We start from the raw sequence: 72089 nt of genomic DNA, 5'->3' as shown, positions 1-72089 counted from the left end.
AACACGCGTGCGTAGTACATACGATCTGTGAGCGGAGGAAGGAGTATAGGAGGCGCCAATCGTGATAACGAAGGTAAGATCTAAACTTGGGCCTATACTGCTTCTAGATTGAGGCCTATATTGTAACAAGATTAGGAGAGTTTTGCCTGACATTAGGGTTTGTCTTGTGTTGTGTCTTGCAGATAAAATGGATGGCTTCAATGACCACAACTTCCTCCCCCTGTTCATAGACAAATACAGGGAGCTGCCCTGTCTGCGGCAGGTGAAACATCCACATTATAATAATAAACAAAAGAGGCAGGCGGCACTGGAGAAACTGCTGGAGTTGGTGAAGCCAGTCGTCCCCATGGCAACCATCCCCTATTTAAAAGCCAAAATTGGTGGCCTGAGGAGCACTTATCTTAGGGAGCTCAAGAAGGTCACGGATTCCCAGAGATCAGGAGCTGGAGCAGATGACATTTATGTCCCCAGGCTGTGGTACTATGAGAGACTGCGGTTTCTGTCAGACCAGACTGGAGTCAGGGAATCCCTCTCCACTCTTCCTTCCACTCTTCCTTCCACCCCAGCTGAGGCTTCCGATGTCCAACCTGGGACTTCCAGCCAGGAAGAAGTGGAGGAGCCCAGATGGAGTCAGGTATAGCATTCTTCTACAGATTTCTGGTCAAGAAATAAATGATGTTTACTAGATGTTATTATTGATCACTAATTGCTGAGTTAATAAAGTGTTTTACATATCAATAGACAGTAGTGGGCAAAAATAATTGGGACAAGAATGAAAAATGCTGGGCTCAGAATGATCATCAGTTATATTTCTTAACATTCAATTTGCAACAGTCATGAGGTGACAATTGTGTGTGATTGATGAATCAAAAACTCAAACTATGTCCCTTTTTCATACACAGGAAGATCTCAGCCAGGACGAGGCTCTGGAATGTGGCACACAGGAGGAGGCTGTGGAATGTGGCAGCCAGGAGGAGGCGGGGGTTAGTGGCAGCCAGGAGGAGGCGGGGCTAAGTTGCAGCCAGGAGAAGCCTGGGACCAGTCGGAGCCTGACCGAATCGCAGGTTCCTCCCCTCCGCCTTCCATACAAAAGACCCAGGAAGGGGAGTCACGTGCAGGATTCAGCACTCAGGCTCATTCAGGAGGCTTCCTCTTGCCTCAGAGCCTTACCCACTCCTGAAGAAGCCTTTGCCTGCATGGCTGCCACCAAACTGAAGGGCATGCAGGATGGTCAACGCCTCATGTGTGAGAAACTTATTTATAAAGTCCTAACTAAGGGGGTGAGTGGTGAAATCACATATAAAAGACCGACGTGATTGAGGTGGACCATCCTCCTCCTCCTCCTCCTGCTGCCAAAACTCCACCACCACAGCCACAGCGTGGAAGGAAGCGTGGAAGGAAGATCAGAGAGTGATGGCCCTGGGTTCAGTCTGGTCTGGCAAAAGATGCAGGCTCTTGTATGACCACAGCCTGGGGACATATGTCATCTGCTGCTTTCAGGATCTCTGGGACTTCTGGACCAGACTGCATTTCCTTAGATAGGGACTCCTCAGGCCACCAATTTTGCAGTAAAATAATTGATGTGTGCCCTGGGGGCCAAAGGCTTCACCAATTTCAGCTGTTTCTCCAGTGTTGCCTCCCTCTTTGTTTGGTTGTGAGCCCTTAATAAAGGCATTTTTGGTTCAATTATACTCGCCTATGTGTGTTTTCCTTAAAAAAAAAAACAGTTTGTTTGTGAGGAGGCAGGTACATTTCAAAAATACAATGTGAAATTAACAAGGGACACCAACACCAAACAATCTCATTGAGATTAAATAATGCAAGATAATAATGGTGTTGTGGTAACTTGACACACAAAACACACCCAAAAATATTCATGATTAAAAAGCAAACAAAATTAGAAAATAAAACAACCTTGAAAAAAATTTTTTTACAATTAAAAACAAACAAAAAAATAATTGGTCAGATGTGACCAATCAAAATATATTGAGGGAATCACAATAAATAATAAAGAAAGAAGTTTGTGAGAAGTCTGTGTGAATATAAGCAGCAAAACTACTTCATTCTTCTCACATTAGAAAGAAGAAGAGAGTGCGCTGTATTAAACCATTTTTTACATTGCAGCGTGACGAAAGTGCTGTATCCATTCCGAACGCTAATTTTACCAGACCGAGCGGTTCCGTCTCGGAATTTCTTCTGAGCATGCGTGGCACTTTGTACGTCGGAACTGGCCACACACGGTCGGAAGTGACACGATCGGATTTTGTTGAAAATTTTATAGCCTGCTCTCAAACTTTGTGTGTCGGAAAATCCGATGGAAAATGTCCGATGGAGCCCACACACGGTCAGAATGTCCGACAACACGCTCCGATCGGACATTTTTCATCGGAAACTCCGACCGTGTGTACGGGGCATTAGTCTGTAGGGGTCAATATTGAGTTGGCCCACCCTTTGCAGCTACAACAGCTTCAACACTTCTGGGAATTCTTCCAGAATCACATTTGTGAGGTCAGGCACTGATTTTGGACGAGAAGGCCTGGTTCACAGTTACTGCTCTTATTCATCCCAAAGGTGTTCTATCTGGCTGAGGTCAGGACTCTGTGCAGGTCAGTCATGTTCCTCCACCTCATCCATGTCCTTATGGACCTTTCTTTGTGAACTGGTGCGCAATTCTCACTATCAATGCAACAAAACATAGAATTCAGCCTCGTGGCTCTTTGAAGGTTCACTGAAGGTTCACTGCTCAGGCCTCCTGCCTTGGTCCTCAAGACTATCAAACACACAGTCCCAGTGCTCGTGCACCAAACGCTGTACCTTTGTCAGCTTGACTGTTTCTCTTGCAGCTCCCAGTTGCACTCCCTGGACAATACAGTGTTATGTGCAGCTCACAGCTCCCTTCACACACTGACCCTCTCGGGAGGGTGGGCCACTGAACTCTCACTCTGGCTCCAACATGCATGTAGCATACACCTGCATCATTAGTGTACTTCCCAGAAAACCTGGCCCTGACCGCCATTTGGAACAGTGGCATGGGCTCGACCTGTCACGATATAGATATATACACACACAGTATATACAGTATCTCACAAAAGTGATTACACCCCTCACGTTTTTGTAAATATTTTATTATATGTTTTCATGTGACAACACTGAAGAAATTACACTTTGCTACAATGTAAAGTAGTGAGTGTACAGCTTGTATAACAGTGTAAATTTGCTGTCCCCTCAAAATAACTCAACACACAAAAGTGCAACAAAAGTGAGTACGTCCCTAAGTGAAAATGTCCAAATTTGGCTTAAAGTGTCAATATTTTGTGTGGCCACCATTATTTTCCAGCACTGCCTTAACCCTCTTTGACATGGAGTTCACCAGAGCTTCACCGGTAGCCACTGGAGTCCTCTTCCACTCCTCCATGATGACATCATGGAGCTAGTGGATGTTAGAGACGTTGCGCTTCTCCGCCTTCCATTTGAGGATGCCCCACAGATGCTCAATAGGGTTTAGGTCTGGAGACATGCTTGGCCAGTCCATCACCTTTACCCTCAGCTTCTTTAGCAAGACAGTGGTCATCTTAGAGGTGTGTTTGGGGTCGTTATTATGTTGGAATACTGCCCTGCGGCCCAGTCTCTGAAGGGAGGGGTTATGCTCTGCTTCAGTATGTCACAGTACATGTTAGCATTCATGGTTCCCTCAATGAACTGTAGCTTCCTAATGCTGGCAGCACTAATGCAGCCCCAGACCATGACACTCCCACCACCATGTTTGACTGTAGGCAAGACACACTTGTCTTTGTACTTCTCACTAGGGATGGGCTTTATGTTTGAGTCGAACATAAGTTTGACTCGAACATTGGCTGTTCGCCCGTTCGCCGAATAGCGAACAATTTGGGCTGTTCGTGGCAAATTCGAAAGCCGCGGAACACCATTTAAAAGTCTATGGGAGAAATCAAAAGTGCTAATTTTAAAGGTTAATATGCAAGTTATTGTCATAAAAAGTGTTTGGGGACCTGGGTCCTGCCCCAGGGAACATGTATCAATGCAAAAAAAAGTTTTAAAAACGTCAGTTTTTTCGGGAGCAGTGATTTCAATAATGCTTAAAGTGAAACAATAAAAGTGTAATATTCCTTTAAATTTCGCACCTGGGGAGGGTGTCTATAGTATGCCTGTAAAGTGGCCCATGTTTCCCATGTTTAGAACAGTCTGACAGCAAAATGTTATTTCTAAAGGAAAAAAAGTCATTTAAAACTACTCGCGGCTATAATGAATTGTCTCGGCAATACACATAAAAGTTCATTGATAAAAACGGCATGGGATTACCCCACAGGGGAACCTCGAACCAAAATTAAAAAAAAAAAATGCGTGGGGGTCCCCCCAAATTCCATACCAGACCCTTCAGGTCTGGTATAGATTTTAAGGGGAACCCCGCACCAAAATTTAAAAAAAAAATAGCGTGGGGTCCCTCCAAAAATCCATACCAGACCCTTATCCGAGCACACAACCTGGCAGGCCACAGGAAAAGAGGGGGGGACGAGAGAGCGCCCCCCCTCCTGAACCGTACCAGGCCACATGCCCTCAACATTGGGAGGGTGCTTTGGGGTAGCCCCCCAAAGCACCTTGTCCCCATTTTGATGGGGAGAAGGGCCTCATCCCCACAACCCTTGCCCGGTGGTTGTGGGGGTCTGTGGGCGGGAAGCTTATCGGAGTCTGGAAGCCCCATTTTATAAGGGGACCCCCAGATCCCGCCCCCCCCATCTGAACTGGTAATGGGGTACAAATGTACCCCTACCATTTCACAAAAAAAGTGTCAAAAAAGACAATAGACGGTTTTTGACAATTCCTTTATTAATGTCTTCTTCTTTCCCCGCTTCTTCTATCCATCTTCTTCTGGTCTTCCTTTGGAAGACTGAGAGCATGTTCTCAATTTTTCGGTCGGGAAAAGTTCCTATCTGAAAATGCGACCGTCTGTGGCAATTCCAACGCGCAAAATTCCTCCGCATGCTCGGAAACAATTCGACGCATGCTCGGAAGCATTGAACTTAATTTTCTCGGCTCCTCATAGTGTTGTATGTCATCGCGTTCTTGATGGTCGTAAGTTCAGCGAAGTTTTGCGTGACCGTGTGTATGCAAGGCAAACTTGAGCGGAATCCCGACGGAAAAGCCGTCATATCTTTTTCCGACGAGAAGTCAGATCGTGTGTACCTGGCATTAGTGTTCTGTCGGCATTCAGACTTTTCACTTAGCAGCAGGCTCCCACAGCAGAGAAAGCGAGCCTTAAACACCGGTTAGCTCACATACTGTATATAAAAGCCTATGAACAGCTGAGACCAATGACATCTGCCTACCAGGTAAGATGTGGACCTTGGTATGGAGACTTTGTTCCACCCAAAGCTCTAAATAACATCCAGGCTACAGGATCCAGAGCAAGACTTATGAGACTGCAAACAGGACTTCGTATGGCTTTCTTTCAACAATGGCTTTCTTTTTGTCACTCTTCCATAAAGGCCAGATTTGTGGAGTGCACGATTAATAGTTGTCCTGTGGACAGATTCTCCCACCTGATTTGTGGATCTCTGCAGCTCCTCCAGAGTTACCATGGGCCTCTTGGCTGCTTCTCTGATTAATGTTCTCCTTGCCCGGCCTGTCATTTTAGGTGGATGACCATGTCTTGGTACGTTTGCAGTTGTGTCATACTCTTTTCATTTTAGGATGATGGATTGAACAGATGTTCAAAGCTTGGGATATTTTTTTATAACCTAACCCTGCTTTAAACTTTTCCACAACTTTATCCCTGGCCTATCTGGTGTGTTCCTTGGCCTTCATGATGCTGTTTGTTCACAAAGGTTCTCTAACAAACCTCTGAGGGCCTCACAGAACAGCTGTACTTCTACTGAGATTAAATTACTCACAGATGGACTCTATTTACTAATTAGATGACTTCTGAAGGCAATTGGTTCTACTAAATTTTAGTTAGAGTTATCAGAGTAAATGGGGCTGAATACAAATGCACGCCACACTTTTCAGATATTTATTTGTTAAAAGATTTGGAAAATCATTTATAATTTTTCTTCTACTTGCCAATTATGTGCCACTTTGTGTTGGTCTATCACATAAAATCCCAATAAAATACATTTACATTTTTGGTTATAACATAACAAAATTTGGAAAATGTCAAGGAGTATGAATACTTTTTAAAGGCACAGTACCATCCGCAACCCTTCCAGTTAGTGCCTCACAATATATGGTGGTGGTGAGGAAGAGGGTTGATAAAAGATTTGGTCAAATGAAGGAGATACTGGCTACTATATTGATCAATAGATTTGATGGTAATGTTAGTCCCATGATCAATGGAAGAGGAAAGCATGACATTACTCTGAAAGGTCAGTGCAAAATACTAGCAATGAGGGGGACCTTTAGACAGAAGGAGTGATCCACTGGATTTTGAGCACTTGGGAGGTAAGCAGTTGGGGAAACAGACACCTGATTAAAGCAGCAAAAAACCATGGTCGTATTTAAAGGGGTCAATACTACAGAAATAAGGAAACAATTACTATATACAGTGGCGTTCGGGGGGGGGGGGGCTGGAGCCCCAAATGGGTCCTCGAAAAGCCCCGGGTCTCAGGTGTGCCCAATTTTATTGTTAACCCCGAGCGCCGCCGAGTCACATAGCAGGTTCTGCCTTCTGGAGCCTGCGGCGCCTATAATGGACATCCCACTTGTCCAATGGCGGGACCGTGTGACATCCATCATAGGCGCTGCAGGCTCCAGGAGGCAGGAATTACAATGCGGCCGCCGCGCCACATCGATACCTGTTCAACGCTCTGGCGGGTGGCTCTCCTCCTCTCCTCTGGCTGCCTCGCACACCAGCACCACGGCTGAGCTGCTGCAGGACCTGGACACATGAAGTCTGTCTCCTGGTCAGGTAAGTCAAGTCTGTTTCCTGGTCAGGTAGGTCAGTGTGTGTATGTCAGGTAGGTAGGAGGTCGGTGTGTGTATGTCAGGTAGGTAGGAGGTCAGTGTGGGTCAGGTAGGTCAGTGTGGGTCAGGTAGGTCAGTGCGGGTCAGGTAGGTCAGTGTATGTCAGGTAGAACAGTGTATGTCAGGCCAGTGTATGGTAGGTCAGTGTGTGTATGTCAGGTAGGTCAGTGTATGTCAGGTAGGTAGGAGGTCAGTATGTGTATGTCAGGTAGGTCAGTGTATGTCAGGTAGGTAGGAGGTTAGTGTGTGTCAGGTAGGTCAGTGTATGTCAGGTAGGTAGGAGGTCAGTGTATGTCAGGTAGGTAGGTCAGAGTGTGTATGTCAGGTAGGTAGGTCAGTGTATATATGTCAGGTAGGTCAGTGTATGGTAGGTAGGTCAGTGTACGTGTGTCAGGTAGGTCAGTGTAGGTAGGTCAGTGTAGGTAGGTCAGTGTGTGTATGTCAGGTAGGTCTGTTTAGTGGTCAGCATTGATGGGCACTGGTAAGCCAGGCAGCAACCAGCAAGTTGCTTCAACCAGCAAGTGAGCTTACCCCCAGCCACACAATCACACAACCCCACTGCCCATCCAAAAAACCTTGCGCCACTACCGCCTACACCCCCCCCGGTGTCCTGGCCTCGGACTTCGCGCTGAAGCCCCTCCTGGTCTGTTTGCCACCTAGCATCGACCCTGACTATATATATTCACATATTTAGCTAAAACTTCTGCCCACCCTGTTTATTTATAATATAAATTAAGAATGGCTTTGCTGCACACTTTTTATTTCTTATATAGCAGTCCCTCTTTATAATGGCAGGTGGGCAATGCTGAGATGTGTCCTGAGATACAGAGATCTTACTTCCAGGGAAGGTTGCAGGATGGAACTTATTTCACCCACTGACATCGTCCCAAAACAGAAATAACAGTTTTGCATGGAACAGTATAATGTTTTTCTAACTTGTCATCAAAGGAAAGCAGTAATTTTAACACATCTGTGAAAATATAACTGATGTTATCTATTGTAGCCTAGAAACCCCCAAAAATATTTTAAAAGGCAGTCTTCTCATGTTACAATCTTTCTATGAATTTTGTAAGCCGGGAGAATTTCCCTTACTGATTCAGTACTCTTTATGTCAGAGCTGTCTTGTAAATCAGTTGACATAGGATTATGTTTGCCCAGGTGATCAGTTAACTTGATTTCCCCTTATTTCCATTTGCTTTAGCTTCTTGCTGGGGCGGATGGTATGAGTAATCTACACAACTGTACATAAGGAGAATGTACTCAGTCTTTGTGTGCTCCAGACTTCAGGAGAAAAGCCACGATGACAGAAATGTTCCTGATGGCAGGGGGGATGTCAACTAGGAGTCCTGAGTTTATTTAGGAAAACTGTGCCTTTTTTTTTACTGTGCCAGTCTTTAGCTCACTGTATTATGCTGGGTATTTTTGGGTTATAGTCTATGACTGACTCATTAGGAATGTCAATAAAACATGTTTTATGTCAGGTCTAGTCATCTGAGGCAGCAAAAATTTGCCCCCTTTCCTTCTTAATTGAAATGATTTATAAATATTCATAATCGTGTAATTTGAATTTTAAAGTGTTCACTTAAATCTTTGCTAAAAAAAAAACCTAAAGGGAAGGAAAGGTAAGTACTACATTTTATTATTTGTTAAATTACAATTATCTAAGCCAATTTTTGATTGAAAGTTCACATTTCTGGAGTTTGAAAAAATTGAATCCACTATGTTTTATAAAAAAAAAAATTAACATAGAAATGTCTCCATAGTGGAGCTCATGGCTCCTAGTAGGATGAAGAGCTGCAATTTAGGCTGCATTGACATGGGCGATTTTGACCCGGTGTGCTTTACAGTGGCTGGAATTTTCTGATTGCTATTGCTGTGGCCACCAAACCCCTTTCACTATAATGACAGGTCGCCAGTGGCCACAGCTATTTACGGCTGTCTGCACAACCAGCAATTATCACTGCTGGATGCAATTTGTGTTCATCCAGCAGCAATCACTGCAGATAATAGCTGGCTTTGTGGACAGCCACGATCAGCTGTGGCTGTTGGCAACCTGACATTATAGTGAACGTGCTCCGCAGCCACAGCTAGCCATGCCCAGCAGCTGCTGAAATCTGGAGATTCCTGCTGCTGCAATTTGCACTCAGCCAAACTGCCTGTGCAAATACTGCCCTAATCTGCAGGACTACCTGCTGGTAAAATCTGGTATAATGCTTTTCTTAAAGAGACCCTGTTGCCAAACAATTTATTTCAACAACAATTTTCTAATATAATTATTTGAGCATTAAACATACTTTAAGCATTTTATTTATCTGTAAAAGTGTCATCCAAAGGCTGCCATCTTGGATGAGGCGCCAGCAGCCGCAGCAGACTCAGAGCCATTTATGTGTCATTCTATAGTATTTCTTTGTGCTTCTCCCACCACTGATAAATAGAAAGTTATGTGGAGAGGTAAAGGGAGGGGTGGAGGGGCTAGGGCAACACAGACAGCAATAGGTCAATCCCAGAAGAGCAGAGAACTATGGCATGTAAGGTGTGAGGAGGCTGTCTTAGGGAATTGACACTTTCTGGAATGTCAGTTTGAGGTCTTCCTCTTATTAAGTTACAACACCGTTCTGTAGACGTGTTAATGTGACAATACTTGACATTTAGATTGTGTAGGAGTTAGATGTGACATATAACGATATGCTATAGAAAAAATGTAAAAAGAAAGAGTTGCAGTAATGTCACTTTAATTCTTGTGTTTGGCTTAATTTTTTATTTATTTGTTTGCGGCTTCTTTTGGCTTCCCAGAATTCTTTTTTAACCTAACCCCCTATCCAGAGCAGGATGTAATAAAAAGTAGTGAATTCCTTTTTATTGTGGCCATGAGCTTGGGCATGGCATGCTTTCTGGTCCACAGACTGCATCCAATTGACACAGAATGTGGTAAGTTTGCAGCAAAACAATGGTTAGCTAATGATATGGTTTAGTTTAGGTGTTAGCCTAAAGAGTATTGTTAAGAGAAGTTAGGCAAGTGTTGAGATTACATTAGGGAAGATGTTAAGGACAGTTTAAAAGTTGAGATTTGTGCTAGGGTGGGAGGATGGGGATTGCCAAGTCAAACAAAAAAATAAATGGACCAGTGCCAAGAAAAAATGTGGTATAAAAGTACCTTTTAAATTACACAGCCTACTAGTGTTTACATAACAAATCTTTTGCCAAAGGTGATGGAGTAATATTAAAATGTTCTGGCAGCCCATGACCATTGGGTGCAGGCCCAGGTATCAAGCATGTGTAGGGCGAAAGAGGGTGAGTAGTTCATAAAGTACACAGCAACACGCTAACATTTTGTCAATTAGTAAAAAGTGTACAAATGAAAAAACAAAGGCTTGCATTTGCTACTTTTCTTTGCAGTATTACAATGTACTGTATATCTACTACAATTTGGAAGTTCTACTTAAAAGCCAGCTTAGTGTTTTGGACCAAAGTCTCAATCCCCTTCCCACAGCATTTATGCCATTTTTTTAATACATAGCTTCATGGTGCTCATGTGACATGTGAGGTCATTGTCACCTCTTTGCTGAGGAGTCCTCACTGATGCAGATGTTGCAGAAAGCATCTTGTAATGATGAAGTCAGTGCCACTCTCTACATGATTACAGCGGTTGGTTCCATAAGGCCCTGCACTTACAGAAGGCCTTAATTTAGTCCGGTGTAATTCAACCTGGAAAACAAAGGTCAGAAAGAAATTATTATGGGAGACAGCATCATATTTTTATGACAGCTGGGGAACCCTTTTAGAAAAGGAAATGGCTACGAGTTGAGCTTTAAGATTTTATTGGATTTAGGACTGGAGTTCTTTTTAATACTTTTGGTTAATGTGCTTTATTAAATGGCACTTAGCTTGTTAAGTGAAGTTACAGTATAAGTCTAAATGTTTCGAGTAACCAATTTGTCTTTTTACTTCATTACTTAAATAGTTGCCAATTGATGACGTGTTTAAGAACATGATATCAACTTTCTCCTTTTCTTTTTTTGTGGTTTTCAAAAGTTTTTTGAGGTGGTGACCTAATGATTGGTCTAATTTTCTTTTTTACAAGCGTAATCAATGTCATGTATATTTGAAAACACTACATTTTAATTTCTAGTGACAAAATAGCTCACATATCCCATGACAATGCAATTATGCTGACATACGCTAGGTTTTCCAGCGACACACTAATGTTCCGTGACTCATTGCTTGGGAATCACCAGAAGGAGGTTAGGTTACATCTGATTTAGTGTTGGTTTGGCTACTTTTGAAAGTCTAAGTAGTTATCAGATCATCAGTAATTATGTTTTGTTAATAACGAAAATGTATCTGACACTTTGTGACATATGCAACCTTAGTTGTGTCATTTGAGTGTCATTGTTGGCAAGATATTGACTTTGTCATTGGAAATTTACACTAGCTATGAAAGTCTATGGAACTAGTCTATGGAAGGTTAAGGTCACATTGGGTCAGTGCTAAAGTCAGTCTGCAATAGACAGCTTATACCTTTCTAGAGAAATTATTATCCATGATGGCCCTGTTGTATGGTGAGTAGCAGCTTTATCTTACTAATGCAATTATTCAAATATTAATCATGTATCCAATTATATCTGTTCTATTGTAATGCTTTACTCACCACTAACAAGATGGCCGCAACTTCAACCAGTTGTTATGGCTGTCTTTCTTGCCAATCCATCTTTATAATAATGCACTAATACCGCGTACACACGGCCGGACTTGCGAAGGGGCTAAACTCCATCGGCATTTCCGACGGAAAGATTTAGAACATGTTCTATATCTGAGTCCATCGGAAATGCCGACAGAAAAAATCAGATGAGGCATACACGCGGTCGGAATGTCCGACCGAAAGCTCCCATCTGACTTTTTCTGTCGGGAAGTCCGGCCGTGTGTACGCGGCATTAGTCAACCTTTTCAGTGGCTCCTTCATGCTTGTAAAGATTAAAATTCAAATCATTTTCATGTTTCTTTTCATGTGTTTACACCCAAAAGTGTTCCCTTAGATCTATGGTTTTGTTGTCCACTCTTGTTGTTACCTCCCTCTTTGCATCCTATATTTTTCCTGCACCTTTACTGTGGAAAGCTTTTCTTTAGGGCCCTAATTTGGGTTTGTGTCAATGGCATCAGTTTGACATCAGTTCAAGACACTTCCGAGATCATTCTGAAATCATGGACAGGTGCATTTGGCCTGCTTCTGATGTACTTCAAGCAGGTTTTGCATTTCCATAGGTATGTATGGCAAAGCAGAATCCATTTGATCCAAACAAAAGTATATTGACACAGGCCCTTACTGTATTAGACAGTCTTCTAATGCAGACTGCAGTTCATGTAAACATATGACTTCATGGATGCCTGTCAAATTCTCTTGTCTACTATTTTATTAATTTCATGTTAAAATCCTTATGCACACCATTCAAATTCACCCCTGTTTTGTCCATCCCTTTAACTTAAAGAGGTTGTAACCCTAAGAAAAAAAAGATCCTGTTTCTCTATAGTAGGTTAAACAGCACAGTGCCTGCACTGTCTAATTTGTCCATTTCTATACTTCAGAAATCCTGGTTGATCCTGCCTGTTCCTGTGTTCCCCAATGTAAACTGACCACGGCTATCATGGCTGCTGACCCATGATACCATGTCAGTTTATGTGCCTCCATCATCCCATTGCTCTCCTCTCTCCCTCCTCTCCCCCTCCCTCCCTTCCTGTCAGCTCCTGTGTGTGAGGCTGTGAGCAATCTCTTCCCCTCCCCCCCCCCTCCTGCCACTGTTAGTAGCTGGCAGTAAATTGTTGTACTAAGCTATACCACACTGTGTACATGTTTGTAAAAAAATTATGCCTCTAAATACCTTCTTTCAGATCTTTTCTGGTCGGTCACATGACCTCTCACTCTCCTCCCCCAATCTAAGGGCTGCAGCGGGAGGGGCTGAGTGGCCAGCACAGTGGTCATGTGACCTCCTGGCTGATGTTAGAGGGGGATCTCATCCCCTCACGCTGTAGCTCTTAGATCAGGGGAGAAGAGCGGCCGGAAATCATGTGACCAACTAGAAAAGATCTGAAAGAAGGTATTTAGAGGCATAATTTTATACAAACATTTACACTGTGTAGTATGGCTTAGTAGAACAGAGGGGCTGGCAGTAATTTTTCTTTGACTTTATAGCCATCTCTGACAAAGTCTTCATATTCATACCTCCTTCAATGATATCAGCTCTCTTTGGCTCCCTAGTTTTTAATGCCAGGCCAATTTATACTGGCTGGATAGCAAGTCTTTTCTTGGCTACTGAGTGCAAAAAAAATACTTATTATAACTGGATTTGGCCTTTTCCTCTGCATTAAAGTAACACACATATTATGGAAAAGTATGTTTTTGATGCTATTAACTCGGAACAGGAAATTTTTTGTGAGGTTATTGGCACAACATACAAAAATGTAAATCTAAATATAAACACCCATGCCTCACACGCCATGTAAACTGATACATTCTGCTCAAGAGTATGTGCTGTGAAAAACAAAAGATATGCTGGCTAGATTACCAGATGAAAATTGAAGAAAGAAAGCCTAAACAAGGAAACGAATGCAGCCATCACAGCTAAGTATTGGTAAGTACAATATAATTTTTGCTTTTGGGTGTAATCCTGCCTTAACTGCTTCCAGACCACCAGCAACACATTTACTGCAGGCGGGCAGCATGAGCAGGCTGGGTCACGTATCTGTACATCATCCAGCCTGTTCTGGGTTAGGGACGCACAGGTCCGGTGGACACAGCGAGTTACAACTACCGGTAATCGGGTACTGGGTATCATGTGATCGCTATGTGCTGTGCCATGTAATTAGCTGTAGCAAATCACAGATCACAACCACAAGCAAGCTATTCATGAATGTTAACCCATTCATGACAGCTAAAACTTCTTCTTAGCATCACTGGATAAGCATTAACAATATAAAAAAAAATTTAAAAAAAAATCTCTAACCCCTCCCCCCATCCAGAGTAGTGCAGTGTCATTTTGGTGACAGGATGTAAAAAAAAAAAAAAAAACTGTGAAAAAAAGAAAAAAATCTTAACAAAACAAAAAAAATGGAATAACACATTATTGAATTTTTTTTTTTTTTTTTTTACAAACTGTCACAAGTCAGTATCCCTGATCACCACCACACCAGTCATATGATGATGCTGTACTGCACTGGTGAAATATGTAAATAACAAATTATGAAAAAAATCCACATTTTATTTATTTCTTCATTTTACAAATAATTGTGACAAAACATTACAACTTGCCATGGCTCTTACTGATTACCCTGTACTTTCTGCTTTCCAAGAAGAGGTCATTTGGGGAGGGAGGAGGGGGGTATTTGTACTGTCCTGGCATTTTAAGGGCCTCAAGAAAGGAGACAGCCTGTCAGTACATCAGGATTGATCAATTTTCAAACATACTGTATATACCATAGTTTGTAGACATTATAACTTTCACACAAACCAATTAATATACAATTATTGGGATTTTTTTCCCCAAACGTTTTTATTGAAAGTTTTTACAAGAACAAAGAGTAATGCATGCAAAAACCAGTTTAAAATTTTTCATACAAGAAAACATCTAATGAGCATGTTTGTAAAGGTACATAAGACCTATTTAGATGGAAACAGATATAAACATTTCAAACATTGAGCAATACTGGTAGTCATGAGGAAGGTCAGGGACACAGTCCAGTACCCTCTAGACACCCCAATTGGGCTCAAATTGTGTCGAGGATATAGACTACCCCGCCCCCCTCTCCTTCTCTAAAGGTGTATTTTCTGATTGTGAACTTTAATGGATTGTAAAATTCACATCCACTAAACATCAAATATGAAGGGATTTTTTTAAAATATAGACATGTAGCAGAATACATTTTGAACTAAATTTAAGAAGAAATTTGATTTTACTATATATGCTTTATAACAGAAAGTAGTATATATATATATATATATATATATATATATATATATATATATATATATATATATATATACGTATATATAATATATATATATATATATATATATATATATATATATATATATATATATATATATATATATATTTTTTTTTTAAGCGGAGTTCCACATAAAAATGGAACTTCCGCTTTTCGGAACCCTCCCCCCCCCTCCGGTGTCACATTTGGCACCTTTCAGGGGGAGGGGGGTGCAGATACCTGTCTAAGACAGGTATTTGCACCCACTTCCAGCATAGACTCCCATGGGAGTCTACACCACTTCCCGTCCCCACCGCGCTGTCTGCTGGGAACACACAGCTCCCAGGAGAGAGCGGGGACCACTGGGGACGCGCATGCGCAGTTGGGAACCGGGAAGTGAAACCGCAACGCTTCACTTCCTGATTCCCTCACCTAGGATGGCGGCGGCAGCTGCCGAGAACCGAGCGGGTTCTCGGCGTCCCCTGCCGACATCGCTGGACCCTGGAACAGGTAAGTGGCCATGTATTAAAAGTCAGCATCTGCAGTATTTGTAGCTGCTGGCTTTTAATATTTTTTTTTTTTGGCGGTGTGGGTGAACCCCCGCTTTAACTATTAGTCTTTTTTCATTTATATAACAAAAAAAACCCAGTGGTGATCAAATACCAACAAAAGAAAGCTCTATTTGTGTGAAAAATGATATAAATGTAATTTGTGGACAGTGCTGCATAACTGTGCAATTGTCGGTTAAAGTAGCACAGTGCTGAATAGCAAAAAATGGCCTCCTTCCGGAGGTCAAGTGGTTAAAGCAAATGCAGTATTTACTTTCCTGAACTAGGCAAAGCAACAGGTTTGCGCTATATTAGTTTATATTTCCCTACACTCCTGTGCTGTTATGATCAGCCTCAAACATCCCTTTGGTTCTTTTCTGAGTGGCCAGTTACCTTACTCAAGTATTGTGATGTGAAGAAAGAGGGAACATGCATAATCCTGAACAAGTTTTGGCTTTGTGAGAGTCAAAATAAGCACAAGCATGTTTGGGGGCTACAGTGGCAGATCAGGATGTTATTATTATTATACAGGATTTATATAGCGCCGACAGTTTACGCAGCGCTTTACAACATTAGGATGTTGCTTTTTTCCTTCATACAAAGTTTTTTTTTATTTATTAAACTTTATCTTCCTCTAAAATAATTGAATCTCTCTCTAACACATAAACCTCAATGCTTGCTAGCTCTGAAAAGTACCTTTTAACAGTTGACCTACCTAATCTAAGCCCTGAAATAAATATGGTGTGGTTTTGGATTTCCCCTATTTATTATAAATATGCATTATCTTGTCTATTCCTATAGTTCGTTAGTATATCAAAGCTCTGATAAGGTTAATGGTGGTGATAAAATAACAATGTTAGCTATATAAATAAACACAATGCTTAAATAAGCAAAGATCTCATTTATTTACAAAGTAGGAATGCTAACATAAAACACTATAAGAATACTACAGAGCATATATAACAAAAAAACATAGATGATACTTTATGTATGGTCGTTCTCAATATTCTGTGTCTCTTGACTGGGCTCAATGGGAAAAGAGGAAGCCTCATCATTAGCCCTCATATTTTAAAGCTCACTCAGACAGAACCCACACAATCACCCTCTGCCCGTACGTGTAGTCCTCTGTGTTTTCCAACAAGCCCAAAAAAAATGAACCCCTAAACTAACACTGACACCTAATCCTATTATTTTAACTTCATCTCTCCCCCAACATTAAATGTAACTTGTAAACCCAACACCCTAAACGTTGATTGTTAAGTTTGATGTGATTTAAACCTTAAAATGAAGTTCTATTTAAAAGTGGAAGCTCTGCTGGTTTGTCCCCCCCCTGGTGGCACCTTTTGGGGGGAGGGGGAATGAGTACCTATTTTTGACAGGTACAAGTCCCCACTTCTAGCAGACCTAGCCTCGGCGAGATGCGGTGAGGTCCCCCTCAAGTTTGGCCCCACTCCCCATTCTCCCACCCCAGAGCCAGTTAGAAAGCGCAGAGCGATTCACACATATGCAGCAGGGAACCAGCTGTGAAGCTGAAAGGCTTTACTGCCAGTTTATCTTACCACGAATGGTGGCGACAGCACCCGAGAGCCGATCGAAAAAATCGGCTGGGGTGCCGACATCGCGGGATCCCTGGACAGGTAAATGTCCTAATATTAAAAGTCAGCAGCTACAGTATTTGTAGCTGCTGACTTTTATTTTTTTGGTGGGGGGCTGGACCTCCTCTTTAACTTCCATGCTAAGTATAACTTCTAATTATAAAATCAAACTTGTTATATTAAATAGAGGACCTATACCTACCTTACACCAAAAGTATTTTCACCCAAACCCTGTGCTGTGAAGTAATGAAGTAGTTTCCAAATTAAACGTCTAAGAAGCTAGAGATCCTTTCACAAGGGGTAGGAACATTATGTATTTAGCATGTATGCATATGCAGCATTGTTTGGATGAAGACTAAATTGTAAGTCAACTCTATCCAAAACTGATATTGCCCTTTTGCCTGGGGATGGTGAGAACTTCAAGGATGGGTGAGTCTCATAGTAGTCTGAAATATCTACCCAGCATGGACAAGTCATAGGAAATATGCTGCCTAGAGTAGTATTTTCATTCCTGATCTCAAATATTCTCTATGTCTGCAGTGTTATGGCTACTGTTAGTACAAATAAACTCAAATTATTTTGAGAACCATAAAAATAGATAAGCAGAAGTAATACAGTGCAAAGATACAACTATAAACTCTAGGAATGCTGCATCTGTTAAACCTCTACTTACTAATTTCAGTGTTGACTTCATCCTAAAAGATAAATGAAAAGGCTTGTAGGAAGTGTTTTCATTCTCCCAAGACTGTCCTATCAGGATACATGACCCCTAACTCTCTGTCTGGACAGTGCTGTGCTGACTACATGCACTCTTCCAAGCAAAAAAAAAACTCTCTAGCAGTACACACGAAACTGAGCATGTACAGCTTGACTTCAGTAATTCTGTCTTATGCGGACCTATTTGGGGGGCAATGCAAGAAGGGGAGGATCTATGCATACAGGATCAAACAGCCTTTTTACACAATGCAGAAGTGGAACCCCTTAGGTTGCACAGTGATATAACAAGAATTCTTTACTGTGTATACAGACTGATTTGACTTTTGTGGGTTTAGTAACACTTTAAAGTGAACCTATTGCCCCTTTATGGACATTTATAAATGTAAATGTTCTTAACAATTAGTAAATTGGTTTTAAAACAAGCCCTCACTGACCTTTGTAAGTACAGGCACTGTGGGGCAGCTCATCCTTATTGGGGAGTGTACAGTGTATGCGAAGTACTAAGTATAAAATTGATGCGCTTTAAATAAATAGTGCACAATATGCTGCTGCGACTAAGCTTAAATCCAGGAATAAAAAATGCATACATGTGAATAAAATAAATTAATAATTATGGTGCTAATACATGTGTTAAAATTGCCAAAATAAATCTTCAAATTGGTGATGTGACGGTGAGTATAAATAAAATAATAATGACACTCTGAGTACAATGTCCAGGCAGAGATAAATAGTGGGAGAAAGTAAAAAAAAAAAAAAATAAAAAAATTTAAACAGTTCCTTCCCTTAATCCAGATTGATTGACTCACTGGGTTAGATCGTTTGTACCAGGATATTTAGTTTTTCTTGCATCCCACTTCAGCAATTACACTGCTGGTGATTCGGCTCTCAGGATAAAGGTTTTATGCAAAGCAAACAAAACAAAAAAAATAGATCATTGTGCAGTGAACTTACTAGATAGTACATAAGCAAAACAGGGACAAGAGATACACTCACACACTCCCGGTCTATTAGAAGCAAAATAAGCAGATTGCAGTCAGCCGCTGTGGACGAGGTTTCCCATAGAGAAACAGCTGCTGTTAACCTTCAGGTGTATTGCAGCACTGAACGCCCTAAGCTCCTCCCACGCGTTACATCACTGACACGTGACTTGAAAAAGTTCAGTGCTGCAGTTCAGTGCTGCAATACACCTGAAGGTTAACAGCAGCTGTTTCTCTATGGGAAACCTCGTCCACAGCGGCTGACTGCAATCTGCTTATTTTGCTTCTAATAGACCGGGAGTGTGTGAGTGTATCTCTTGTCCCTGTTTTGCTTATGTACTATCTAGTAAGTTCACTGCACAATGATCTATTTTTTTTGTTTTGTTTGCTTTGCATAAAACCTTTATCCTGAGAGCCGAATCACCAGCAGTGTAATTGCTGAAGTGGGATGCAAGAAAAACTAAATATCCTGGTACAAACGATCTAACCCAGTGAGTCAATCAATCTGGATTAAGGGAAGGAACTGTTTAAAATTTTTTTTTTTTTTTACTTTCTCCCACTATTTATCTCTGCCTGGACATTGTACTCAGAGTGTCATTATTATTTTATTTATACTCACCGTCACATCACCAATTTGAAGATTTATTTTGGCAATTTTAACACATGTATTAGCACCATAATTATTAATTTATTTTATTCACATGTATGCATTTTTTATTCCTGGATTTAAGCTTAGTCGCAGCAGCATATTGTGCACTATTTATTTAAAGCGCATCAATTTTATACTTAGTACTATTTGTTTGGTTATCTGATCACCCTATATTGATAGCAGCTTTAATTAACTGATTTTTTCATAGCACTAACTATATTGGTATATATATATTTTTAAGCACAATTTATTTATATCACACATATCTGTCCACATCAGCGCTTGGTTTTTATTCATTTTTTAGTGTATGCGAAGGGTTTCAGAAGATTCAAGGGACAACTGGCTTCATGGGTGCTATCTTGCTGGATCAGGGACAGGTAAGTTTAAAGTGGTTGTAAAGGATTTAAAAAAAAAAAAAACAAATATGTCTATACCTACCTGCTCTGTGCATTAGAATTACACAGAGAGGCCCCAATCCTCATCACTTCCCCAGAGTAGTGCAGGGTTACTATGGTAACACTGTATTGCTCTGGTCACAGTGTGTTAAAAAAAATCATTAATAAAAAAATGTAATAAAAAATTTAAAAAAATGATTACAATTTTTTTTGCATACTGTCAGTGTCAGTGTCCCCAATCACCGCCACACCAGTTATATCATGACACTTTACTGCACTGGTGACAGTGTAAAAAAAAATGTTTTTTCAATTTCTTAATTTTCCAAAAAATTGTGACATAAAAATACTACTTTAAAAAACTTGCCGTGCCTCTTACTAAATAGCTTGGACTGTCTACTTTCCAAAAAGAGGTAATTTGGGGATATTTGTACTCTCCTGGCATTTTTGCGCCTCAAGAAATTAGGTAGGTACATCAGGATTGATCAATTTGCAGATATATTATATATACCATAGTTTATGGACTCTATACCTTTCTTACAGACTAAATGTTATACACTGACTTGGGTTATTTTCATTAAAGAAATATATCAGAATACATTTTGGCCTAAATTTATGAAGAAAGAATAATAATTTCAAAATGTTATAACAGAAATGAAGAAAAACGTGTATTTTTTTTTTTCAAAATCTAAGGCTGTTTTTTTAGCAAAAAAATAAAAAACCCAGTGATGATTAAATACCACCAAGAGAAAGCTCTATTTGTGTGGGAAAATTATACAAATTTAATTTGGATACAGTGTTGCATGACCTCGCAATTGTTATCCAAAGCGTGACAGCGCTGAAGGCTGAAAATTGGCTTGGGCAGGAAGGGGGTGAAAGTGCCTGGTATTGAAGTGGTTAATCAAAACCAGTACAAAATTCATTTCAAGAAAAATAAAAATAAATAAATAATTAGTGAAAATAAATAATTACTAAAAAACTACACTTTTATCCACGCGATCCAAAATTATCCATGTGGGCCACGTGACCATCGGATTTGATCAGTGTTAATATTTGTGCACACCAATATATGGACCTACAAAATAATAGTTCATATATTAGTTTTGTCTCCCCAAACTGATTCGCTTATGTGACCCTCTAAATTATCAAAGGTAATAAAAATCAGTACAAAAATCATTCTAAATAAAAATATGATGCCATCATTTAAAAAAATAAATATTTGTTGAAAACACCAATTCATATATTATTTATTCACATGATCCAAATTGTCCACATGGTCTCTAGGATTTAATCAGTAACCAACAGTGATACTAATATCTTTGACTTCTAACTATAAAACAAATATTGTTGTTATCCATGTGAACAAATTTATCCACGTGGCCCACGTACCAAAATTAATTAATATCAGTAATTGTGATACAAGTGTAAAACATTTACAATTCATGCATAATTTAAAAAATATAAATAAAGAATTAACATATGTCTGTAATCCACCAAATAAATCAATGAAACCAAAATAAATATATATGTAAATAATCCACAGTCAGGGGCAGATCCAGGGGGGCAATGGGGCAATTGCCCCCCTGGGAAATTATTTGCAGTGAGCGGCAGGCCAGTTAGTGGGTGAGTGAGCAGGTGGCTCGGCGAGAGAGTGAGCGAGCGGCTCGGCGGCGGATGAGTGAGCTGCGGGTGGCTTGGTGGGTGAGCGGGCGGCGACTCGGTGGGTGAGCAGGGGGGGCCAGTCGGCGGGTGAGCAGGTGACTGGCCAATCAGCAGGCTGGCGGGCTAGGGAACAGAGAGATGACATAATCTCTCACTGCCAGGCACCCGCCCTGCATCCCTGCAATTCTGCCCTCACTGTGCAGTCAGCTGCGGCAGCTGCGGGTAGCAGAGTGCTCACATCATCTCTATGCTGCCTGACTTCACTCTGGGACACAGGAAGAGACAATCCCCACCTTAGCAGGAAAGTGACAATTGAAGCAGGTAAGCGACAATCCGTAACGTGTGGCTGGTGACGTGGCAAGTGACAATCCGCAACATGTGGCAGGTGATGTGGCAAGTGACAATGCGCAACTTGTGGCAGTTGACGTGGCAAGTGACAATGCGCAACTTGTGGCAGGTGATGTGGCAAGTGACAATCTGCATCTGGTGACAGGCGACGTGGCAAGTGACAATCAGCAATGTGTGGCAGGTGAGGTGGCAAGCGTCAATCCGCAACTTGTGGCAGGTGATTTGGCAAGTAACAATCAGCAACTTGAGGCAGGTAACGTGACAAATGACAATCTGCAGCTTGTGGCAAGTGACAATCCGAAACTTCTGGCAGGTGATGTGGCAAGTGACGATCCGCATCTGGTGGCAGGCGGCGTTGGCAAGTGACACACTCAGGGCTCCCACTGATTCTGCATTATTTTAAGTTGAACTATTTAATTGTATATTACAATGTAATAATCAAAATAATGTGCTTCAATCATCCTGACACCATAACAACCATGGTGCCAGGATGAAGCGCCAACACCAGCCAACTTATTTTCTGGCAGTGCCCTTCCCGAGACTAGACTCTGGATCCACCCCTGTCCACAGTTTATATGTTTTCTATTAGATGATCCCAAATTCATCCACCAAGGCTCAGCCCTGAGATAAAGAGTGTTTTGAGTGTCTCTAAAAATCACTCTAAAACAGTGATCCGGTGCTCGGTGAAAATCCTCATGCCCACCCTTACCGAATGAGGTTGATCACAAGCCTCAGATATCAAAACATGCTTTAGCTGTTATACAGCAAATGATTCCTCAGAGTGGCCTCCGAGACTTGGCTTACACAGGAACATTTCACAGCCGGCCCTGAGAAGTCATCCACACCCAACCAGCACCAAACAAAACATAGGAGAAGCTGCATAGTGTAGTAGAAACTGTTACCATTTATTAAAAAGACAAATACACTTACAAACAAAAGAGGAGCTCAAACGTGTTAAAACATGCTGCCTGTGCGTGATGACGTTACAAAGCCCATCCGCCTCAACACGTTTCTCCCAAATGGGCGTCTTAAGGTTGGAAGACTTGCTTGAGCCGTCTCAAGAGACATTTAAGCTGCTTTTCTTTGAAGTCATGTATTCAGGCACGGTTTGGTGCAGCAGCCCATATTTTGTGACAGCTTAGTATGAGTTTTGTACCTGGTAATTTAGTTGTATTTATTTATGTGAAACCTTTATCCCCATGGGAAAAAATGTTGCTGTAACTGCTTATAAAGTGTTAGCTGGAGTTCTTCTTCTTAACACTCCCCTCCCTTAGACTGACAATGCTGCTGTTTAAAGGTGCCAGCTGTGCTCATTCATCCAGAGTGGAGGCACGCTAATACAGGAGGTGTGTTACTGGTCAGAACACCATGTGAAAACAAAGGGAAAAAAGCCAAAAATAATACACGAATGCATTCACATCTAATGATTGATAAGCTGCAATAAATTGCATTTTTTGGTTTGAGGTTTAATACGGCTTTACCTTTGTTGCAAACCTTAGAAGATTGAAAAAAGTAATATAAAAAAATGCATTACAGTAATAAATGAAGAGGGTACAAATAAACTTTAAACCTTCATTACTGAAAAAAGGACAGTTCTGGGGAGCTCCAACATGGACGCTTCAATTGAGAGCTCCGCTCGGCCGCTAGAGAGAATCCGCCAACATCCACGACCACCGGTGACAACTGCACCCTAAACAGCATCTCCTGATTCCCTGAGACCCGCTGCATCAGCGGAGATGATCTGCCATTGGAAAAACCCACAGAATCCTCAGAAAATGCAGGACTTCTTCAAAGCACGCATCTCCAGCAAAATGGCGCCGGCGCCTCAGAGAGTCAGGCAGAGCAGCGGGCCGCGATCGTATCTAGCGGCCGCTTCGGCTCAGTACAGCAACCCCACGGAGCCCTCCTACACAGCGGATCCTCTTCTGTGACCTCTAGTCCATCTACCAGAAGCCCAGCTAAACAAAAAAGAGGATTACCTCACCGGACAGGCCGCTGAAAGACCCAGACATGGAGGTAAGCAGGCCTGCTAATGATGGGGAACCAGGAGTGCACAATACACAGGATCCCATAGCAGCATTTCCCACCTCTGACAGGCCAGTATCAGACATTGTTCTTAAGGACATGCTGCTATCCCTGAAAGCCTCATTACATGCAGATATGACTGCAGGGATAAATCACTGTCACAGGAAAGTACAGGCCTTGGGCAGCAGGGTGAATCATGTAGAACAACGCATGAGTGACTTTACCTCATCCTTTAACACAATGGTGGATGCCCATAGCAACCACAGTGAAGAAATTGCTTGGCTGAAAAACAAAGTAGCAGATTTAGAAGACCATTCCAGAAGGAACAATATAAAAATTAGGGGGATCCCTGAAACCATACCTGCCACGCAGCTACGTGACAATAAGAAAGGCTCTGAGGGACCACCACATTATCCACAAATGGAAGCATCCTGCCAAGCTCTCAGTTACCCAGAACGGTATATTGTCTTGATCTCGACTCTGGAAGAAGGCATAGCAGCACTGTGACAATGGGGCATCCTACCAGACCAAACTTTGCCAGCTGCTCCTGCTCTGACACCTAGTCCATTACAAGAGGACTGGCAAGTGGTCTCACATAAACTCTCCTCCAAGAAAAATGCCGGTGGAAGCATGTGAGTTTAAGTAACAAATGTCATTCAGTTCTCTCCGGACACAGGGGTCCCAAGTTAAAATCCCTGTTTTTCCCCTCTAGAATCTTAGCAGCAGTTATGCCTGCACATGGATCAGTTCACAGATCCCTTTCTTATTGTGCTCTTTGAATATGCACCATTAACTTTGTTCTCTTTTTATCACTTTTCGTTCTATTGTTGAAGCACGCCGACCAGCAATGGACTCTCATTCCACCCAGGACAAAGCCAGAAATAACACTCCTTTTTTGGATATCAACCATGGTCACAGTGAGTACATGCACCACATAGCACCGCAGACTTCCCATAACCCTCTCCATGCCCATTAACTGCCTTTCTATCAATGCCAGGGAACTGAAAGAGAAACTCCATGTGTAACGATGCCAAGAAACACAGGGCTGACATCCTGTGTGTCCAGGAGACTCACTTCCAAGAATCCAAAGCCCCAAAATGCTCAAATAAGGACTTCCCTCATTTGTTCTTGGCATGCACACCCAGTCATAAGAAAGAAGGAGTATTAATCGCCTTGAGGAACACTTTATCCTTTCAACATAAAGAAACCATACTTGACACTAATGGCAGATACATTATCCTGAAGGGAGATATCAACTCCAATCCTTTGACGCTGGTATCTTTATATGCTCCAAACTCACACCAAACCTGCTTTCTTAGCAGACTACTACGGAAAATCCAATCTCAACAATATGGGAATCTTATAATATGTAGTGACTTTAATCTCATAGTTGATCCTAGACTGGATACGACCAATCAAAAAACAAATAGTTCCACATATCTGAGCAAAACAATACGCAATGCGAAAATGTTTGATGCTTGGAGATGCTTGGAGATGCTTAAACGCGAACGCAAGAGACTATACTTTCTTCTCCCACAGGCATTGCTCTTACTCGCGCATTGATTTAATCCTAACAGATAAATGGTTGTTACAAAAAATCTCTTCTGCGCAGATACACGATATTACGTGGTCTGACCACACAGCAAGAACCCTGAACTGCCTCATTGATCTCCCAACACATTAGTACTTTCTTTCTAAATAACACAGGTTCTGTGGAAAACCCTTTTACTCTCTGGAATGCCCATAAGGTATACATGAGGGGCATATTAATACAACTAGGTGCTAGTGAAAAGAAGAAATACACAGCTAATCTTAACTCTATTCTAAACAAAATACATACACTGGAAACGCAAAACAAACGGGCACCCGAACCTTCTCTTACCCAGCAGCTTTCCCAACTAAGAGATAAACTTAGAGAACTACTGTCACAACAACATGATTTTCACTTAAGACGCCTGAATCTGAATTCGTACGCCAACGCCAATAGAGCAAGCAAGTATTTAGACAACCATAGAATAAAAGCAGCACACACCAAGACGAGAATTGCCCACTTAATACACCACACTCTCAAACACAAAATCAGCAACCGCAAGATATTGCAAACCAATTTGCTACTTACTACAGTACTCTGCATAATATCAAAGATGACCCCTCCACATACCAACCTACAAATGAAAACATTCAAGGCTTCCTACAGAAACTAAATTTTCCCTCTCTCTCTGAGTCCCAAATTCTCTCCTTGAATTCCCTGAATTAGTGGCTGCTATAGATGCATTACCGAATGGCAAATCACCCGGGCCTGACGGGTTTTCAAATGAATATTTTAAAACATTTTGCTCTTGCCTTGCACCACATATGCAAACAGTTTTCACAAAGGCTGCGTCCTATCTCATTACTAAACACCGATATCAAAATTTACGCTAAAGGAATAGCCAAACGCCTAGCAGGCTTCATTCCATCCCTTATCCAGCGCGACCAGATGGGCTTCGTGAAGGGGAGACAAACCTCAGACGCTACAAGGAGAATTTATTAATATAATACACCATGTTGAAAACCACAAAACGCCTTCTCTGCTGCTTTCAATAGATGCAGAGAAGGCGCTTGATAGAGTCCACTGGAAGTACATGTCAATGACTTTGTCTAAGTTCGGATTTTGTGGTCATATACTGAATGCAGTACTAGCATTATATTCTTGCCCCTCGGCACAAGTGTACACGTCCAGCATGCTCTCCACTCATTTCCAGATAACTAATGGAACCCACCAAGGTTGTCCCTTATCTCCAACAATCTTCAATTGCATGATTGAACCCCTGGCGGAGGCTATCAGAACACATGCTAGTATAACAGTCTTTCAATTTGGTTCCCATGTTATAAACTTGTTTGCGGACAATGTGGTATTGCTATTAACTAACCCACCTACTTCACTCCATATGGCACATGACATACTTAAAACCTTTGGAGACATTTCATATTATAAGGTGAATTTCACCAAATCCCTCATACTAAATCTGGGGATACCAGTCAAAGACTGCCTCATATTACAACAATCCCTCCCATACTCATGGACTGATAAAGGTATACCATACCAAGAAGGCTTTGGCCAATTATGGCTCAGGGGGTTTAGTACACGCCCCACACTATATCAGGCTGCTCGCACGGCAGCCCTGTGTAGTGTGTTCTGGCGTTCAGATAGAGAGATATAGAGAGAGAGACAGACAGTGCCATTTGATTTATGTTAGATAGAGTAGGCAGGTCGAGTCAGTTAGCTGCAGTTACAGTGTATTGTGTATATATATGCATCCCAGGTGTTGTGTATATGTGTGTATATATATATATATATATATATATATATATATATATATATATATATATATATATATATAAAATATAGTGTATTCAGTTTAGCTAGATCCTGTTCTTCTCTTCCTAATATACTGACAGGCAGGCAGGTGTTTTTACAGTATTTCCAGCTATTGTACTGTGTACCCTGCACAGTCTCACCTACAGTATAACAACCTGCAGCCAGGTGCTTGTGTAGGCTCTTGACGTATTTTCAGTTACTGTACTGTGTACCCTGCACAGTTGCACCTACAGTATAGCAACCTGCAGCCAGGTGCTTGTGTAGGCTCATTAAAGTATTTCCAGCTACTGTACTGTGTACCCTGCACAGTCTCACCTACAGTAAAGCTACCTGCAGCCAGGTGCTTGTGTAGGCTAATTGAAGTATTTCCAGCTACTGTACTGTGTACCCTGCACAGTCTCACCTACAGTATAGCAACCTGCAGCCAGGTGCTTGTGTAGGCTCATTGAAGTATTTCCAGCTACTGTACTGTGTACCCTGCACAGTCTCACCTACAGTATAGCAACCTGCAGCCAGGCGCTTGTGTAGGCTCATTGAAGTATTTCCAACTACTGTACTGTGTACCCTGCACAGTCTCACCTACAGTATAGCTACCTGCAGCCAGGTGCTTGTGTAGGCTCATTGAAGTATTTCCAGCTACTGTACTGTGTACCCTGCACAGTCTCACCTACAGTAAAGCTACCTGCAGCCAGGTGCTTGTGTAGGCTCATTGAAGTATTTCCAGCTACTGTACTGTGTACCCTGCACAGTCTCACCTACAGTAAAGCTACCTGCAGCCAGGTGCTTATGTAGGCTAATTGAAGTATTTCCAGCTACTGTATTGTGTACCCTGCACAGTCTCACCTACAGTATAGCAACCTGCACCCAGGTGCTTGTGTAGGCTCATTGAAGTATTTCCAGCTACTGTATTGTGTACCCTGCACAGTCTCACCTACAGTATAGCAACCTGCAGCCAGGTGCTTGTGTAGGCTCATTGAAGTATTTCCAGCTACTATACTGTGTACCCTGCACAGTCTCATCTACAGCATAGCAACCTGCAGCCAGGTGCTTGTGTAGGCTCATTGAAGTATTTTCAGCTACTGTACTGTGTACCCTGCACAGTCTAACCTACAGTAAAGCTACCTGCAGACAGGTGCTTGTGTAGGCTCATTGAAATATTTCCAGATACTGTACTGTGTTCCCTGCACAGTCTCACCTACAGTAAAGCTACCTGCGGCCAGTTGCTTGTGTAGGCTCATTGAAGTATTTCCAGTTACTGTACTGTGTACGCTACACAGTCTCACCTACATTATAGCTACCTGCAGCCAGGTGCTTGAGTAGGCTCATTGAAGTATTTCCAGCTACTGTACTGTGTACAGTGCACAGTCTCACCTACAGTATAGCTACCTGCAGCCAGGTGCTTGTGTAGGCTCATTGAAGTATTTCCAGCTACTGTACTGTGTACCCTGCACAGCCCCGCCTACAGCATAGCAACCTGCAGCCAGGTGCTTGTGTAGGCTCATTGAAGTATTTCCAGTTACTGTACTGTGTAACCTGCACAGTCTCGCCTACAGTATAGCTACCTGCAGCCAGGTGCTTGTGTAGGCTCATTGAAGTATCTCCAGCTACTGTACTGTGTACCCTGCACAATCTCACCTACAGTAGAGCTACCTGCAGCCAGGTGCTTGTGTAGGCTCATTGAAGTATTTCCAGCTACTGTACTGTGTACCCTGCACACTCTCACCTACAGTAGAGCTACCTGCAGCCAGGTGCTTGTGTAGGCTCTTGACGTATTTCCAGTTACTGTACTGTGTACCCTGCATAGTCTCACCTACAGTATAGCTACCTGCAGCCAGGTGCTTGTGTAGGCTCTTGACGTATTTCCAGTTACTGTACTGTGTACCCTGCACAGTTGCACCTACAGTATAGCAACCTGCAGCCAGGTGCTTGTGTAGGCTCACTGAAGTATTTCCAGCTACTGTACTGTGTACCCTGCACAGTCTCACCTACAGTATAGCAACCTGCAGCCAGGTGCTTGTGTAGGCTCATTGAAGTATTTCCAGCTACTGTACTACTGTGTACCCTGCACAGTCTCACCTACAGTAAAGCTACCTGCAGCCAGGTGCTTGTGTAGGCTCATTGAAGTATTTCCAGTTATTGTACTGTGTACCCCGCTCAGTCGCACCTACAGTATAGCTACCTGTAGCCAGGTGCTTGTGTAGGCTCTTGACGTATTTCCAGTTACTGTACTGTGTACCCTGCACAGTTGCACCTACAGTATAGCTACCTGAAGACAAGTGCAGGTGTTATCATACTAATAGTACTACAGGCAGGCAGTTGATTCTGCTAGCTGCAGTATAATCGGTGTTGCAGTATCTGCATAATCGGTGTTGCTGCAGTATCAGTATATATATATATATATATATATATATATATATATATATATATATATATATATATCCCAGTTTTGTGCAGCTCACTGCAGACCAATAGTATGTCTGGAAGGCCAACAAGGAGAGGCAGACAGTCACAAGCCAATAAAAGAGGGCAAGCAGGCTCTGTGTCTAGAGGCAACAGTGCTGGTCGTGGACACGGTGCATCCTCATCAGCACATGGCCATGGGACACGCTTGGCCTTTTTTTCGGCAGCTGGCCGTGTTGAGCCACAACATGCGGAAGACTTGGTCGAGTGGATGACCAAGCCATCCTCATCCTCCTCATCCTCTGTCACCCAGGCTCAGGGTACTTTGTCTGGCAAAGCAGCTGCCAACGCGGCCTCTTCGCTCGGCTCAATGGCATCAGTGACTCCTTCCCTAGCCCCACCATGTCCTCCTGAGGAGTCCCTCGAACTGTTTGACCACAGTGTTGGGAACATGCTCCAGGAGGATGCCCAGCGTTTTGAAGGCCTGATGATGATACTGAGCTAGATGAAGGCAGTAACGTGAGCACGGACAGAGGGGATGCCCAAGAAGGACAGCAATCTGGCAGTCATGGTCCCCCTAATGCCGCATACTGCCAGGTTTGCTCCAGTGATGAGGAGGGAGGGGATGATGAGGTCACTGACTCAACGTGGGTGCCTGATAAGAGGGAGGATGAGGAGGAGGCACATCACCAACGAGGCAGGATGCCCTCCAGGGGCCAGCCTAAGGGCAGCACACTGACTGCATCACACCGCAGAGCTCCGCATGTGCTGGGCGCTGCTGTCTCTGCGCGTTATTCCAAAAGTTCTTTGGTGTGGGCCTTTTTGGAGACGAGTGCATCAGATCGCACCGCTGCTATTTGCAACATATGTCTCAAGCGTATCTCGCGTGGCCAAAACATCTCCCGCTTGGGCACCACATGCTTGACCAGACATATGTTGACCTGCCATGCAGTTCGTTGGCAAGTGTACCTAAAAGACCCACACCAAAGAACAAAGAGGACCTCTCCTTGCTCCTCATCAGCTGGGATCTCCAACCCCACCAGCAAGTGGAAGGCATTGTCTTGGCCTCGCTGGACAGGGCGGTCAGCGGTAAGGTGCATATTACCGCTCATGATCCAGCAGGCATGGACAGGGACGTTACCTAAGTTTCATGGCACATTGGGTGACTCTGCTGGCAGCTGGGAAGGATGCAGGACAAGGTGCAGTAGTGTTGGAGATTGTTCCACCACCACGCCTCCAAAATGCCACTACTAGTGATTCTGACACACCTCTCTCCTCCACCCCCTCCTCTTCTTCTTCCACTGTGGTCTCTTCCTGTGCTTTGTCCTCAGAACCAGCGGTGCTCCGTAAGCGTTCAAGGGGCTACACAAGTACACAGGCCAAAAGATGCCATGCGGTGCTTGAGCTGGTGTGCTTTGGTGACAGGAGCCACACTGGGACTGAGGTTCTGTCAGCTCTGCAGGGGCAGGTTCAGAGGTGGTAGACGCCACGTCAACCTCCTCTCCACCCTCTGACAGGGACAAATGGCCCATGTGCCCTGATTGGCTCACGTCCTTAACTTGGTTTTGCAGCGGATCTTGAGCAGGTACCCGGGCTCACAGGATGTCCTGAGGCAGGCCAGGAAAGTCTGTGTGCATTTCCGCCAGTCATATAATGCCAGTGCTCGGCTGACAGACCTCCAAAAGGTATTTAACCTGCCCAAGAACTGCCTAATCTGTGTCTTTCCCATCAGGTGGAATTTAACGTTGGCCATGCTGCAGCGGCTGCTCACGCAGCAGAGGGCCATCAATGAGTACCTTTGCGACTATGGCACCAGGATAGGGTCAGGGGAGCTTGTTTTTTTTTCCCCACACCAGTGGGCCATGATCAGGGATGTATGCACTGTCCTGTCACCATTTGAGGAGGCCACGAGGATGGTGAGCAGTGACAGTGCATGTATCAGTGACACTGTCCCCCTTGTCCACCTGTTGGAGCACACGCTGCGTGGAATAATGGACAGGGCACTTGAGGCAGAACAGAGGCAGGAAGAGGAGGACTTCCTTAGCTCTCAAGGCCCCCTTTATCCAGACAGTGTTCCTGCGTGCCCGTTGATCACACAGGAAGAGGAGGAGGAGGAGGATTGTGTCAGCATGGAGGTGGAGCCTGGCACTCAGCATCAACAGCAGTCTTTAAGGGATCATTTACAGTTCCAAGAAACCCATGGACTTGTACGTGGCTGGGAGGAGGTGGCTGCGGATCATTTTGTCCTTAGTGACCCAGAGGACTCCGGTCCGAATGCCTCAGCAAACCTACGCTGCATGGCCTCCCTGATCCTGCAAATCCTGCAGAAGGATCCTCGTATTCGTGGTATCAAGGAGAGGGATCAGTACTGGCTGGCAACCCTCCTTGATCCACGTTACAAGGGTAAGGTTGTGGACCTTATCTTGCCATTGCAGAGGGAGCAGAGAATGAAACATCTTCGGAAGGCCTTGCAGAAAGGTCTGTGCAACACGTTCCCAGAGACTGGGAGGTTACAAACTCCTGTTCCTGGACAACGTGTTACTGAGGCTTTGGTCAGTCAAAGAAGGAGCGGTGGAGAAGGTGGCCGTCTGACCGATGCGTTCAGACAATTTTTTAGTCCGCAGCCCCGAGGTATGATCGGTTCCAGCAACCATCGCCAGCATCTGTTTTACATGGTGCAGGAATACCTAGGGGCAAGATCAGACTTGGACACCTTTCCCACCGAAAAGCCTCTGGGTTACTGGGTCTTGAGGATGGATCACTGGCCAGAGCTTGCACAGTATACAATTGAGCTACTGACCTGTCCTGCATCCAGCGTTCTTTCGGAACACACATTCAGTGCTGCTGGAGGCTTTGTAACCGATCACAGGGTGCGTCTGTCCACTGACTCGGTTGATCGACTGACCTTCATAAAAATGAATCAGTCTTGGATCACCACCAGCTACCAAGCACCTGATGCTGATGTAAACGAATAATTTTTTTGGAAATGTCAGATCCATTCAAACACTGCCTATGCTGATGCTGAGTGACTATCCTGTTATGCTGAGTAATTATCCTCTTCCTCCTCAATGATCATGCTGATAGCTTGTAAGAACATTTTTGGTTCTGGGTGCCACCATCAGTGCCTAAGGCCCAATTTTTCAGTCCCTCTTTAACAGGGGCGTGTAATTACAATTTTTGATGCAATTCTTTGCAGCAGGGCTAGTTTCTGTGCTCCAACTAGAGTATCTGTGAGGGGTTGCAGTGTTGTGGCACCAGCACCAGTGCCTAAGGCCCAATTTTTCAGCCCCTGTCTAACAGGGGCGTGTAATTACAATTTTTGATGCAATACTTTGCAGCAGGGCTAGTTCCTGCGCTCCAACTAGAGTATCTGTGAGGGGCTGCAGTGTTGTGACACCAGCACCAGTGCCTAAGGCCCAATTTTTCAGCCCCTGTTTAACAGGGGCGTGTAATTACAATTATTGATGCAATTCTTTGAAGCAGGGCTCATTCCTGCGCTCCAACTAGAGTATCTGTGAGGAGTTGCAGTGTTGTGGCACCAGCACTAGTGCCTAAGGCCCAATTTTTCTGCCCCTGTTCAACAGGGACATGTAATTAGAATTGTTGATCTAATATTTCACAGCAGGGCCCGTTTCTGCGCCCACCAAGAGTAACTGTGAGGACTTACAGTGTTGTGGCACCAGCACCACCACCACCACCACCAAAGGTCCAATTTTTCTGCCCCTGTTCAAAAGGGGCATGTAATTACAATTCTTGATATAATATTTCACAGTAGGGCCTGTTCCAGCACCCACCAAGAGTAACTGTGTGGACTTACAGTGTTGTGGCACCAGCACCACCACCACCATCACCAAAGGCCCAATTTTTCTGCCCCTGTTCAACAGGGGCGTGTAATTACAATTCTTGATCTAATATTTCACAGCAGGGCCCTGTGAGGGCTTACAGTGTTGTGGCAACACCAGCACCTAAGGCCCAACTTTCTGCTGAGTATATAGGGCAGGCCCCTACTTTCAAACATCCAACTTACAAACGACTCCTACTTGCAAATGGAAGGAGACAACAGGAAGTGAGATGAAATCTACCCCTAGGAAGGGAAATTCTCTCCTGTAAGAGTTAATATGGGAAAAACATTTCTCCTTTCCACTGATGCTTTATCACCAATTTTTGTTTCACTAAAAACCCCAAATTTTCAAAAAACATTTGTCATTGGGACAAAAAGTAAGGTGAAATCTTCTGAAGAGGAGCACAGACAGCAAAACAAATGTCACAGGGGTGATAACCTTTCCCTATGTTTTCCAAAAAGCTTAAAATAGATTTTATTGCTGGAGCTAAACACGTTAAAAATATACCAGTTCAAAATTACAAACAGATTCTACTTAACAACAAACCTACAGTCCCTGTCTTGTTTGCACCGCCTGTATACTGCTGTTCAGAGTATATAGGGCCTGGTGGCCCCACACCTTTCCTTTTTTTATTTGGGTGCGGGGTTCCCCTTAATATCCATACAAGACCCAAAAGGCCTGGTATTGGACTGGGGGGTACCCATGCCGTTTGTCTCACTGATTTTCATCCATATTGCCAGGACCCGACATTACACTAAAGCCGCAAGCAGTTTTAAATGACTTTTATTCCTTTAAAAATATAATTTTGTGCAGGGACTGTTCTAAGCACGGAAGACACGCGCCACTTTACAGGCATACTATAGACACCCCAGGTATGATGTTTAAAGGAATATTTCACTTTTTTTTTTTTTACTTTAAGCATCATTAAAATCACTGCTCCTGAAAAAACTGCCGTTTTTAAAACTTTTTTTTGCATTGATTATATGTCCCCTGGGGCAGGACCTGGGTCCCCAAACCCTTTTTAGGACAATACCATGCAAATTACCTTTTAAAATTAGCACTTTTGATTTCAAACCTTCGAGTCCCACAGACGTCAATGGGGTTCTAATGTTCGTGCGAATTTTCAGTCCGTTCGCAGGTTCTGGTGCGAACCGAACCAGGGGGTGTTCGGCTCATCCCTACTCAATTCCCTCTCTAGCCTTCAATGGACACTCTTGTAGGGCACAAATAAAGCAAGATGTTCAGGAACAAATCTAATCCCTAACAAAACTGCAGGGGGGGTGGGATTAATCGACATACATGACTATATGTGGTCAACCAAACTTGACCAACTCAAACATTGGTTCTCTCTCACTGAAGTAATGCTATGGGTAGAAATCGAAAAATCCCTGGCTCCCATACCGGATCTACCAGCGGTTCTTCTAGGAGACAGCTGGATACCCTGGCACGAGAACTATACCCACTATCAACATATCATTGCAAGCTTGGAGACTCCTCCTAACCAGCCAACTCAGTAACCTCAAGGTAATAGTCTTCAATCTTCCTCTAAGCATAATTGAAGCTAATATACCAATGCTATCCTTGAAAACATTCCCCTCCCAAGGGATAAACACGGTGCAAGATTTGCTCCTAAACAATTGCCCAAAAACGACAGAATGCTTAATGAGGGAATTTAATATGCCAAATCACATGCTTTTCACTTGTATATGAGTGTCTCACTTTATGCACACACACCTGCTCCCTACAACCCACCTTCCGACCTTAGTATAGCAACATCTGACATGGGGCTCACTACATAACAAAGGTATATCACTATATTATAACCTGCTTCAGAATAAAAGGATATTTAAAAAATCAGCCGCACATATGAAGTGGGACACAGATGTGGTTACAACGACCACAGAGGAGCAGTAGAAGTTTGTGTTTCAAATCAATCGAAACACATCACATTGTATTAGCCATTAGGAATCAACGATCAAGATAATTAATTGTTGGCAATATACTCCCTGAAGGATTGCAAAAATGTTTCCCAACACCTCACATTTTTGTTGGAGAAGATGCGGACACAAAGGTCATCTCCTACACATGTTCTGGGAAAGCCCCAGCTTAACTAGCTTCTGGAACCAAATATTCAAACTTGTTTCATCCCTTACGGGAATACTCACACCTCCCAACCCAACCATGGCTATACTACACATCGGACTGGAAATTTTTCCACACACCATGAGACATGTAGTATCACACATCCTATTAGTCGCTAGGTCCTCGATACTCCAAAATTGGAAAAACAATCCTACAGTTAACATTACTGAGTTCAATAAAACTATGCATTTGAATGACACTTAGCAATTAACTCACTTAAATGCAACAAATTTGACAAACTGTTGGAAATTTGGACAACACTGCATAAATGTCTGTAGGTATCAACCTAACAAATTCTGGATGCATGAGTAAACTCACACTGGTTACGTGCTTCTTATTACTTGTTTCTTATTGTTATTTTATGTATTTCTTGTTTTTCTTTTTTCTTCTTATTTTCTTGCTTCCTTATTTCTTGTATACTGTTGAAAATTTCAATAAATATCTTTTCAATGGAAAAAAAAGGACAGTGCTTACCTTCTTACTCTGCTTTACAAGATATTACTCTTTAACAAAATACTATATAGGTGTATTTTAGGCTTGTGAAGCAAAAGAAAAGTTAATACCTAGATTCTGTTTCTTCCCAGTACATTTGAAGTTGCAGAATATCTAATACAAAAACAGGACCACAGTGTTCCAGATTGCCTGATTTTCCTGGCTAAGGAAAGGAGAATGTTATGCAAGGAACAGGTTATCCTGTAAACATTATCCTGTTCTGATGACCTCATAGTTTTCTGATCTATTTGCTAAGCAGTAGGGAAATTGCCAATCTATACACTTCCATGACCTCTTATAGATTCTCTGTTATCCTTGGAGGCTTAGCAGATGATCATCACCTTTCACAAGAAATAGTTTGGTTATTTGAAGTGAGGATTAAATCAAGATTCCAATTTACTGGGTTAGGAAAAAGTGTAAACAGCTTTCTAAGTCTGAGTGTTTGCTTTGGTTATAATAACTCCCAGGCAGTGAAACTCCTTGTCAGTCTCGGTCAGAGCTGGGAGCTCCTGACACAATATTATAACCTCCTTGGAATGACATGGTAATTGCAGATTATCAATTTGGAGAATATGCAGAAACCTAAAAACCTGCTAATCACTTGAATAGAATTTTTTAGTAAAGATGGACCAACAGTGGTGTGCCTGCATGATCCAAGCACCATGCAATTTTTTTTTTAGACATAGAAAATGACATGCAGGATAGAAACCTATGACCATACCCCCTCACTTTTGTAGGTATCCAATTCTTATATACATTTATTTTTTGTTTACAAACAATTTTTATTATTGTAGAAGGTCATAGTTTAGTAAAAATGTATAACAGAAACATAGGTACATCCAATATATCAAGTATTTACTTAATATGAGGTGAATGGAATATATAAAAAGAACATAGCAATCTGACATAAGAACAATAATGGTGATATCTAAGAATTAATTTTTCCTATCAGGTTATATCATTTACATTACAGTTTTGTTCTATAATGATATTTATTTTTAGGCTATATTAGGTGATATCTAAGGAAGTGGTATGTCCCTAGGGGATCATTTTTTTTTAAATGTGCACAGTGTCAAAGAGTGTATGGTGGATACACTCTGAGTTTTATTTGTTCCATTCTACTCAATACCCGGGACAAAGGGACTATTAATGAATGCCAATTAAAAGCTATCATCCAGTGGATTGAGTTAAACAGTGTGTGTGTTAATCTAATATGCTGTATGGGTACATTAGGTATAGGTGCAAACAATAAACACCTCTTAGGAGTGAGGGGAATTTTTTTCCCTATAATATGTTCAGTTTTAGCAGCTGCTTGTAGCAATATGGATTTCAAAATTTTGCAGTTCCAGAAGGTATGTAGGATGGTACCTTGACCTGGGCATCCCTTAAAACATGTGGGAGATACCGATGGATAAAATGAGTTTATTATATACGGGGTTAGGTACCATCTGGTGTGTATTTTGATGGCTGTTTCTTTTGCCGAAATTGGGCGTGTACATTTTAGTAGGTTTTGGATCATAGTGGTCCATTCTGGTAGTGTAAAAGATTGGTCCAAGTCAATTTCCCATTGAAGCATTGGTTTTAACTTTTCTGAGAGAGAAAATTCATATAAGCAGCGGTAAATACAAGAGATCGATCCCCTATCTCTTGGCGAGAAGATGCAGCTTTGTTCAAATTGGGAAAAAGGGGTTGGAATGTTAGAGAGAAGTATTTTTGGTAGAATTTTTCAATTTGAGTATAATGGGGTAATTCTGAAATTGGGAGATTATATAGTTCACATAATTCTGAAAAAGGGCGAAATTTGTTATTTAGAAATAGGGATTTCAAAGTAGTGAGGTTGAGTAATTCCCATATACAGAAAGTACTGCTATTTCTAAAGACGGGGGGGGGGGGGGGGCGGAGGTCTCCTATAAAGGATGCTAGGGGGGTGGTAGAAATTATGTCAAATTTATCTTCATATCGGTGCCACAATCGATATGAGTGAGCCACCACCTTATTTAAGGGAAAGATCTCTCTGAGTTGAATCAACTTGGACCATAAAATACCTTGAAAATGAAATGGTATAATTGATTGTTCTTCAAAATGTAACCAAGAAACTTGATTTGATCGAGCAAACCATTGAGCTAACCGTGTAAATCTTGCTGCTAAATAATAACACCATAAGGTTCTAAGGCTCAAACCACCATTTGATTGAGATCTGTGCATGAGAGAGTAGCCTTAGTTTTTTGTTGAGCCATATAAATGTGTTAAGTTCTCTTTGGAGGAGTCTAGAGTACTTTTAGGGATCAGTATGGGTAAAGCTCTAAAATAAAAAAGTAGTTTATGTAGAATCACCATTTTGGTAGCTGTTATTCTGCCCAAAAAGGAGATGTGATAATTAGACCATAATTTTAGTAGTGTTTTAATATTTGTGAATAGTGGTGGATAATTGGTTTGAAAAAGAGTTTTATAAGATGGGGTAAGGATGCCCAAATATTTAACCAGTTTTGGACCAGCCAGAACATGCGAACGGACCGAAAGTTTGCGCAAACATTCGAACACCATTAAAGTCTATGGGACTCGAATGTGAAAAATCAAAAGTGCGAATTTTAAAGGCTAATATGCAAGTTATTGTCCTAAAAAGGGTTTGGGGACCCGGGTGCTGCCCCAGGGGACATGTATCAATGGAAAAAAAAGTTTCAAAAATGGACATTTTTTCAGGAGCAGTGATTTTAATGATGCTTAACCGGTTCAATACAGGGCATTTTCACCCCCTTCCTTCCCAGACCAATTTTTAGTTTTCAGCGCTGTCGCAATTTAAACGACAATTGCGCTGTCGTGCAACGTTGTACCCAAACAAAATTGACGTCTTTTTTTTCCGACAAATAGAGCTTTCTTTTGGTGGTATTTTATCACCTCTGCGGTTTTTATTTTTTGCACTATAAACAAAAGAAGAGCGACAATTTTGAAAAAAACACAATATTTTTTACTTTTTGCTATAATAAATATCCCAATTTTTAAAAAAAAAAACAAATTTTTTCCTCAGTTTCGGCCGATACGTATTCTTCTACATATTTTTGGTAAAAAAAATCGCAATAAGCGTATATTGATTGGTTTACGCAAAAGTTATAGCGTCTACAAAATACGGGATAGATTTATGGCATTTTTTAAAAAATATTTATTTATTTTTTTTACTAGTAATAGCGGCGATCGCGTTTTTTTTCGTGACTGCGACATTATGACGGACACATCGGACACTTTTGACACATTTTTGGGACCATTCACATTTATACAGCGATCAATGCTATAAAATTGCATTGATTACTGTGTAAATGTGACAGGCAGGGAAGGGGTTAACCACTAGGGGGAGAGGAGGGGTTAAATGTGTTTCCTAGGGAATGCTTCTAACTGTAGGGGGTGGGGACGCACAAGGGGAGGAGACCGATCAGTGTTCCGCTGTACTGGGAACACAGATCGCTCTCCTCACAACTGACAGGACGTGGATCTGTGTGCTTACACACACAGATCCACGGTCCGGCCCGGTTAACGGGCAATCGCGGGTGCCCGGCGGACATCGCGGCCACCAGGCACAGGCACCGGGTCCCGAGCAATGCGGCGGGCGCGCGCGCGCCCCTTAGACGGCCGGGAACCCGAGGCCGTCATATGATGTCCACCCAGGATGGGAGATCCCATCTGTGGACGTCATATTACAATAGGCCGGTATAGAAGTGGTTAAAGTGAAAAAATAAAAGTGAAATATTCCTTTAAATATCGTACCTGGGGGTGTCAATAGTATGCCTGTAAAGTGGCGTGTGTTTCCCGTGCTTAGAACAGTCCCTGCACAAAATTACATTTCTAAAGGAATAAAAGTCATTTAAAACTGTTTGAGGCTTTAATGTAATGTCGGGTCCTGGCAATATGGATGAAAATCAGTAAGACAAATGGCATGGTTACCCCCCCAGCCCATTACCAGGCCCTTTGGGTCTTGTATGGATATTAAGGGGAACCCCTCACCCAAATTAAAAAAAGAAAAGGCGTTGGACCCCCAGGCCCTATATACTCTGAACAGCAGTATACAGGCGGTGCAAACAAGACAGGGGCTGTAGGTTTGTTCTTATGTAGAATCTGTTTGTAATTTGGAACAGGTACATTTTGTGAGTGTAGCTCCAGCCAAAAAATATATTTTACTTTTTGGAAAACATAGGGAAGGGTTATCACCCCTGTAACATTTGTTTTGCTGTCTGTGCCCCTGTTCAGAAGATTTCACCTCACTTTCTGTCCCAATGACAGTTGGATTTAGAAAATTTGGGGTTTTTAACGGAAACAAGGATTGATGATAAATCAGTGGAGGAGACACCTTTTTCCCATATTAACTCTTACAGGAGAGAATTTCCGTTCCTAGGGGTAGATTTTCTGTCACTTCCTGTTGTCTCCCTCCGTTTGTAAGTAGGAGTCGTTTGTAAGTCGGATTTTTGAAAATAGGGGACCGCCTGTATATACAATACGGCCTGCCCTATACACTCTGCGGAAAATTGGGCCTTAGGTGTTGGTGGTACCAGAACACTGTAAGCCCTCACAGTTACTCTTGGTGAGCGCTGGAATGGGCCCTGCTGTGAAATATTATATCAAGAATTGTAATTACATGCCCCTGTTAAACAGGGGCATAAAAATTGGGCCTTAGGCGATGGTGGTGGTGGTGGTGGTGGCACAATACTGTAAAGCCTCACAGATACTTTTGTTAAGGGCAGGAACAGGCCCTGCTGTGAAATATTAGATCAAAAATTTTAAATACAAACCCCTGTTAAACAGGGGCAGAATCATTGGGCCTTAGGTAGTGGTGGTGGTGCCACAACACTGCAACCCCTCACAGATACTCTTGTTGAGCGCAGGAACAAGCCATGCTGTTAAATAGTTGATCAAAAATTGTAATTACACGCCCCTGTTAAACAGGGGCAGAAAAATTGGGCCTTAGGCAGTGGTGGTGCCACAACACTGCAACCCCTCACAGATACTCTTGCTGAGCACAGGAACGAGCCCTGCTGTTAAATATTTGATCAAAAATTGTAATTACATGCCCCTGTTAAAAAGGGGCAGAAAAATTGGGCCTTAGGCAGTGGTGGTGTTGCCACAACACTGTAACGCCTCACAGATAATCTTGTTGAGCGCAGGAACGAGCCCTGCTGCAAAATATTACAGCAAAAATTGTAATTACATGCCCCTGTTAAACAGGGGCAGAAAAATTGGGCCTTAGGCAGTGGTGGTGGTGCCACAAAAACTGCAACCCATCACAGATAATCTTGTTGAGCGCAGGAACGAGCCCTGCTGTTAAATATTCAAAAATTGTAATTACATGCCCCTGTTAAACAGGGGCAGAAAAATTGGGCCTTAGGCAGTGGTGGTGTTGCCACAACACTGTAACGCCTCACAGATAATCTTGTTGAGCGCAGGAACGAGCCCTGCTGCAAAATATTACAGCAAAAATTGTAATGACATGCCCCTGTTAAACAGGGGCAGAAAAATTGGGCCTTAGGCAGTGGTGGTGGTGCCACAACACTGCAACCCCTCACAGATACTCTTGTTGAGTGCAGGAACAAGCCCTGCTGCAAAATATTACAGCAAAAATTGTAATTGCACGCCCCTGTTAAACAGGGGCAGAAAAATTGGGCCTTAGCCACTGGTGGTGGTGCCCAGAACCAAAAATGTTCTTAGAAGCCATCAAAAAAAACATTGAGGAGGAATAGGATAGTCACTCAGCATAACAGGATAGTCACTTAGCATGAGCATAGGCAGTCTTGAAGGGATCTCACATTCATAAAAAAATTAATCGGTTACATCAGCATCAGGTGCTTGGTAGCTGTGATCCAAGACGGATTCATTTTTATGAAGGTGAGCCGATCAACCAAGTCGGTGGACAGGGCCACTCTGTGATCGGTTACAAAGCCTCCAGCAGCACTGAATGTGCGTTCCGAAAGAACGCTGGATGCAGGACAGGTCAGTAGCTCAATTGCATACTGTGCAAGCTCTGGCCAGTGATCCATCCTCAAGACCCAGTAACCCAGTGGATTTTTGGTTGGAAAGGTCTCCAAGTCTGATCTTGCCCCTAGGTATTCCTGCACCATGTACAACAGACGCTGGCGATGGTTGCTGGAACCGGACCTTGGGGCTGCGGACTAAAAAATTGTCTGAACACATCAGTCAGATGGCCAACTTCTCCACCGCTCCTTCTGTGACTGACTGAAGCCTCAGCAACACATTGTCCATGAGTACCAGGAAATTGTAACCTCCCAGGCTCTGGAAAAGCATTGCACAAACCTTGCTGCAAGGCCTCCCGAAGATGTTTCATACTCTGCTCCCTCTGTGACAGCTGGATAAGTTCCGCTACCTTACCTTTGTAACGTGGATCAAGAAGGGTTGCCAGCCAGTACTGATCCCTCTCCTTGATACCACGAATCCAACAGTCCTTTCGCAGGCTTTGCAGGATCAGGGAGGCCATGCAGCGTAGGTTTGCTGAGGCATTCGGTCCGGAGTCCTCTGGGTCACTAGGGACGACCTGATCCGCAGCCACCTCCTCCCAGCCACGTACAAGTCCATGGGTTTCTGAGGACTGAAAACGATCCCTTGAAAACTGCTGCTGATGCTGAATGCCAGGCTCCACCTCCATGCTGACACAATCCTCCTCCTCCTCTTCCTGTGTGATAGGCAGGCCTGCAGGAATACTGTCTGGATAAAGGGGGCCTTGAGAGGTAAGGAAGTCCTCCTCTTCCTGTCTCTGTTCTGCCTCAAGTGCCCTGTCCATTATTCCAGGCAGCGTGTGCTCCAACAGGAAGACAAGAGGGACAGTATTACTGATGCATGCACTGTCACTGCTCACCATCCTCGTGGCCTCCTCAAATGGTGACAACACAGTTCATGCATCCTTGATCATGAGTCACTGGCGTGGCGAAAAAAAGCCAAGCTCCCCTGACCCTGTGCTGGTGCCATACTCGCACAGGTAGTCATTGATGGCCCTCTGCTGCATGTGCAGCCACTGCAGCATTGCCAATGTTGAGTTCCACCTGGTGGGCATGTCACAGATGAGGCAGTTCATGGGCCGGTTGCATTCCTTTTGGAGGTCAGTCAGCCGAGCACTGGCATTATATGACCAGCGGAAATGCCCACAGACTTTCCTGGCCTGCCTCAGGAGATCCTGTAAGCCCGAGTACCTGCACAAGAACCGCTGCACTACCAAATTAAGGATGTGAGCCAAACAGGGAACATGGGTGAAGTGTCCCTGTCGGAGGGCAGAGAGGAGGTTGGTGCCATTGTCGCAAAAGCTGAAGCTGGCGTGGCATCAACCACCTCTGAGCCTGCCTCTGCAGAGCTGCCAGAATCTCTGCCCTGTGTGGCTCCTGTCCCCTAAGCAGACCAACTCAAGCACTGCATGGCATCTTTTTGCCTGAGTGCTTGTGTAGCCCCTAGAATGCCTACGGAGCACCGCTGGTTTTGAGGACAAATCTGCACAGGAAGAGGCCATAGAGGAAGAAGAAGAGGAGGGATGGAGGAGAGAGGTGTGGCAGAATCACCACTACCAGCATTTTGGAGGTGTGGTGGTGGAACAAGCTCCAACAATACTGCACCCTGTCCTGCATCCTTCCCAGCTGCCAGCAGTGTTACCCAGTGCGCTGTAAAAAAAAGTAACGTCCCTCTCCATGCCTGCTGAACCATAAGTCAGTGGTAATATGCACGTTACCGCTGACCGCCCTGTCCAACGAGGCCAAGACATTGCCTTTCACGTGTCGGTAGAGAGCCGGAATGGCCTTCTGAGAAAAAAATTGGCATTTGGAAACCTGCCACTGAGGTACTGCACATTTCACAAATTCTTTAAAGGGGGCAGAGTCTACCATCTGAAAAGGCAGCAGTTGGAGTGCTAGCAATTTAGCCAAACTAGCATTCAGCCGCTGAGCATGTGGATGGCTGGGACCGAATTTCTTTCACCGGTTTAGGAACTGGGGTAGGGAAATTTGCCTGCTACAATTGGATGTTGGTGTACCGCTAGCAGATTGCCCGGAAGTGCTTGGGACACCTAATTCTACACCTTCATTCCTCTCAGTGCAGGTCTCTGAGAGGACTGAAGTTATAGTGGGGTTGGAGATCCCAGCTGATGAGGAGCAAAGAGAGGTCCGCCTTGTTCTTTAGTGTGGGTCTTTTAAGTACTGTTGCCAACGGACTGCATTGGAGCTCGACATATGTCTGGTCAAGTATGTGGGGCCCAAGTGGCTGCTGTTTTGGCCACGCTTGATACGCTTCAGACATATGTTGCAAACAGCAACGGTGCGATCTGCTGCACACCTCTCAAAAAAGGCCCACACCAAAGAACTTTTGGAAAAACGTGCGGAGTCAGCAGCGCCCTGCACATGTGGAGCTCTGCGGTGTGATGCAGATGGTTGCCTGCCCTTAAGCTGGCCCCTGGAGGGCATCTTGCCTCATTGGAGATGTGCCTCCTCCTCCTCTCTTCTATCTGTCACCCACGTAGAGTCAGTGACCTCATCATCCCCTCCCTCCTCGCCACTGGAGCAAACCTGGCAGTATGCTGCAGCTGGGGGAACATGACTGCCAGTTTCTTGTCCTTCTTGGGCAACCCCTCTCTCTGGGCTCATGTTACTGCCTTCATCCTCAACCTCGGTACCATCATCAGATCCTTCAAAACACTGCGCATCCTCCTGCAGCATGTACCCTACACTGTGGTCGAACAGTTCGGGGGACTCCTCAGGGCGTGACAGAGGATGAGGAGGATAAGGACGGCTTGGTCATCCACTCTACCAACTCTTCTGCATGTTGTGGCTCAACACGGCCAGCTGCCGAAAAAAAAGGACAAGCGTGCCCCACGGCCACGTGCTGAGGATGCACCGTGTCCACGATCAGCACTGTTGGCTGTAGACACAGAGCCTGCTTGCCCTCTTTTAGTGGCCTGTGAGTGTCTGCTTCTCCTTAGTGGCCTTCCAGACATACTGTACAATTAGATTAGCAAAACAACACCTTAAATTTACTAAAAACAGTACACCAGGAATGGCCTACAGTCAGGTATGGGCTTGGCTAGACTATATATATATATACGTATATATATATATATATGTATATATATACAAGCCTATATATATATATATATATATATATATATATATATATATATATACATATATATATATATATATATATATATATATATATATATATATATATATATATATATATATATAAGAAAGAATGGGCTGATGCTAGATGCAAATAATTCCTTTACTTGAAAATTCCAATCATACAAAACTTGAAAGTGCAGACGTGCAAGCTACTGTACAGTATCGAGCGTGAATTGCTCTTCCTCAGGCTTCTCTGGCTGTGTGTGGAGAACCCGAAATCACTGTGTAAAAAGGATAGTAAATGACATTACAATTCCACAACCAAAAATATTTACAAAAGATAAATTCATGTACCATACAAAGTATCATCTTAGTTTCAAACATTATCCAGAAATCAATAAAGATCTCGTTATCTCAAAAAGTATTATATATGTGCCTTAATAAATCAGCAATCATTCCGGTTCATACTATTACAGTCTCAGATTTCTTAACCCATCTCAATTGGTAACTCTGTTGACCGATTTCTTAAACGGGAATTCATTCCATTAGATCTAGAGAAGAGATGTAATTTACTATCCTTTTTACACAGTGAGGGTTAAACTTTTAGGCTTTGTCAATCAGTAATGGTAATGGTTTGATACGATACATGTGTGGTGATGTGTTGAGTGTTGATAATAGAGGAAGATGATGTCGGGTTCTCCACACACAGCCAGAGAAGCCTGAGGAAGAGTGATTCACGCTCAATACTGTACAGTAGCTTGCACGTCTGCACTTTCAAGTTTTGTATGATTGGAATTTTCAAGTAAAGGAATTATTTGCATCTAGCATCGGTCCATTCTTTCTTCTTTATTGATTTATGGTGGAAGATTGGGAGTCCACCCTGACAGTGCTGTGATCTGACTAAAGGACTAAGAAAAGAAGGTAACCAACCTGAAGTTTGAATATTATTATACTCCCAGTGAGCAAGTTATCTTCATATGATGGATATAAATGGATCCACTTTCTCATATACCCAGGAAGAAACCACACAGATTATGTCTCAGATTTCAGGATCCAGGAATTTTTTGACGGGAAATACTCCGGTCTATAACTCTCGTACATGGGAGAAGTTGAGAAGAAAACATACTTCTTTGGAACTACATGGACTTACCTTGGCGGAATACCATCGAGTACAACGCATTCCCAGAGGTTTAAGGGTGAGATTGGCCCCTACTTTATTTAATGATAATGATGAGTTTAAGAACACATTCATGCAGATTCTTAACAAATGCTCGTTTGATCTGATGACTCTGACGATCTCATTTATACATAAAGAACTTGCTTCATTATCTGAGCAGCTTACTAAAATTGAATTGGATTTGCGTACCTCAATGACCTCTGAAGATTTCATCAAATGTAAAGAGCTGGCCGATGAAAGTATAAACAAATATCGATTGGAATTAGAGATGAGAAAGCGCAACAAGTTTGATCGTGATATTGAGGACTATGAAAGGAACCAAGTGTATAGATGGCCACGTCCTTACAACCGACGCGGTCGTATGGAGTATGGAAACCACAGGAGAGATATGTCTGATAACTCCTCAGTTAACACCGACACCGATTCCTTCTCTAATTTTTTACAATCAGATCGGAGAGGGATGACTACCACCCGGATGCAGACCAGATCACGTTACAACAGAGATGAAATGGGAAGCCAAGACAGACACCACAGCACACGAGGCAATCGTGGTCGATCAAGGGAGATCTAGTGCATAACATCTCCAGACGGGTCTTGTCAACAGAGGAGGTAGGACTTTTTAACCGTGGTTTATCATTTTGTCCTAAAAGCTATCTAGATCCATTTCAATTGGATCAGTATCTATATCGCTTGTTTCGCAATATTAGATGGAAAGTCCATTTTCTCCACAAACCTTTCACCCAGGATGAAACAACTGAGGGGAGGTTGAACTGTATATCATTGAGGTTAAGAGTGAAATCTAAATCGGTTCCCCCCACTACCTATGCACCTGTTGAAATGTTTGTGCAGGAGGTTACCCGTAATGTGAAAGATTTGATACATCAAGTTGATTATAAAGATCATGTACCTAATAATTTATCTCCTCAAGAAAGATCGGCTTTGCATGAGTTAACTAAACGTGATGATATTATCTGTAAACCGGCGGATAAAGGAGGTTCAGTTGTGATCATGGACCATTAGGCATATGAGAATGAGATTCAGCGTCAATTTGACGATCATACTGTATACAAACGCATACATTCAGATCCTACATGGAGCATTAGAAAGATCTTAGAGAGCATTTTGAAACCAACAGTCAAAGAGGGGTTAATCTCCCAGGATTTATTTGAATTTTTGTTACCATCACATACACGGATCCCTGTCTTATATGTATTACCAAAGATCCACAAAGACAGTCATTCCCCACCAGGACGCCCGATCGTGTCAGGGAGGGAGTCAATTTTTGTTCCCACAGCTAAATTACTGGACAAGGTACTGTCACCTCTAGTGAAAAATACCCAATATTACATCAAGGACTCCAGTGACTTCTTATCGAAAATCAGAGAGCTACCACAGATTCATGATGACTTGATTCTTGTAACTTTGGATGTAACAAGTCTTTATACATCGATCCCACATAAGGCAGGCATTGAAGCAGCAATCAGTCTAATCAGAGAATGTCATGAGTACTCGGAAGCCCAGATTTCTCTGTTTGAAAAATTATTTAATGTCATTCTGCATAATAATTATTTCCTTTTCAAAGATCAATACTTTGTACAGCTGACTGGAGTTGTGATGGGCTCCAATGTTGCCCCGCCATACGCATGTTCATTCATGCATGATTTTGAGCAAAGATACATCTTTAACAATGAAAATTTTCAAAGGTATTGCGCCACTTGGTGGCGCTATATAGATGATATTTTTGCAGTGTGGCGGGGCAACATTGAATCTTTGAAAGCTTTTGATGAAATGATTAATGGTTTTTCTTCCAATATTCAATTTAAAATGCAAGTGGGTGACGGTTCGGTTCCGTTTTTGGATATACAGGTATATATTGAACAGGGACGGATTGAGACTGATCTTTTTACTAAGCCCACCGATAGGAATCAACTCCTGAGATTTGATAGCTTTCATCCTCCCCATGTATTTGGCTTTATTATCAGAAGCCAGCTTCTTAGGGTAACATGGATCGTGAGCAACACTATAATTAGGGATAGTAGATTAGAAGAGATGTGCTGTAAGTTTAGAGAGCGGGGCTATCCAGATGGTTTGATCACACAGGAACTTAATAAGATCCTGAAGCCAACTAAAATCTATAATCATAAAAAACATAGATCTACCAAGTCTAGGATACCATTCACTTTCCAATTTCACAGTTATAGCGAGAAGATCTTTAATCTAGTGAGGAAACATTGGCCAATCTTAAAGTGATCATACCTGCAGATAGAGGAATTTCAACAAATTCCTATTATAGCCTATCGGCGCAATAAAACTTTACGTGATTCCCTTGTGCGATCTGAATTCAGATCCGACACCCATGAAATAAAACCAACATTTCTGGGTAGGAAAAGAAAGTGTTGTTTTCCGTGTCTTTATTGCATTCAATGCAATTTGATGCAGAAATGAAACCATTTTATTCACCCTGTAACTAAAAGTAAAGTAATACTTAATGGCTTCTATACGTGTCAGACATCTTATGTGATTTATGTTCTCGTATGTCCGTGCAATCTCATCTATGTAGGTGAGACTATCCAGAAAATTAAGGATCGTATTGCACAACATCACAGTACGATCCGACATCCACGGTCAGGCCTCCCTGTGTCACGTCACTTCTCTGAGATGGGACACAGAGATACCGATTTGCAGTTTATGGTTTTGGAGGAAATATCTTGTGACAAAAGAGGGGGAGACAGGATTTTGAAATTGAGGAAACGTGAGGTTTGGTGCATTCATAGACTACAGTCTCTATACCCGGGGGGTATGAATAGGGATTATGATCTATACCTATTTCTATAGGATGTGGATGAAGGGTAATGTAATAACGTAATGATCTGATATGTGAGACATATATGTTCTATATCTTCTCTAGATCTAATGGAATGAATTCCCGTTTAAGAAATTGGTCAACAGAGTTACCAGTTGAGATGGGTTAAGAAATCTGAGACTGTAATAGTATGAACCAGAATGATTGCTGATTTATTAAGGCACATATAAAATACTTTTTGAGATAACGAGATCTTTATTGATTTCTGGATATTTGATGTTTGAAACTAAGATGATACTTTGTATGGTACATGAATTTATCTTTTGTAAATATTTTTGGTTGTGGAATTGTAATGTCATTTACTATCCTTGTTACACAGTGAGGGTTAAACTTTTAGGCTTAGTCAATCAGTAATGGTAATGGTTTGATTCGATACATGTGTGGTGATGTGTTGGGTGGGGATAATAGAGGAAGATGATGTCGGGTTCTCCACACACAACCAGAGAAGCCTGAGGAAGAGCGATTCACGCTCGATACTGTACAGTAGCTTGCACGTCTGCACTTTCAAGTTTTGTATGATTGGAATTTTCAAGTAAAGGAATTATTTGCATCTAGCATCCGTCCATTCTTTCTTCTTTATTGATTTATGGTGGAAGATTGGGAGTCCACCCTGACGGTGCTGTGATCTGACTAAAGGACTAAGAAAAGAAGGTAACCCACTTGAAGTTTGAATATATATATATATATATATATATATATATATATATATATATATATATATATATATATATATATATATATATATATATATATATATATATATTAAATGAACTGCAGCTCACTGAGTCACCTGCCTGAAAGTGTCTTTGAACACGTACTCCAGGTATGGCCTACAGTCAGGTATAGGCTTGGCTGGACTACAATGCAGTGGATATATATTTTATAAACTGCAGCTCACTGAGTCACCTGCCTGCCTAAAAAGTGTCTTTGAACACGTACTCCAGGAATGGCCTACAGTCAGATATAGGCTTGGCTAGACTATATATATATAAAAGCCTGTATATATATATTAAATGCACTGCAGCTAGCTGAATCAACTGCCTGCCTTAGAAACAGTATACCTGGAACTGTCTGCAGTGAGATGAAGCTAAACTGTATACAGTGTATATATAAATATATATATATATATATATATATATATATATATACTAAATACACTGCAGCTAACTGTATCACCTGCTTGCCTGAAGTATATTAGCAACAGTACACCAGGAAAGGTCTGCAGTAAGATCTACCAAAACTGTATGCAGTGTGTATATATATATATATATATATATATATATATATATATATATATATATATATATATATATATATATACTAGACTGACTGTATATATATATATATATATATATATATATATATATATATATCTATATATCTATATATAGATATATATATAGATATATGAAATACACTGCAGCTAACTGTACTTAACCCCCAGAGCCATAAATGGCCAAAGGCACCCTGCCTTTGGCCAATTATGGCTCTGTTTCCTTACGGCGCTGTGATTGGCCAAAGCATGCCAGTCAATGTTGCATGTTAAAACAGTTAACCCCTTGATCGCCCCCTAGTGTTAACTCCTTCTCTGCCAGTGATATTTATACACTAATCAATGCATTTTTTATAGCACTGATCACTGTATATTTGTCAGTGGTCTCAAAAATGTGTCAAAAGTGTCCAATTTGTCCGCCGCAATATTGCAGTTCCGATAAAAATCACTGATCACCGCCATTACTAGTAAAAAAAAAATAATAATAAAAATGCCATAAATCTATCCCCTATTTTGAAGATGCTATAACTTTTGCGCAAACCAATCAATATACGCTTATTGCAAAATTTTGGGTAAAAAAAAAAAAATTTAGAAGAATACATATCAGCCTAAACTGTGGAAAAAAATGTGTTAAAAAAAAATATGGGATATTTATTATAGCAAAAAATAGTAAAAGATATTGTGTTTTTTTTCAAAATGGTTGCTCTTTTGTTTATAGCGCAAAGAATAAAAACTGCAGAGGTGATCAAATACCACCAAAAGAAAGCTCTATTTGTGGGAAAAAAGAACGTCAATTTTGTTTGGGTACAGCATCGAGCGACCGCGCAATTCTCAGTTAAAGCGACGCAGTGCCGTATCGCAAAAAATGGCCTGGTCATTGAGCAGCCAAATCTTCCGAGGCTTAAGTGGTTAAAGAGTGTGAAGTCCAGGCGAAAGAAAATCTCTCCTGCAAAGAAGCCGTTAACAATGGTGGAATATTTATAGGCATTGCAGTAGATTTGGATAAATTAACCCCTAGGCCGGTGAGATCTTGGAATGTTTCTAGTTCTATGATGAGGTTTGGAAGGGAAATTAAGGGGTCTGAAAGGAACAGCAAAATGTCATCGGCGTATAGGCTCCATTTGAAGTCTTTTAGGCCTTTGGAATAGCCTTTAATATTAACATTATTTTTCGAATGGCACATGCGAGAGTTTCAATGGCCAGGGCAAAAAGGAAAGGGGAAAGGGGGCATCCCTGTCTAGTACCTCTACCCAATGCAGAGAACTCTGAGTTTTTCCCTGGAAGTCTAATTCTAGTTTGAGGATTTTGATAAAAAATACTCTAAAGCCATGCATGAATTCATTGCAAAGACTGTATTTGGGGAGCAGTAGTTCCAGGTACAAGCAACTGACACTATCAAAGGCCTTGTGGTTATAAGGCTAAGAATAACTACTGGGTTTGCATGTAGGTTAGTGTCTTGTATTATATTTGTGACAAGCCTTAAGTTGTCGGTAATCTGTCTGCCTGGCATAAAACCCGTTTGGTCTGGGTGGATTAATGAGGTGATGACCGCATCAATTCTGTCTGCCAGCAAAAGACCAAAAATGTTGAGGTCATTATTTATAACTGATATTAGGCGGTAGTTCTGTGGTAAGGTGTGATCTTTATGGGGCTTGGGTAATAGACACATATTGGCTAGAAGCATTTTCTCTGGGAATGTGTTGCCTTGTAAAATATAATTGTATAATCTGGATAAATGAGGGGCCAGAATATGGGGATTTTTTTTTATAAAAAAGGGAAGAATACCTGTCTGGACCAGGTGCTGTGGAAGTTTTTTGGGACTAATAATGTCAGTTATTTCAATAGCAGTACATGGTGCGTTCAGTTTTTCAATTTGCTGGGCAGACAGAGTGGGAAACAGAACGTCTCCCAGCCAATCCAGAGAAGAATGCTTTGGTGAAGAATGAGGAGCAGATAGCAGATTCTTATAGAAAACAGAGAAAATCTCCATAACTTATTTTGGGTGAGAGACTAAATTTGCATTGGAATTGTGTAATTTGTAGACATGTGAGGGGTTTGTAGCTTGTTTTAGCTTTCTAGCAAACATGGTAGAGGCAGAGTTGCTATATAATAGGAATTTTGCTTTGGACCATCTCAAGGCCTTTTCTGTGTCAGCAGACAGCAATGTGTCAAGGGCTCTTCTTTTATATTGGATTTGATTATATAAATCTGGAGATGGGGATTGGAAATGTTTGTAATATAATTTGTCTAATTCTTTAGTTAGGGTATTAATATCAATTAATTTTGATTTGTTTTTGGCTGAGGCGGTATTATTTAGATGACCTCTCATAACTTCCTTATGTGCTGTCCATAAAGTGGTAGAAGGTATGTCTGGAGTTATATTATGAGTAAAGTAATCTGCTAATTGTGTTGAAAGTTTTTGGGTAATAGTGGGGTCTGTTAATAGAGAGTCATTAATATGCGTAGGGGCCATGCCTATGTGAGAGGTAGTGATGGTCAGACCAAGGGCACGTATGGATGTCCGCATTAGATGAGTTAGCTAAAAGGATTGGGGTTCCAAAAATATAGTCTAATCTTGCATAGCTTTCATGTGGATGAGAATAAAAAGTATAAGCCCTTATACCAACATTATGAGCTCTCCAGGTATCTACAGTATTAATTGATGGCTGTGTAGAGAGTGGGAAAGAGATTTAGGTAATCCCTTTGATGAAGGAATAACTCTAAAGTCACCCCCTACTATTAGGTGGGGATATCTGTCAAGAATATATTATATTTTTTTTTTATGTAGATTGGGCCTCGTTTGGGGCATAAATTATGGCTATAACGATTTGGGGAACTTTAAGGATGCCTTTCAGGATCAGGAATCTACTCTCTGGGTCCTTGTAAGTTGAGTATTTCCATGACTAGCGATCTCTTTATGAAGATGGCAGTACCACAAGTCTTGGAAATATAGTCTGTAAAACAATGTTGGCTATAAGACCTATCAAAATATTGCAGGTGATTATTGGTGGCGAAGTGGGTTTCCTGCAGTAAAATAATATCCGCCCCTAATCTTTTATAACTACAGAATGCTTTTTTACGTTTACTGGGTGAATTGAAACCTTGAACATTATGCAATAATACTTAAAGTCCCACTGTAGAAATCCTAGATAGAGATTGGTCTGATATGATAGTATGCGATATTTACTATAGTAAGGACTATAAAAACTAGAATCATATAACCAGAGTAATTACTTATTGTTCTTAAACTCGCAAAAAAAGAATAGTTTCTGTCAAGTAGAACAATAGAAATGATAACATTAGAGAAAATGTCGACGTTGCATTGCATAAGGTTAAGCATTTATAACATCTTAAAGTGATTGTAAAGGATCGTTTTTATTTTTTAAAAATAACAAACATATCATACTTACCTTCACTGTGCAGCTCGTTTTGCACACAGTGGCCCCAAACATCCTCTTCCGGGGTAGCCCGGCGACTCTTGCGGCTCCTCCCTGCATCAGATAACCCCCTAGGAGAAGCGCTCTCCCAAGGGGGTACCTTGCGGGCGCGCTCCCGAGTCCAGCATTTGCATCCAGACACGAATATGGACTCGGCCCCGCGACCTCCCCACGTCATTGGATTTGATTGACAGCAGCGGAAGCCAATGGCTGCGCTGCTATCAATCTATCCAATCAAGAACCGGGACTCCGTGGAGAGAGGGACAGCGCGTCCCCGCCGAGGAGATGAAGTGGCTCAGGTAAGTAAAACAGGGGGCTGGGGGTCGGTGACTGCCAGGTGTTTTTTCACCTTAATGCATAGCATGCATTAAGGTGAAAAAACGCAAGGGTTTACAACTCCTTTAAGGAAAAAAAAGACCTTTTAAAAAACTTGTAAAAATAGACTAGCTTAATGAAACTTTGAGAAATAATATATATAGCTTGGGGGTCAGAGTATAGAACACTGTCAGACCAAGAACAATTTTGGTGTGAACTTTAATGTCCAATACTCACAAAAGGAGCCCTATCCATTAAAACAATAGAAAATATGATCAGATGCATAAGAATCATCACGAACTGAACCATGGTTTGGGGATCCCTTTGTGAGTGGGGGACAAACCAACAGAGGCGGAGCAGATCAGCCGCAGCGAGGATGCTAGAAAACAAAAAAAAAGTATGTGCATGTAGTATATCATATATTGAAAAAGGGAAAAAGAAAAATATATAAATTTGTTTAAAAGGGACCATGATATATCAACTAGTGTCCTTTTAAAGGAGTAGATCAGGCGTTTACTTTGAGCTGTCATTTAAATTTGCAAACTTTCAAAAACTTTAATAACTTTTCTTTGAACTTGATGGAAAAAGTGGAAATCTTTGATCATTATTTCCTTTTAATTCCTATCTGTGATGTTGTATTATTGAATAGAGAAAGCCATGTTAGCCGCAGGAATGAGACATCCTCTTCTTCAGGCATCCATATTTCTGAAGGATTGTCGGCATCTTCTTTGATCCCAACGTTTGGCTAGGGGAGCCCAAATAGGCGAAGTATGCGGGGTAGTAGGAGGTCTTGCTTCTGCAACCGGATCTAATAGTCCCAACTTCACCAGGAGATCTTTACCTTCCGAGACATTGAAGACTGTGTAGAAAGTGGCATTGTGCGGTGCTGTTAATTTAAATGGAAATCCCCTCCGGTATCTAATGTGAGCAGATTGTAATACAGTAATACATATGTTTTCTTTTGTGATGAAATCCCTCATGCACAGAGTGATGTCACATGGAGGTTTTTTCTGGAGGTTGTTTAAGGTGCAAGCAAATGAGGATGGAGGTGACTCAGGGAGGAGATTGTGGACCAGTTTGCATACTGCAGGCATCAGGTCCGAGATTGATTCTGGGATGCCACGAATCCTTAGGTTGTTTCTGCGGTTTCCGTTATCTAAATCTTCCACCTGTGATTGTAAATATGAGTAGTTTTCCGCTAGAAGTTCAAAGTCTTTTCTAAGATCATTATGTGCAAGTGATAGTTTATGTGCAAGTGATAGTTTCCAGTCTATTGACTGGAATGGTACCAGCTGATTGGAGAAAAGCCAATGTAGCACCAATATTTAAAAAGGGCCCAAAAAACATCCCTGGGAATTACAGACCAGTTAGCCTAACATCAATAGTATGTAAACTCTTGGAGGGGATGATAAGGGACTATATACAAGATTTTAGTAATAAGAATGATATCATTAGCAGTAATCAGCATGGATTCATGAAGAATCGTTCTTGCCAAACCAATCTATTAACCTTCTATGAGGAGGTGAGTTGCCATCTAGATAAAGAAAGGCCCGTAGACGTGGTGTATCTGGATTTTGCAAAAGCATTTGACACAGTTCCCCATAAACGTTTACTGTACAAAATAAGGTGCGTTGGCATGGACCATAGGGTGAGTACATGGATTGAAAACTGGCTACAAGGGCGTGTTCAGAGGGTGGTGATAAATGGGGAGTACTCAGAATGATCAGGGGTGGGTAGTGGGGTTCCCCAGGGTTCTGTGCTGGGACCAATCCTATTTAATTTATTCATAAACGATCTGGAGGATGGGATAAACAGTTCAATCTCTGTATTTGCAGACGATACTAAGCTAAATAGGGCAATAACTTCTCCGCAGGATGTGGAAATCTTGCAAAAAGACCTGAACAAATTAATGGGGTGGGCGACTACATGGCAAATGAGGTTCAATGTAGAAAAATGTAAAATAATGCATTTGGGAGGCAAAAATATGAATGCAATCTATACACTGGGGGGAGAACCTCTGGGGGAATCTAGGATGGAAAAGGACCTGGGGGTCCTAGTAGATGATAGGCTCAGCAATGGCATGCAATGCCAAGCTGCTGCTAATAAAGCAAACAGAATATTGGCATGCATTAAAAGGGGGATCAACTCCAGAGATAAAACAATAATTCTCCCGCTCTATAAGACTCTGGTCCGGCCGCACCTGGAGTATGCTGTCCAGTTCTGGGCACCAGTCCTCAGGAGGGATGTACTGGAAATGGAGCGAGTACAAAGAAGGGCAACAAAGCTAATAAAGGGTCTGGAGGATATTAGTTATGAGGAAAGGTTTGCGAGCACTGAACTTATTCTCTCTGGAGAGGAGACGCTTGAGAGGGGATATGATTTCAATTTACAAATACTGTACTGGTGACCCCACAATAGGGATAAAACTTTTTCGCAGAAGAGAGTTTAATAAGACTCGTGGCCACTCATTACAATTAGAAGAAAAGAGGTTTAACCTTAAACTACGTAGAGGGTTCCTTACTGTAAGAGCGGCAAGGATGTGGAATTCCCTTCCACAGGCGGTGGTCTCAGCGGGGAGCATTGCTAGCTTCAAGAAACTATTAGATAATCACCTGAATGACCGCAACATACAGGGATATGTAATGTAATACTGACACATAATCACACACATAGGTTGGACTTGATGGACTTGTGTCTTTTTTCAACCTTACCTACTATGTAACTATGTAATAGTTCATCATGCTTGGTTTCCAGAACAGCTGTGCTCCCCCCAGCATTGCTATTTCTTGTGTGAGTGTGCTTGTTGTTTTTTGGAGCTCATACTGTATTTTATCTGCAAGTTTTTCATGAATCTTAGTTAAGCTGGCATCTAAATCAGCTTTTGTGAGCTGAAAGGAGCACTCACTGTTATTTTGTGTGGAAGCAAACTCCTGCAGAGGGTCGCAAGCTGTTATAGGAGACTGTACAAGCTGTGTAGAACCCAGCGCCATTTTGAGCCATTTTCTTCTGCTCCTTATTGCGTAGCAGATAGGTGGCCAAAGAGTGCTGTTGTGAACAGTGCGCCTTCTTGCCCGACAGCATGCACTAGTGTGACCTGCAGGGGTGGTTATGGAAATTGGGGCCATTTGTGGTACTTTCTCCCTGCAGTGTGCGTTGTATCCCCACCCCCCTAAAGTTGTTGATCTGCATTGCGCCTCTTAAGTAGAAATGTGGCCTTAGCTCATCGCGTCTTCCTCATCCCAGGTTGAGGTGTTGACGTGCTTCAATTCTATTGTGGGGTATCAAACTGTATGATGAGGGAGCTACGGAGCCCTGATGGAGCAAGGATCGGACACATAGGAATCAGGGAGGTCAAAAATAAGTTGCTGGGGTGTAGCAGGATGGCCACTACTCCCAGGAATGTTGCTGAGAACTGCTCTTCAGGTGGCTGTAGAAGCAGAGGAGTTCTCTTAATGAGGTCTGCAGGTGGCAGTCAGACAGGCTGGGCTGCTCTGACAATGTTGCAGGGGGCAATTCAGGCTCAGAGGGGTTAGAAAAGTCCTAGTAACCCTGGTGCCGGGTGAAGCAAGATGGCCGCTGCATGAGGCTATGGGGACAGGGCCTCAGCCACCACCAGTGCTATAAATGGAGAAGGGAACTCTGCAAACCCCAACCAGGGCCTCGCTCTGTCCAGGTCAGGATGCTCTGGATGTGCAGTGGGGTGTGGACCGGCAAAGGGGAGATGAGGAGGCCGTGGGCATCCACTGGGGTGTACCAAGATGGCCACATCTTACCTAATGGATCCTGATGCTTTTTCCGGCTGGCACCCAGGAGAGGTGTCACGGGTGCCACCAGCCGCAGGTATCAGGTTGGACAGCCCTGATGAACTTGTGATGAGGAAACTGGGCCCAGTAGAGCCAGGAACGCCAAGAGGCGGCGATGGTACAGCCGCTGGGTGGAGCAAGATGGCCGCCGCTCCCCGTGTGTAGTCTGGAGCCATGGACTGTCCTGGAGCAGCGAGGAGCGCCACGCTAATGGCCCCAGCTGGTTCCCCAATAGACTAGGGGATCCAGGGGTCCATGGAGAGATCCAGGTAGGGATGCTGGAGAGTGCAAATTATTAGCTGTGCCTCTGGATTGCTGGAGCTCTTCACATACACGTCTGCCTAGACCAACATGTGTAACTGCTTAATGTTCCCTATTTGCCAACAATGGTAATTTTCAGAACTGCTGTGCACTATACAATCAGTTGACTAGATATTGGGTTGAGAATTGGTCTATTAATGACATTACACATATAGTACCTACCTTATCTTACCCTACATACATGTCCTACATCACTTCTCAATTTAGCTATGTTCATCCATTCTCACAAACCTATTTTCTACCTGCTACAACCTTAAAGGCAATTTTTGTTTTAGTTTTGAACAGAGTAGAGATGGATTAGATTGCCTGTTAGTTATTACTGCTGTCTGTGCCCTCGTTAGGGAGATTCACTCTCTTAATTTGTTCTGTTTACCATTATCATCAAAAATGAAAGTAAAAGAAAATCCCAAATTTTGGGTTGACATCAGAACAGTAATAGAGGGGAAATCTTCCAATGGGGATACTAGTTCTAATGACACCCCAGGATTCCCTTACTTCGAAAGGATTTCCTTTCACTTCCTGTTTTGGCAGGAAGTGAAGGGAAATCTCTTTGAAACACTCTATTCAAAATGAAAAAAAAAAAAAGTTTTGCCTTTAGTTACACTTGAAAGTGAACCTGTTTTTCATTTCAGTGACTTAAGAGAAACCTGATTTCCCTGGCTAAATGATTAAGTCCTTCAGCTCCCTGTCAAAAAACTGTGTTGGGGATGAGCAGTAGGGATGAGCCGAACACCCCCCTGTTCGGTTCGCACCAGAACATGCGAACAGGAAAAAAGTTCGTTCGAACATGCGAACACCGTTAAAGTCTATGGGACACGAACATGAATAATCAAAAGTGCTAATTTTAAAGGCTTATATGCAAGTTATTGTCATAAAAAGTGTTTGGGGACCTGGGTCCTGCCCCAGGGGACATGGATCAATGCAAAAAAAAGTTTTAAAAACGGCCGTTTTTTCAGGAGCAGTGATTTTAATAATGCTTAAAGTCAAACAATAAAAGTGTAATATCCCTTTAAATTTCGTACCTGGGGGTGTCTATAGTATGCCTGTAAAGGGGCGCATGTTTCCTGTGTTTAGAACAGTCTGACAGCAAAATGACATTTTGAAGGAAAAAAATCTCATTTAAAACTACCCGCGGCTATTGCATTGCCGACAATACACATAGAAGTTCATTGATAAAAACGGCATTGGAATTCCCCAAAGGGGAACCCCGAACCAAAATTTAAAAAAAAATATGACGTGGGAGTCCTCCTAAATTCCATACCAGGCCCTTCAGGTCTGGTATGGATATTAAGGGGAACCCCGGACAAAATTTAAAAAAAAAAATGACGTGGGGTTCCCCCTAAATTCCATACCAGACCCTTCAGGTCTGGTATGGATTTTAAGGGGAACCCCGCGCCAAAAAAAAAAAAAAAAACGGCGTGGGGTCCCCCCAAAAATCCATACCAGACCCTTATCCGAGCACGCAACCTGGCAGGCCGCAGGAAAAGAGGGGGGGACGAGAGTGCGGCCCCCCCTCCCTCCTGAACCATACCAGGCCACATGCCCTCAACATTGGGAGGGTGCTTTGGGGTAGCCCACCAAAACACCTTGTCCCCATGTTGATGAGGACAAGGGCCTCATCCCCACAACCCTGGCCGGTGGTTGTGGGGGTCTGCGGGCGGGGGGCTTATCGGAATCTGGAAGCCCCCTTTAACAAGGTGACCCCCAGATCCCGGCCCCCCCCCTGTGTGAAATGGTAAGGGGGTACATAAGTACCCCTACCATTTCACGAAAAAAGTGTCAAAAATGTTAAAAATGACAAGAGACAGTTTTTGACAATTCCTTTATTTAAATGCTTCTTCTTTCTTCTATCTTCCTTCATCTTCTGGTTCTTCTGGTTCTTCTGGCTCTTCTGGTACTTCCTCCGGCGTTCTCATCCAGCATCTCCTCCGCGGCGTCTTCTATCTTCTTCTCCTCGGGCCGCTCCGCACCCATGGCATAGGGGGGAGGCTCCCGCTCTTCTCTTCTTCTTTTCTTCTCTTCTGTTCTTCTTCATTTTCTTCTCTGGGCCGCTCCGCAATCCATGCTGGCATGGAGGGAGGCTCCCGCTGTGTGACGGCGCTCCTCGTCTGACAGTTCTTAAATAACCGGGTGGGCGGGGCCACCCGGTGAACCCCGCCCCCCTCTGACGCACGGTGACTTGACGGGACTTCCCTGTGACGTCACGGGGAATGCCACAGGGAAGTCCCGTCAAGTCACCGTGCGTCAGAGGGGGGCGGGGTCACCGGGTGGCCCCGCCCCCCGTTATTTAAGAACTGTCAGACGAGGAGCGCCGTCACACAGCGGGAGCCTCCCTCCATGCCAGCATGGATTGCGGAGCGGCCCGGAGAAGAAAATGAAGAAGAACAGAAGAGAAGAAAAGAAGAAGCGAAGAGCGGGAGCCTCCCCCCTATGCCATGGGTGCGGAGCGGCCCGAGGAGAAGAAGATAGAAGACGCCGCGGAGGAGATGCTGGACGAGAACGCCGGAGGAAGAACCAGAAGAGCCAGAAGAACCAGAAGAACCAGAAGATGAAGGAAGATAGAAGAAAGAAGAAGCATTTAAATAAAGGAATTGTCAAAAACTGTCTCTTGTCATTTTTAACATTTTTGACACTTTTTTCGTGAAATGGTAGGGGTACTTATGTACCCCCTTACCATTTCACACAGGGGGGGGCCGGGATCTGGGGGTCACCTTGTTAAAGGGGGCTTCCAGATTCCGATAAGCCCCCCGCCCGCAGACCCCCACAACCACCGGCCAGGGTTGTGGGGATGAGGCCCTTGTCCTCATCAACATGGGGACAAGGTGTTTTGGGGGGCTACCCCAAAGCACCCTCCCAATGTTGAGGGCATGTGGCCTGGTACGGTTCAGGAGGGAGGGGGGGCCGCACTCTCGTCCCCCCCTCTTTTCCTGCGGCCTGCCAGGTTGCGTGCTCGGATAAGGGTCTGGTATGGATTTTTGGGGGGACCCCACGCCGTTTTTTTTTTTTTTTTTGGCGCGGGGTTCCCCTTAAAATCCATACCAGACCTGAAGGGTCTGGTATGGAATTTAGGGGGAACCCCACGTCATTTTTTTTTTTAAATTTTGGCCGGGGTTCCCCTTAATATCCATACCAGACCTGAAGGGCCTGGTATGGAATTTAGGGGGACTCCCACGTCATTTTTTTTTTTTAATTTTGGTTCGGGGTTCCCCTTTGGGGAATTCCCATGCCGTTTTTATCAATGAACTTCTATGTGTATTGTCGGCAATGCAATAGCCGCGAGTAGTTTTAAATGAGTTTTTTCCTTCAAAATGTCATTTTGCTGTCAGACTGTTCTAAACACAGGAAACATGCGCCCCTTTACAGACACACTATAGACACCCCCCAGGTATGAAATTTAAAGGGATATTACACTTTTATTGATTGACTTTAAGCATTATTAAAATCACTGCTCCTGAAAAAACGGCCGTTTTTAAAACTTTTTTTTGCATTGATCCATGTCCCCTGGGGCAGGACCCGGGTCCCCAAACACTTTTTATGACAATAACTTGCATATTAGCCTTTAAAATTAGCACTTTTGATTTCTCCCATAGACTTTTAAAGGGTGTTCCGCGGCATTCGAATTTGCCGCGAACACCCCAAATTGTTCGCTGTTCGGTGAACTTGCGAACAGCCAATGTTCGAGTCGAACATGAGTTCGACTCGAACTCGAAGCTCATCCCTAATGAGCAGTAAAGGTTCTCCTATATTACAGGGCCTGGTGAGTGGTGGAGCTTAGACCTGTAGTCCAAGGTAGTAAGGCCACTAGTAACAACGTAAAACTGGCTATTACATGTAAAAATCTTGTCATGTCTTCAGTTAGGTGGAAAGTTTACTTTTAAAAGTTTAAGTAACAGAGATGAGCAATGGCAGACATTTTGTAAGTCCACTGGTGTGACAACTAGCTTAATGCATAGGTACAATGGATAAATGAGTGTAGACTGGAAAGGACAATAAGGCTGGCTATACACAGTTCGAATCTCGATCAGTTCATCAGGATTCAAACTGTAAATGGGCAGGCTGAATGTACCAAGTTGAACGATTGATCAACTTGGGTACAACCACCCTGCCGGATTCTCTTGTGATTATTTCCCTCTTGTGATTAGTGTCCTCCAGACACTGCTGATCACAGATTGAGGTAAAGAGCAATCAGTAGCTCTTTACCGCATGATCAGCTGTGTCCAATCACAGCTGATCACGATGTAAACATGATGTAAACAGAAGCTGGTTATCGTCTGTAGTCATTTCAGGCAGTCATACACCACCAGTGCTCAGTTGGTTGAAATTCAGCAGGAATCCCACCTGCCCATAAATTGCCTGATTTGTGACATGCCCACCAGACATAAGTCGACTTTGGCAATGCTGCAGCGGCTGCATATGCAGCAGAGGGCTGTCAATGAGTACCTGAGTGAGTATGGCACAACGACAGGCTCAGGCCAGCTTGGCTTTATTTCCCCGCGCCAATGGCTGTTGATAAAAGATGCCATGCACTGTACTGTCACTATTTGAGAAGGCCACAAGGATGGTGAGCCATGACAATGCATGCATCAGTGACACAATCCCTATTGCGTTCCTGCTGGAGCAGACTCTGCATGGCATTATGGACAGGACACTCAAGGCAGAGCAGCGGGAGGAAGAGGAGGACTTTCTTTTCTCTCAAGGCCCACTTTATGCGGACACCATTCTTGCCATGCCATAGCACACACTAGGGGAGAGGGAGAAGGAGGAGGAGGATCCTGGCAGTTTTTAAAGTATTGAAGCAGAGCAAGACATACGTCAACCCTTAACAGATGGTTTTCCATACCCAGAACCCTTGGGAGTAGTACTTGGCTGGGAGGAGGCAGTTCCAGATATTGTAATCTTCAGTGACCCTGAGGAGTCTGCTTCTCATGCCTCCGGAAAACCTCAAAGCCTGAGAAAAGACCACAGAATACGTGGCATCAAGAAGAAGGATCGCTATTGGTTGGCAACCCCCTTTGACCACTGTTACAAGGGGAAAGTCTCAGATCTCATCTCGTCCCCACAGAGGGAGCAGAAGATGAAATCTTTGAGGACACCTTAAAAAGGAGTTTATGTAACGCCTTTCCTGACTCTGGTAGGTTACAGTCTAGTGGAAAACGTAGTTTTGAGGCTTCTGTTGGTCGAGAGAGGAGCAATGGAGAATGGGGCTGCATTGGTGATGCCTATCAAAAAAGTTTTTGGTCTACGCTGCCCAGGGCTGTCAGCTTCCACATCCCATTAGCAGCGTCTGCATCGTATGGTGGGATATTATCTAGGGGCAAAAACAGACATGGAAAGATTTCCAGTTGACCATCCACTGAGTTATTGGGTCATGAGAATAGACCACTGGCCAGAACTTGCCCAGTATGCAATTGAGCTGCTGGGCTGTCCTGCATCCAGTGTGATTTCAGAACGGGCATTCAGTGCTGCCAGAGGTTTTGTGACAGATAAGAGAGTGTGTCTGTCCACAGACTTCGTGGACTGGCTGACATTTATCAAAATGAATCAGTCCTGGATTAGCAACAGCTATAAAGCCCCTGATGCCGTTGTCGCTGATTAAGTGCTTTCTGGATCTGGAATCTCTGAAAGACTTTCTAGGCTGCCTAGCTTTGTGGGGTTGACTTCATCTGGAAGAACTTTTTTAGTGTAGGTTTCATGGGCACAATTAACACCCAAGGACCAATTTTTCCGCACCTGTTTGACAGGTGCATATCACTTCAATTTTTGACAGCAAAACCAATTCTTGCTTTCATCAAGAGTACCTCTATAGAGTTATAAAATAAAGAAAGCTTGAATGGAAAACATCTTTTTTTGCTGCATGGTACAGATGTGACTACAGGCAGACTTGGGGGACCCCCCAGACACTATATTTTAATTAATTTTTCATTTTATTGTTATTTCTCATTTTTATGGTTTCAATTTAAGCAATTTAGGCATCAGTAAATCACTGCTCATTTGAAAATTATGTTTTTTACCAACTTTGTTTCATTGATACATGTCCCCCAGGGCAGAACCCGGACCCCTATAACCATTGTATGCCTAATTACTTGCATATAAGTCTTCAAAATGGGTACTTTTGATTTTCCAGTTCAGGTTCCATAGACTTCAATGGGTTTCGTTATTTGGTTCCGAACTTTTGCAATGTTCGAAAGTTCTGCCGTGAACCGAACAGGGGGTCATTCAACCCATTTGTTTCCCATAAGGCTACTGAGCAGCCATTTTGCAGCGCATAAGCAGGTCCAGGGTAATGGAAAGAAGCTTACCAACCCGCAGCACAAATGCACCACAAAAAAGAAAAAGGCTAATGGGTAAAGTGGTACTAATGTGATAGCTTAACAAACCACAAAACATTATATAAATATTGTAAAGTGTGACATACAATGTCTGGTGCCGATAACTAATATTATTACAACTTTACTAAATTAAAATTCTAATTACGTTGTTATTTCACCCTTGCATCTAAGGCAATCTATAATAGACTACCTCCATGAAGATGAAACCTTTCTCTGATTTATATTAATGGTAGGATTTGTACTCCATCAGTAACAAGGCGTCTAAAAGGAGACATATTTCTTATCTAATTATGGGAAAATGAATGTATCATTCCTAACAGATAATCTACATTTGGATCAAGATATTGGATTTAAGCTCCACTGACTGGCTGTCCTTTGAGTGACCCCCGGCATATGTATCTACTTATTGATACACACCATACTGCCAGTTACACTTGCTGAAACCCTCTGCTCATTCTAACTGACTGAATACCATGTCATCACATCTGTGTTTTAACCCCTTAGTGCCTTAGTGGTCATTAGTGCCTAAAATCAAGGCCAGATTAGCAGCGTCACATTTTTTTAAGGTCATATACAGATTGCATTTGGCACAGTGTTTTAACAAAAACAAAAAATTATACTGGATGTAGTAGACACTATCTGTGTGTTCAATCCAAATGTCAACCCAAGTGAAAGTGTTCTCAGTTCAATGAAGATAGCTGCACTCACTATATCTCCCATAAGAATATATATAAAAAAATGAAGAAAAAATGTGTTGCGCTATCTAATAAAGTGCACAGTGCTAAACATAATATATAAATAATCAAAAAACGTAATTCACAAGTACACCAATAAATAATATCAAAGAGTAGAGAATCAATAGATTCATAATTTTTGGAATTCATGCAACATCCAAGTAAAAAATAATTCCAATAGAATATTAAAAATGTGTGCCAAAACCAGGTGCTCCACTCGTGTAATTCATACAAATACAGATTCCAGTGCTTCTGGTGATCGCTACACACAAGTGTTTCACCTCAAGATTAAAATTGCCTCTTACCAAAGCCCAAGACATTTTTACAGGTCTAACTGCGCCTTAACATAAAACCCTTAAGTGGATGGATGGCTGGATTTCAACCCGCTTCACTCCAACAGACACATGAGAGCAGGCTCAGTAGCCAAATACAATCTCCTCCCAGTGCTTGTCAGACCACCTCCAGGGCTATGCACTCACAGCCATGAGCAGAGTCACGCAATCATATGAGAAGAGAAGAGGAGCGCTTCATTGTGCAATATCTTAAAACCACATTTATTAAAAAAAAGTGATCTACTTAAATAATACAGAGTAAATAAAACATGGAGTGCATGAAAGCATCCAGCGCCAGGGTGGGCTTGATGATGTCACTGTTAAAACGCCACCCTATGTGTTTTGTTCTAATGGACGTCATCACTAAACATTGCCATTTGGGGGTCACAATCTGCCTTTCTTAAAGTGGTTGTAAAGTGGAAGGTTTTTTTTTTATCTTAATTCATTCTTTAAATTAAGATAAAAAACCTTCTGTGTGCAGCAGCTGCCCCAGCACCCCCTAATATTTACCTGAGCCCCATCTCCATCCAGCGATGTGCACAAGTGCCTCAGCTGTCCAGGACTCTCCATCTTGATTGGCTGAGACACCGCAGCGGCACAATTTGCTCCCGCTGCAGTCAATCAAAATCAGTTAGCCAATCAGGAGAGAGAGGGGGCAGAGCCGAACTGTGGCTCTGTGTCTGAATGGACACAGGGAGCTGCAGCTCTGCTTGGATGCCCCTATAGCAAGCTGCTTGCTGTGGATGCACTTGACAGGAGGGAGGAGCCAGGAGCATCGAAGAGGGACCCGAGAAGAGGACGATCCAGGCTGCTCTGTGCAGGTAAGTATAACGTGTTTGTTAATTTTAAAGAAAAAAAAAATAGACTTTAGTATCACTTTAAGGCCAGTGTCATGTGTGTCAGATAACAAGCATGCAAAGTGTTGGTTCATAACTGTAAAATGGATGGCATAGATGAATGTAACTTCAGCACTGGGCATCATTCATGGCAATGTTAATCTACAATAATATAAAGCCCCGAAAGAAACAAATTGGGCACAGTGCTATACAATCAAAAACACAGTAAAGTCCAAAACCATAAATTATCAGTCCAATGATAAATTTAAACTGTGCTCTGTGAGTTTGTGCAATAACACTAGTGCAACTTCAAATATTATATTAGCATGTCGTGATCCAACTCAGTGCCTCCACATAATCCCAGCAGGGTAATTTCCCAGTGCACACCACACTCACCTAAGAATATTGACTCCTTGTATTAGCAAGAGAGTCAAAAAAGAGCCCACAATGTTTACTGGTAGGTATGCCCCAAATTTTATTCTTCTAGGATATCCAGACTCTTATGTACCCCTCCAAACGATCACTTGCCAAGTTTGTTTAATAGACACATGAAGAAGAAGGAGAAAAGCCTCCCATAGTGAAAGCACCATTTTTTTGTTAAGAAACAATGACATCCAATGCACTTACATGTAAAATAGCACACTGTATACAGAACATGAAGCGCTGTTGTGTGTAACCAGCATGTGTTCCACCAAGCGGATGTGCATCACCAGAAGTCCACCATATTAGCCTCAATAGCCTACTTTTGCTTTTTACTACTTTTTGATTTGATTTTTGCCTACTTTTTACTTATTTTGTCTCAGTATTGGTCCATTAATGAGATGGGTGGCTTCACTAACTAAAAGTGAGAGGCAGATGGAAGCAGTCCTAATTGAAAACAAATTTAAATCAGCATTTACATAATAGAATGTCTGGTGTTTTAGGGCACGCAGGTTGATCTAGAAAATAAATGAGGATATACGCAATGGCAGAAGCCTGCTATAACATCTCAGAGGCAGTTTACTAAGCATGAGCTAGCTACAGACTTACTTTAAAGACCAACTGAAGTCTCACGTTTTTATATCTTTATAGTCCTGTACTTTTTTTTACAATTTGTAGCCAATTTTTGCTGGGAAAGCTTTAAATTACCTTTTTTCCCCCAATAAAAAAAGTGTGCTCACTGCTCTCACACTCTGGTGTCATATCCTGCAGCACAATTGTCCTCATGTAGACCTGTGTTACATAGGAAGATAAGGGATCTGTCTGACCAGGTTGTGTCTGACAATTGAGTGCTGATTGCAGAGTGCACTGGGTCTAACTCTGGTGCATTTTGAACTGCCTAGTCCAGTTTAAACACTCACCTTTGCAAAGCTGCTGTAACTGGAAGGAATATGTAGACAATGAAAATTTTAATTTTTTTTAGTGCAATTCTTATCTAACTATTCATTTAATTGTGTGACTTCAGTTGGGCTTTAAAGATACTGGATTGTGCCACTTAAAGCAACACCCCTCTTCTAGGATCACCACCACTTTAAAGAGCATTGTCTTTTAACTGAAACTAGTCTGCCTTGATATTATAAATGATAAAATTACAATGTTTAAATAAGCCAATAACCTTAAGTCTGCTGGATAAATTATTTGGACAATAAATATACAATCTGCTTTTTCCATGTATAAGCCTAATGGTAAATCCAGCCTTACATAGCATCAGAGATGCACTATTTATCAATGTTTTCACCCAAGACTCACACTTTTTCCACATATGGTGGAAAAAGGCTTGGGTGAAAGTTGTGTGAATCTTGGGTGAAAACATTTAAAAGTAGACTCCAAAGAGTCAAAAGTTTTTCCAAACTCTTACGGACTAATTTGAAGTTGGACTATGCAAAGAACAATTATTCTGTGGAATGAGCAGTAAACCATCACAAACAATCAGATTTTATCCTTTGGTTGACATAGGTAACTTAAGCTTATTCATTTTTGCAATTCTTTTTGCATAATCTACTCAGTTCCATTCAGCAACAAAAAGGTGCCACAAAAAGATTGTATAGTTTCTCACAAATGTATGCTTCATACAGTAGGTTGACATTTCGGGGGATTTTGGGCTGGTTCCCAGGGTCAACCATATTTATCCCAGCTCCTGTACATAAATGAGCCCTTACTCTTAAAATACAAGAGGAGCGTATGCTGCGCCACAGCTACTTAGTTCTACAGAAGATTGACAGATCCACACTAAACAGTCTCTTTACTGGTTTAGACTTCCTCTTTGAAGCATGTTCCTTTAGAGGTGAAAGCAGTTTAACAAAGTTGTGTATGCTCCCTGGTTCTGTTTTTCATCTCTTCTTTGAAGCCTGTGTGATGTTGTCCTGAACAGCAGCCAGCTCTGCAGATAGACAGAGAGGTCTTGAAACAAAATGATGGATGGGTCTGTGAAGCACAAACTAGGTACTTCATATATTTTCTTTCTCAATTTATTGCTGAGATCATTAAGACCCCAGAGTGCCTAATTTATAGTAGACATCTTGATGCAGGCTTGTGCTCCTAGGAAATTGAAAATCTAAAAGGATCAACAACAAAGCAGTTTTCTATCATCTTTTCTTTGTGTAAAGCTAAAGCACCTGCAAAGCCAATAGATTCTATCTCCAAGTCAAAAAAATGGCCAAATATGAAAAGAGGTCAGTAACTATGGGAAAAATGTGAACAATGAGCTATCAGTGGTTGCTTTTACACTCAGTTCCTCGTTGACCTTCGTTTGTTTTTTCTTATCCAAAAATGCTGGTTTTGGATAAACAGAAAAAATGAGTAGTATCTAGTTACCAAATCTAGAGGAAAAAGAAGTTTGCTGGGCACTGGTATCAGCTGCTCTGGTTTTACTTTCACAGACATTTCAAGTCAGATTAATTTTATTGTGTTGTTTGTTTACATTTCACTAAACATGATCACTTTAACTTGAGCTGCACCATGATGATTATTCCATTATTGGACCAAAACTACTACATTAACAAATTTGATCATTCGTTAGTACGAAAATTAATTTTAATTAGTTTACTATTTAAAAGTGCCAACTATCAACAACAAATAAAATTCTTGCAAGGTAGATTATGGGCCGTTGCACAAAACATTTGGATGCTTTATTATCAATGTATGCAAATGCCTGATTTGGACCAGTATTTTTGACACAAACTTTCTACAGCATTGAAGTGGGTTAGCTTAGCCCATTATGGCATACAAAGATACTCTAAACTATTTACATGCTGACATGCCGTGTGTCCTGGCCCAGACTAGGAAAAAAATAGGCATGGGAATTTTAGACTAAGCAGCCCATTTTTGGAGCCCAGCACCCTTTACACTGCAGTCGGCAACATACCACAGCATCCATGGTCAGCATCACCTGTTTTGGATCTTCCCGGTCTGACACAGCAATCCATCAGTGCCCAAGCCAGCCTCCCAGCCAGTGTGGTAACACTGACATTTAACCATGCACACTTTATATTGTTTTAATTATTTTTTACAATAAATTGCCAGCAGCTCATTGAGAGCATATGTGGTTTATTGCAGCCACTGTTCATTACTTTGAGTTCTGTCAGCCCCAATTGTTTTCATGCGGTGAGTACAGGAGACCCCAGGGGCCCCCTTCTCTCTCTTCTAGTTCAGGGACCCTGACCACCCCCTGAAGCTGACCATACAAAACATGGCTTGGATCAACCAGGGATCTCTGTGGGTTACCTGCCTGCAGCACTTCAGATTGCTCGTTTGCAACAATGTAACAGTTTGTGGGGAGTGGAGCCACTCTGGGCAGATGCTGGGCACTCAGGTCCAGGGATTTCTTTGTGTCTTGCACTGGAACTGCTACAGTCTCCAGCTCCATCTGCAGATACCAAACCAGGAGTCTGTAGCAGCCCAGGTGCCCCAGCCCACCGGGCAATTGCCGGTGTGCCCTGTGGCCGGTCCAGGCCTACCTTTGTTGGTTTACTATATGTGCTCTACATCCTGAAATTAACATAAAGACAAATGTATGCAGTATGTACAGCTACATCAATCAGCCATAACATTAAGATCACTGATGTTAAAGCAGGGCTCCACCCAAACAGAAAGCTCTGCTTGTTTGCTGCCTCCCCCCCTCCGCTGCCACATTTGGCACCTTTTGGGGGGAGTGGGTACCTGTTTTTGACAGGTATCCATCCCTACTTCCGGGATATATCACTGCAACGAGATCCCCCGGAAGTTCGCCCCCTTCTCATTCCCCCACTGCCGGGCCATTCACAAAGCGCAGCGTGATCATAATGTTATGTGTTATGTACAGATGGCCACATCTGTAAACACCTCAAATATTCTGTGGGCAAGGACCCCCAGGGTGGGTGGGCACAGGAACTTATTTGTCTGCATATTATGTAATGCAGTAAGTTCTGTTAACTATTCTGAGATTGGAAGTACTTGCAGCAAGCAGATAGTTTCCCTAAAGACATAGGCCAAATACACACACAAGCTATTAATTGTGTTTAGGTTGAAATGTACCATACTGTAGCTGTGAAATTTGACATTTTTGACATTATTTCTGTGTATATATATTAATACATGTTGAAAGAGGTGAAATGTTTCACATTGGGCAGCATGGCTATATTTAATAGCTTTATTGCTATTTTATTATTATCCGGAAATTTTCATGAGGAATCAATCCTAACACTGTTGTAGAGTTACTTAGCTTCACACTTACGGTGATTGTCTATAGAATACTCATGCAAGTGCCCTGATTACATTACCTAGATGTCCCCCTGTGAGGAGATCCCGCTGATCGGCTCTCCTCTCCTCACACTCTGTCAGTGTGAGGCAAGGAGAGCCAATTACCGGCATCTCCTTGTTTACATGTGACTGGCTGTGATTGGACACAGCCGATCACATGGTTAAAGAGCCATGGACGCAGCTCTTTATGGAGATCGGGGGTCACACCGTGTCCTAGCAACATGTCGCAGTCGCGACCCATGAGAGCGGCCGTTCTGGGACGCCATCAGATGGCGTCATCCCAGAATGAGAGCTGCACCGCCCCGCCATCATTTGACGGTGGGTGGGCAGCAAGCAGTTAAAGAAGCTCCTAGATGATCTAATACCAAAATTCAAAATTGTGTATAATAGTAGGGCCTGTTGAAAAAAAATTTGCAAGTTGCAAAAAATAAAAATTTGATAAACTTGGATTGAGGCACCAGGTGACCCAACCTGGCAGACTGACAATGGGACCATGCACCCTCCATCCTTTTGAATAGGTGGCATAACTGAACATGTTTTTCTTTGCCTTATGTCAAGGTGCAGAAAGAATGGTGTGTGTTTAATTGTATGTAAGTCATGTTAAAATGTGTTGGAACACATTTGCGAGTGTGCATTATTTTTGTTCATTAGTTTGCACGTATGAAAAATGCATTAAAAAAACACTTAAAAAAGTAAAGTAACTTGCAATCTGACCGAGGCCTGCTCCAATCAAAAACTTACAAATGTAACACATTTTTTTAA

This window comes from Aquarana catesbeiana, linkage group LG06 (genome assembly GCF_042186555.1).
Source record: "Aquarana catesbeiana isolate 2022-GZ linkage group LG06, ASM4218655v1, whole genome shotgun sequence".
In the NCBI taxonomy this organism is placed as follows: domain Eukaryota; kingdom Metazoa; phylum Chordata; class Amphibia; order Anura; family Ranidae; genus Aquarana; species Aquarana catesbeiana.
The sequence above is the reverse complement of the archived record's forward strand: the minus strand, read 5'-3'. Positions refer to the sequence as shown.